Source organism: Salmo salar, chromosome ssa10 (assembly GCF_905237065.1).
Source record: "Salmo salar chromosome ssa10, Ssal_v3.1, whole genome shotgun sequence".
Classification (NCBI taxonomy): domain Eukaryota; kingdom Metazoa; phylum Chordata; class Actinopteri; order Salmoniformes; family Salmonidae; genus Salmo; species Salmo salar.
The window spans coordinates 70,135,690-70,207,778 of record NC_059451.1 but is presented as its reverse complement, the minus strand read 5'-3'; the positions used below and the strand labels follow the sequence as shown (position 1 = coordinate 70,207,778).

Here is a 72,089-nt window from a genome sequence, read left to right as displayed (position 1 = left end):
ACAGGCGAACGGCTAGTACGCTCAACTTGTTTACGTTATACCTTGTGTATGTTCGTAAATTCACTCTGGAGTGCCAGAGAGCGTTGTCAGAGCATTGTCAGATTGTCCATGAGTAAATTCAGAGTGTTTTGCTCTCGGAACGTTCATGCAGCACACTGGACGCTCTGGCTGAAGAGCAGGGTTGGTCCGAGTGTTCTGACCTCACAACTGCAGTCAAGGACCCAAGCTAAATGGCCAAAGTTAGCTAGTTTGCCAGCTACTTCCAGACGTTAATGAGAGAATAGCTCACTCTGACAATTTCTCTTGCCCTAGCAGACCTGGTTAGGCTGTTTTCATGAGATCCAGAGCATCGGTGACAGTAACTGGTATGATGACTCCTTGCTGTCCCCAGTCCACCTGGCCGTGCTGCTGCTCCAGTTTCAACTGTTCTGCCTGCGGCTATGGAACCCTGACCTGTTCACCGGACGTGCTTGTTGCACCCTCGACAACTACTATGATTATTATTATTTGACCATGCTGGTCATTTATGAACATTTTAACATTTTAACATTTTGACCATGTTCTGTTATAGTATCCACCCTGCACAGCCAGAAGAGGACTGGCCACCCCTCATAGCCTGGTTCCTCTCTAGGTTTCTTCCTAGGTTTTTGGCCTTTCTAGGGAGTTTTTCCTAGGGAGTTTTTCCTAGCCACCGTGCTTCTTTCACATGCTTTGCTTGCTGTTTGGGGTTTTAGGCTGGGTTTCTGTACAGCACTTTGAGAATATCAGCTGATGTACGAAGGGCTATATAAAAATAAATTTGATTTTGAAATTTGATTAACTGTGCTGCTGGCAACAATTAAACATTTTTTTTCTGATGTTTACTGACACCAGCCATATTTAACTGGTGTTGAGTGTTCCTAAATTCATCAGCTATTCTGCGCTTTGGCACACACAGACGAGAGTGCTCTGGAATCGGAGTAGATAGCCGGAGAGAATTTACGAATGAATCCTGAAATGAACAAATAGTATATAGTATGTAATATATACTCATTAAGTCTGTAGTATACAGTATGTTAGTATGGGTATTCGAACACAGCTATGGAATTGCGTGCATCAGTCCCTGCACGCTACCCTTCGTATTCGCTTCAATGTTATCCTCAATCCCCTGTCTATGCCAATACCTTGCATAGAGAGTCTAACAGCTAGGCATAGCCTATATGTCGAAACAGAAGGTTAACTTACAAATCTGTGCGTAATGGCATGGTGTTTTATGTACACTTCCAATGAAGTAGCCTCAAAGGCCTAGGCTTATTATCTTGTGGATGTGGCCTAATGCACAGATTTCATTAAGAAGGATTGCAATTCCCTGTCAGGCTCACAGAGTGGCCCTAAATGGACACCTTGTTGTCTCAGACGGGTTTGCTTGGGTACAACCCGTCTGAGACCAAATTTTATGGTCCATTATTATAGATGTTAGCGGTATAGCTGAGACAAAAGCATATAGCCTATAACGGAGACGATGCCCCTGTTTTGGGATAACCTATGCACCCTTCATTCCGCCCATCCTTGAAGACAACGATTGATGCATGAAAGGAGATTTTACGCTAGGCTAACAACCAAGATCATATCACCTCCACCTTACCTGTCACCCTAGACCCACTTCAATTTGCTTACCGCCCCAATAAGCCAACAGACAATGCAAACGCCATAACACTGTACATTGCCCTATCCCATCTGGACAAGAGGAATACCTACAGTGGCTTGCGAAAGTATTCACCCCCTTGGCATTTTTCCTATTTTGTTGCCTTACAACCTGGAATTAAAATGTATTTTTGGGGGGGTTGTATCATTTGATTTACACAACATGCCTACCACTTTGAAGATGCAAAATATTTTTAATTGTGAAACAAACAAGAAATAAGACAAAAATCAGAAAACTTGAGCGTGCATAACTATTCACCCCTCCAAAGTCAATACTTTGTAGAGCCACCTTCTGTAGCAACTACAACTGCTACTCTCTTGGGGTATGTATCTATACGCTTGGCACATCTAGCCACTGGGATTTTTGCCCATTCTTCAAGGCAAAACTGCTACATCTCCTTCAAGTTGGATGGGTTCAGCTGGTGTACATCAATCTTTAAGTTATACCACAGATTCTCAATTGGATTGAGGTCTGGGCTTTGACTAGGCCATTCCAAGTCATTTAAATGTTTCCCCTTAAACCACTCAAGTGTTGCTTTAGCAGTATGCTTAGGGTCATTGTCCTGCTGGAAGGTGCATCCCAGTCTCAAATCTCTGGAAGACTGAAACAGGTTTCCCTCAAGAATTTCCCTGTATTTAGCGCCATCCATCATTCCTTCAATTCTGACCAGTTTTCCAGTCCCTGCCGATGAAAAACATCCCCACAGCATGAAGCTGCCACCACCATGCTTGACTGTGGGGATGGTGTTCTCGGGGAGATGAGAGGTGTTGGGTTTGCACAAGACATAGCATTTTCCTTGATGGCCAAAAAGCTCCCTTTTAGTCTCATCTGACCAGAGTACCTTCTTCCATATGTTTGGGGAGTCTCCCACAATCCTTTTGGCAAACACCAAACGTGTTTGCTTATTTTTTTCTTGAAGCAATGGCTTTATTCTGGCCACTCTTCCGTAAAGCCCAGCTCTGTAGAGTGTATGGCTTAAAGTGGTCCTATGGACAGATACTCCAATCTCCGCTGTGGAGCTTTGCAGCTCCTTCAAGGTTATCTTTGGTCTCTTTGTTGCCTCTTTGATTAATGCCCTCCTTGCCTGGTCCGTGAGTTTTGGTGGGCGGCCCTCTCTTGGCAGGTTTGTTGTGGTGCCATATTCTTTCTATTTTTTAATAATGGATTTAATGGTGCTCCGTGGGATGTTCAAAGTTTCAGATCTTTTTTATAACCAAACCCTGATCTGTACTTCTCCACAACTTTGTCCCGGACCTGTTTGAAGAGCTCCTTGGTCTTCATGGTGCCACTTGCTTGGTGGTGCCCCTTGCTTAGTGGTATTGCAGACTCTGGGGCCTTTCAGAACAGGTGTATATATACTGAGATCATGTGACAGATCATGTGACACTTAGATTGCACACAGGTGGACTTTATTTAGCTATTTATGTGACTTCTGAAGGTAATTGGTTGCACCAGATCTTATTTAGGGGCTTCATAGCAAAGGGGGTGAATACATATGCACGCACCACTTTTCCGTTTTTGATTTTTTAGATTTTTTTTAAACAAGTTATTTTCTTCATTTCACTTCACCAATTTTGACTATTTTTTGTATGGTTTCACCACCCCCAGGTGGTGAAGGCAGGAAACAACATCTCCACTTTGTTGATCCTCAACACTAGGGCCCCACAAGGGTGAGCGCACAGCCCCCTCCTGTACTCCCTGTTCACCCATGACTGCGTGGCCATGCACGCCTCCAACTCAATCATCAAGTTTGCAGATGACGCAACAGTAGTAGGCTTGATTACCAACAACGATGAGGTAGCCTACGGGGAGGAGGTGAGGGCACTCTGAGTGTGGTTTCAGCAAAACAACCTCTCACTCAACATCAACAAAACAAAGGAGATGATCGTGGACTTCAGGAAAGATCAGAGGGCGCACCCACCTATCCACATCGGACGTGACAGCAGTGGAGAATGTGGAAAGTTTTAAGTTCCTCGGCGTACACCACAGTGTGGTGAAGAAGGTGCAACAGTGCCTCTTCAACCTCAGGAGACTGAAGAAATGTGGCTTGTCACCTAAAACCTTCACAATCTTTTACATATGCACAATTGAGAGCATCCTGTCGGGCTGCATCACCGCCTGGTACGGCAACTGCACCGCCCACAACGGCAAGGCTCTCCAGAGGGTGGTACGGTCTGCACAAGCGCATCACCGGGGACAAACTACCTGCCCTCCAGGACACCTACAGCACCAGATGTCACAGGAAGGCCAAAAAGATCATCAAGGACAACAACCACCCGAGCCACTGTCTGTTCACCCCGCTAACATCCAGAAGGCGAGGTCAGTACAGGTGCATCAAAGCTGGGACCGAGAGACTGAAAAATAGCCGCTTTGGCCACTTTAATGAATAGATCACTAATCACTTTAATAATGTTTACATATCTTGCATTACTCATCCCATATGTATATACTGTATTTTTATAGCATCTATTGCATCTTGCGTATGCCGCTCGGTCATCGTTCATCCATATATTTTATATTTATATCTATATATTCTTATTCCATCCCTTTACTTAGATTTGTGTGTATTAGGTAGTTGTTGTGGAATTGTTAGATTACTTGTTAGATTTTCTGCACTGTCGGAACTAGAAGCACAAGCATTTCGCTACACTCACAATAACATCTGCTAACCATGTGTATGTGACCAATAACATTTGATTTGATTTGAGAGGCAATCCGTGTGCAGGAGATCTTCACCTCCTACTTTTTCGAAGAGGGTGCTGTTCCCTGGCAACACCATAGACTACACTATGCACAACTAAAGGCTTTTTTAAGAGCCATCCACACTGCAATAAGAGTATTCTTCCATTTACTTAGCTATGTCAACTGCAGTTATTCAATTCCCAGTTTCTCTCCATTTGATTTCTACTTCTCAGGTGGGGGTGCTGTTTAGGTAAGGTTGTGATGTCTGCACAAAAACAAAACAGGCTATTTTGAAAATATTGAAACTATTTTGAACAATTAGACACCCTATAACCCACACCTGTACACTCATGTATCAATCTGATTGATGGATTGTGTTGTGCAGTAAGCAGGCTGAGGTGTATAACTGTGGCTCTTTCCACCTTCAAAGAATAGGCAAGAGGGCCAATCATTATTTGTAGTATTACTAAAGTAGTACTACAAATAGAGAAGCAGTAGTCCCAGAGTTAATGATCCAAGGTCAGTTTTGCATTTTACCTCCTGATGATTGATGCCTGACAGTGTTTGAATAAAGAAAAACAAGGCTTAAACATGCTCTCTCTTTCTCCATCTGTCTCTCGTCTACATGTTTGTTTTGATGTGAGAGAGGAGGCCAACCCCCAGTCCCGTCATCGCCACCTCACCCGCTCTTAAGATAACCTTCGGGCCGACTGGGAGCCCAAGTATCAAGTTTCAGGTAAGACCCAAGTGCAGACTGTGTTGACTGTGTTGGAAACAAGAGACAAAGGGCTGTGAGACATGGGTTTAGATCTAGACACATGAAAAGTAGAAAGTATACGGAGGGTAAAGGGCAACAGAGGATGAACAGCAGAGGGGCTATTGATTTTGGAGCAGGGGGGAAAGGTCTCGGCTACCGGGGGTGTAGCCGCGGGGCAATAGCGGCAAGCCAGCACATCCGGCTTAACCTCCTTGGGTACCGGTCCGTGTTGTGGAAGCGAAGTGGCTCGGGCCTTACTGAACCCCTCCCGGAGGTCCTGGTACTCCGCGGGTATGGCAGAGAGGTTCAGGGAAATTTCCAAGCCCCCAGGAAGACGTCCCGGGGCAGGCAGAGCTGATTTCAGGCAATGGGCGTGGCAGAATGGGCTCCAGCCCACAATGGCACCAGTAGACCAGTCAATTGAGGGATTGTGTCGCTGGATCCAATTAGCAGGAATTGGATCGTCTCGCTGTGGTTCCCCGACACTCGTAGGTTGATGGTGGTGGTATAGTGTGTGACCCAGCCTATAGAGCGCTAGTCCAGTGCTCTAACATCCATGGGAATGGAGAGGGGTTGAGTGGGGATGCCCAGCTCAGACACCAGGGTAACGTCCATAAGACTAATTTCGGCCCCCGAGTCGATGAGTATCTGGAGAGACTTGGACTGATTGCCCCACAGCAGGGTGGCATGGAGAGGGCCGAGTAGGGGGAGAAGCAACATTATCTTTAAGACCCACCAGAGTACTCATTTCTACCAATGAGATAGGTCTCTTGAAGGGACAGGTAGACACATAATGACCGGTAGTACCGTAATACAGACAACTCTGGGTGTTAAGTCTGCATACGCGTTCAGCTGGAGACAGCCTAGCTCTGCAGAGCTGCAGCGGCTCGGGAAGGGGCAAATCGGCAGTCTTCGGAGGCTCTTGGAGGAACTCGGGTAAGCTTGGATCCTCTCGGGGACGAAGACGCCAGGGACTTCTGGAGACTGGGAAAATCACTTACATTTCTGTCAGCCATCTTTGCTGAAGAAAGTCTCCAGCCTTGGGTCGCATAGCATCAAATTCTTCATGGGAACCACTCGATATGAATGGAAATCACCAGCGGCGATGACCAATCATATCGAGTGGATCCTGTGACGAATTTGATGCTATGTAACCCAAGGCTAGAGACTTTCTTCAGCAAAGATGGTTGACAAAAATACTAGGATGAAAGCAAATATAAGTGATTATAACGTCATAACGAATCATGCAAAAAAAATTACAGTTGAGAGGAATATGTTCATTAATGTGGAGACAAACGCTTATGCATATTTTTTGTCATAAAGTTAATTTACAAAAATCGTATTTAGCAAGCTCGCTGACTAGCTAATATTAGCCAACTAGCTAGCTAGCTTTTTGGGTGTTGTGACATGAGTATAAATTGTAATTCCGGTTGTTTAATGTTTTAGGGACTCCTGAAGCAACCAACAAACCAGGCTGTCGTCTTGTGAAACAGTGGATGTAAAGAATCTAGCTAGCTAAATCATTTACAGCAAATGTAATGTACAATTTTGTAAGCTTTCCTTGCTGATATTTGCCATGCAATGCAACTGAAGTAACACAGCTAGCTAACTATTTTCTTGCTTATTGTGCAGTGGAGGATAAAAAAATACCTGTATGGCTATGGATATGTAGCTAGTTATGTAGCCGATATGCGTATGAACCCTAAAACGTTTGGTATATGTACATATTAGTTCAGAACCTAGCTATGAACCTCAGCTATCATAGCCAGTTGTATCAACTTCAAAACAGTCTGAATTACATTAATGAAGCCTATGGATTGAGTAGAATATAATATAACTTTGTACCAAGGATGCAAGTCGTATATAAATGTAATTATTACCATGCATGAGATCCCCCCATTGTAGCCTGTACGTTTAATGTATTCACTGATCATGTACTCTACCTTGGCAAATAAAGGTGCAGTTCAGGTATGAATGTCTGTGAGATAATTTTTCAGTCATTACCAATACCAGGAGTATCAACTTCCAGTCTTTGAATGATGCGGTGTCTGCATGTATGTATTACAATTATACACTTTAACAGTGTTTACCAATCCTGGTCCTGGGACATCAATGGTACACATTGTAACTATGCAATAGACTAGAAAATTGATTTAACTAGTTAAAGGCTTATTTGTAATTCATATATACAGAAATATAATTTTTTAAAACAGTACACTACACTTCCTATGCCTCATGTAAATACTCTAAAACCGGTTCATCTCAATATCTAATTTCCTTCATCTGCATCAATCTGATAAACACAGGTTAGGTGTAGTATTTCATCAAATCAGACTTAATTTGCACCAGTAGAGAATGTGTAACGCTTTATTGAAAGAAGTTCATTATCCAAGTGTTATAAATACATAATACATGCATTATAAATATTATAATTGTAATATTATATTATAAATACAAGTTGAATCTGTACTTCAGTGCACACCTGGTGTGCATTATAAAAACAGAGGAAGAAGGAGGAGGTGGAGAGGGAGGTGTAAAAGAAAGAAAGGGAAAGAGGTAAGAACAGAGGAGCAGGGAAGACAGCATATGATTGATGAATCACAGTGCTACACTAATATTCTCTCAGTTCATCACAAGTACATAATAATTTCTCTAATGTTGTCTCCTAACCAGCCTTGGGCTCCCAGTCGGCCCGAAGGTTATCTTTAGAGCGGGTGAAGTGGCAATGATGGGACCAGGGGTTGGCATTCTCTCTCACATCAAAACATACCTGCAGATGAGAGAAAGAGAGAGGGATAGCATGTTTAAGCCTTGTTTTTTATTTTATTCTAACACTGTCAGTCATCATAATCATCAGGAGGTGAAATGCAAAACTGACCTTGGATCATTAACTCTGGGACTACTACATGTAGCCAGTTCAGATGCGGGAGGGGTTCACCGACACAGCTGATTTAACCTAGAGGATTTAGGGAGAAGGGGGGAGAGGGATGAAGTGAAGGTGAGAGACCGTTATTGAGAAAATAAGGTAGTTAACGAGGCAGTGTTCAAGAGGAATCTGTGTGTGTTGCCTCATTTGGTGTCCATACTAAGTGGAGGCAGAGTACTTTATGCTGAAAAACATGCACATACACACAAGGACAAACAATATAGCGTAGTTATAGAAATAATGAATTGTCTTACTATTCTCCATGGTTGGCCCTCTTGCCTATTCTTTAAAGGTGGAAGGAACCACAGTTATACACTTGAGTCTGCTTATTGCACAACACAATCCATCAACCATATTGATACATCTGTGTAGGTGTGGGAGTCTAATTGTTCTAATTTTTTAAATAGCCTGTTTTTGTACAGACATCACACCCTTACCTAAACAGCACCCTCACCTGAGAAGTAGAAATCAAAGGGAGATAAACTGGGAATTGAGTAACTGCAGTTGACATAGCTAAGTAAATGGAAGAATACTCTTATTGCAATGTGGATGGCTCTTAAAAGAGCCTTTGGTTGTGCATAGTGTAGTCTATGGTGTTGCCAGGGAACAGCACCCTCTTTGAAGAAGTAGGAGGTGAAGAGCTCCCTTACACAGATTGCCTTTCTGGCTGCGTTGTTGGTCCCCATCCTTGAAACATCCTGCAGAGCAGCAGACATCTCCCCTAGTACACGGCAGCGAGCTGCAGGTCCCCTCCTGAAGTTATGCAGGACACAGGTAGCCTTCAGACGCCTGAATTCCCCCAGGAGGCAGTCCCAGATGGCCCTGGTCATCCAACCTTGCAGTGTCCTACATGGTGCCCTACATGGTAACTGTAGGCAATCATTTTGAAGGAATCTAGTTACAAGGTATCTGTAGGAATAATGTCATTGTTAGACTTTTACATCACCAGGTTATTGTGGATTGCTAAAGTATAATATCCCTTATAACAAATCATGATAACATTGGATAGATAAATGCATGTGCACACACATGTGCATGCAACAATAGCAGGATCATATCAAGGATAGCATCACAAATGAATACATACATACAACTTGAAGCTTGATGATGAGTAGATCATTTGAATCAGCTGTGTAGTGCTAAGGCAAAAACAAAAATGTGCACCCCTTTGAGTCTCCAGGACCAGGACTGAGAACCACTCCTCTTAAATGGGATCTCTTCATTTGCAGACTGGCTTTCACAGCTCTCTGTATCTGAGGACTGAAAATCTCACAAGAAACAGACTTCAATATACTCAAATTAGACCGCACTGAATATTATGTTACTATTATCTCCGTCTTCACTTCTAGGGACTGGAACTACATTAAAGTACCTGCCCTATCCAGAATAGCCTACTCTCTCACTTTGACAGTTGGGGCTGCTATCCTTTCACCCACCTCCATGGCTGTTAGCTAGCTACCTCTAAATGCATTTGGAGTTTTTTTTTTTACAGTGAATAATACATCAAGATAGCTAGCTGATATGAAGTTAGATAGCTGGTGATATTTAATTAACTTAGCCAGCTACCTATACAGTATGTGAAGTTGACTAGATAGCTAGCTAGCTACGTTAGCAGCTCCTTTGAATTAGCCTGCACTGTAGCTAGTTAGATAATAATACTTTTTTTTTTACATTTTCGAAATGTATTTACTTACTTGAATAGGTTCTCCTAGCATTTTGGACGATTGGAAACAGGGGAGCAAAGTTTGTTAGTCACCAGAGCGTTTTAGAGCATGTTACTATTTACCTGCGAATAAATTCATGAAATGGAGAATGGATTAAACTATTTACCCATTTAATAACCAGACCTTCATACAACCTTGCTATGCTGAATTCTTGATGCACAATCGAACTTGCTGCTATATGATGCCATATGCTGCCAACATGCCCACAAGTGAGCCACTCTGGGTGGCCTAAGCAGCACGCGTGCTAGTGTACATGAGCCGTATTGTCAGGTGCGTCGTAAAAGCTACACCAAAGCGGCTATCATGCTCATCTTCTTTATTTATTATAAGAGAACACTTAAACAAAATATAAACTAACGCCAAACAACAGTTCTGTAAGGACACAAGCACTATACGAAAAACAACCACCCACAAAAACACAGGAAAAAACAGGCTGCCTAAGTATGGCTTCCAATTAGAGACAACGAAAGACACCTGCCTCTGATTGGAAGCCATACCTGGCCACACATAGAAAAAGGAACATAGAAATGGAAAACTAGAACCAAAATCCCCTAGAACCAAAAACCCCAAAACACACAAAACAAACACCCCCCTGCCACGCCCTGACCAACTATAATGACAAATAACCCCTTTTACTGGTCAGGACGTGACACGTATATAGTGTACACGGGCATTAAATGTCAATAGCTCTACAGTACGGTGCAAAACAAATTCGTTAGGATTTTCATCCATCCTCACATTAAATGCTGACATTTCTGTCAACAACTTACACAAGCAAAGGTCATGTAGAGGAGTAGGAAACTCATCTTCATTGACATTTTAGTGTTTGAATCTCAAATATTGCAAATGGCAGTATCTTTCTCATAATCTTCATAGCCTATAGGCTACTCCACGATCACATCAACATCATCATCATCAATCATCATCATCAATCATCAATATCAAATGCCATTTTTATTGGCTTGGCCAAAGCTTTTGATACGGTAGACCATTCCATTCTTGTGGGTATTGGAGTATTGGTGTCTCTGAGGGATTTTTGGCCTGGTTTGCTAACTACCTCTCTCAAAGAGTGCAGTGTATAAAGTCAGAAAATCTGCTGTGTCAGACACTGCCTGTCACCAAGGGAGTACCCCAAGGCTCAATCCTAGGCCCAAATCTCTTTTCAACCTACATGAACAACATAGCTCAGGCAGTAGGAAGCTCTCTCATCCATTTATATACAGATGATACAGTCATACTCAGTTGGCCCCTTCCCGGATTTTGTGTTAAATGCTCTACTACAAAGCTTTCTTAGTGTCCAACAAGCTTTCTCTACCCTTAACCTTGTTCTAAACACCTCCAAAACATAAGTAATGTGGTTTGGTAAGAAGAATGCTCTTCTCCCCACAGGTGTGATTACTACCTCTGAGGGTTTAGAGCTTGAGGTAGTCACGAGCTGCAACAAATACAATACTCAAACTCAGACAGTTTTATCTCAATCTCCTCATTCAAAGACTTAATCATGGGCACTCTTACTGACAGTTGTGGCTGCTTTGCGTGATGTATTGTTTTCTCTACCTTCTTGTCCTTTGTGCTGTTGTCTGTGCTCAATAATGTTTGTACCATGTTGTGTTGCTACCATGTTGTTGTAATGTTGTGTTGCTACCATGCTGTGTTGTCATGTGTTACTGCCTTGCTATGTTGTTGTTTTAGGTCTCTCTTACGTAGTGTTGTGTTGTCTCTCTTGTTCTGATGTGTGTTTTGTCTTAATATATATATATATATATAAAAGAAAAAAGAATATATATATATATATATATATATATATAAAAGAATATATATATATATATATATATATATATATATTTCTTTTTCTTTTTAATCCCAGCCCCCGTCCCCACAGGAGGCCTTTGGCCTTTTGGTAGGCCGTCATTGTAAATAAGAATTTGTTCTTAACTGACTTGCCTTGTTAAATAAAGATTAAATAAATACAAAATTAAAAAATAGCCTATATGTAAATGTAGCATATGAAAATAATTGACTTATGAGAAAAGCATATTCATTTCTTCATGTTGTTATGTTTCTCATGCTGGGGGCAGTATAGAGCTGATTTCTTGCATTTCAGAGAATGGATAAAAGACCTCAATGAAGAAAAAAAAGTCCTCTTTTGTCACCTGTGTGAAGCTAGCCACAATAATGATTGTTCACGATAGTGGCTTTTGCGGTTCTCCTTCACAATAAAGGCCCCTCAATGAAAGTCATACAAACGGATACAAATTGTGGAACCATACCATATTTGGACTAGAAAACCCGAAACAGGCTTGGAATGTGAATAATTGTGTTCTGTGGGTAACACTGAGTTGACTCATACCCCATTTATTCCACAATCCATAGATAAGGCTGTACAGTGCAATATGAAGGTTAATACACACAATAGGCTGGATAGGAAGGTAGTTCCCCACAGTCAAAGTCCCACAATAAGAGCTACGACGCTAATATTTGCGTAAACTCATCACAATTTTGTTCTATGGGTGTCACTGTGTCGACTAATACCCCATTTCATGGATCCCCAATCCAAAGGTGTGAAATACAGTGAGCTCCAAAAGTATTGGGACGGTGACACATTTTTTTCTGTTTTGGCTTTGCACTCCAGCAATTTGGATTTGAAATGATACAATAATTATGAGGTTAAAGCGCAGACTGTCAGCATTAATTTGAGGATATTTTCATTATTTTGGAACCAAATACTTAACTTTTTAATACTTTAATACACATATAAGTGAATTTGTCCCAAAACTTTTAGTCCCATAAAATGGTGAGACTGTGTACAAAAAGTGCTATAATTGCTAAATGGTTCACCCGATATGGATGAAGATACCCTCAAATTAAAGCTGACAGTCTACACTTTAACCTCTGAGTGATTGTATCATTTAAAATCCAAAGTGCTGGAGTAGAGAGCCAAAACAACAAAACATGTGTCACTGTCCAAATACTTTTGTAGCCCCCAATGCAATTGAAGTTTAATACATCAGTGAGATTTCAACAGATTTTTGAATGTCAAATTAACTAATTATTGTCTTTTGTTGAATTTATATAATAACATTATAACCTTGTTTAGCATTATCTAGTCCAAATATGGCATGATTCCACTATTTGTATCTGTTTGCTTCACTTCCACTTGGGGACTTTTATTTTTTGCAGGCAAACTGTAAATTCCACTTGTGGCTAATCGTTATTGTGGTTAGCGTCACATAGGTTTTATTGTCCATGCCTAGCGTCATGGAAATAGTTACTTTGTTACAGAACGTATAGGAATAACCTCCAAGAAATAGTCTATGCTTTGCTTTAATCGCAGACCCTAATAATTTGCTAATAATGCTTCATCTTTTTTGTATTGAAGGAAACAGATCAAGATACACAAGAACCTGTTTAGCGGGGGAAATGGAGCAAGTCCAAGGAATGTCGATCAAGACCAGAATGCACTAGTCTGGGATATCATTACTCATCTCTCTCCGCGCTGAATGGTTTCTTCCACCCGGGGCACTTTGTCTTTGTGCTGGAAACAAAATATTTTGATAATGTTTGACCACGTCGGTGGGATGTACAGCAAGTCTGTGTTCGAGGACGTTATCACGCAAGGATAACAATCAAACTATTCTTCAGGATTACAACGAATAGACGAATGTTTGCAATTGCGTCTTGGTGAAAACGAGTTTTCGGATGAACCGGTGTGTCATTGCTGGTGTGATGCATGGACTGAGGAGTTACAAGTTGCGATAGCCAACAAGTTAAATTGCAGTTTCAAGTATCGAAGGTAAAGCTTGGATATCCTCAATAGAAACAAAGAAAACGTTTAGGCTAATGGGACATAAGGCTATCGATAGGAATATGGTATTGATGTAGTAGGCAGTGGGTGCATGGCATGTGGTATTAAGCAATTTATCCAGTTTGGAATTGATATTTGCAGTAAGAATACCAAAGTAAATAGCCCATATTCCTTGTTAATTGTATGTGTACAGGAATGGATTCTCACAACCACTGAAAACCATTTGCAATTCGATGTTACTGCTTTTGTATGCAGTCCACAGGCCTACTAAAAAGATGGACAAGATTCTTGGCACAGTATAGAAAACAACCCCGGACACTTGTGTAATCGAGTCGTAGATATACGCAGCTTGATACTGCACTAGATGTTTTTTTGGGGAGTAAAACCAGATATAGCACTAAGGTTATTATCGTGTTATAGTGCATGAGCACAGCTCAGTATTTATGCCATTTGACAGTTGTTGTGGCATTCCAGCACAATACCATTAGATTTACATAACTCTTTCACACCATTTCTTATTGATTCAAACAAGTGTTGGGTGACTACAGTTGAAATGAGCTGAAATAGTAGGGCTTTAGTTCAACAATTTAGACATCACCTATTTGCGTGTTAAAATGTTGTGCTCAAGGGTAGCAGCGTCACAATGGTTTTAGGCGGCGTGTGCATATGATTTTCATCAGAGAGTCAAAATGTCGATGAAAGGCAAGGCACTCTACACTTTCCAAAGTGAAAACAAAGAGGAGATCAGCATACAGGAGAATGAGGAACTGGTTATCTTTGACGATAACTCTGTAGATGGCTGGTTACAAGGGGAGAACAGTAAAGGACAGAGAGGTCTCTTCCCGGCCTCTTACGTGGAAGTAATCCGCCCTCGTTCCAACTCCAACCTGACAGACTGCTCCATAAGCCCGGTGGGTTCTCCAGGCAATGACTCCTCATATTTCCCCTCCGCCCCAAACACGCCCTTTCTCATGCAACAAGGTTACTATGACGACGATGATGATGACTGGGATGATTGGGATGACAGTTCCACAGTGGTGGACGATGATGGCCGCAGTGGCGCAAATGGACATTCCCATCAGAGCCCCCACTCCAACAACCCCAATGTCCACTATCGAGCCAAACCTTACATGGAGAGGCAGGACAGCATCTCCAGCTCGCGGAAGGGCAGTATGGTGGGCAGGAACTTGAACCGATTCTCCAGCTTTGTCCGCTCAGGAGTGGAAGCTTTTGTGTTGGGCGATGTGCCCATGAACGCTAAGATAGCGGAGTCGTACACCATTGAGATGGGCCCCAAAGGGCCTCAATGGAAAGAAAGCCCCACACCTTTCTCTTGCTCCATCGAGGACCCTACCAAGCAGACCAAGTTCAAAGGCATCAAGACCTACATATCGTACCGAGTGACCCCAAGCCACAATGCGAGGCCTGTGTACCGGCGTTACAAGCACTTCGACTGGTTGTACAACCGTCTACTGCACAAGTTCACCGTCATCTCCGTGCCCCACCTGCCCGAGAAACAGGCAACAGGGCGCTTCGAAGAGGACTTCATCGAGAAGCGCAAGAGGCGGCTAATCCTCTGGATGGACCACATGACCAGCCACCCGGTCCTGTCGCAGTACGAGGGCTTCGAGCACTTCCTCATGTGCGCCGACGACAAGCAGTGGAAGCTGGGCAAACGGCGTGCAGAGAAGGACGAGATGATGGGCGCGAACTTCATGCTCACCTTCCAGATCCCAAATGAGCACCAGGACCTGCAGGATGTGGAGGAACGTGTGGACTCCTTCAAGTCCTTTGCCAAGAAAATGGATGACAGCGTCATGCAGCTTACGCATGTGACCTCAGAACTGGTGCGGAAGCACCTCGGAGGCTTCCGGAAGGAATTTCAGCGGCTGGGGAACGCCTTCCAGAACGTCAGTCAGGCATTCATGCTGGACCCTCCCCACTGCTCGGACGCCCTCAACACCGCCATCTCCCACACGGGACGTACTTACGAGAACATTGGGGAAATGTTTGCGGAGCAACCTAAGTATGACCTCTTCCACATGCTGGACAAACTGTCACTCTACCAGGGCCTACTCGCCAACTTCCCGGACATTATTCATCTACAGAAAGGTAATGTACACTCCCCTTATCATGTGCTCATTAGTGTTAGACCTAGAGTCTAATAGCTTGTCCTAGAGATGAATCTTCAACTCATTGCATTGCGTCACATGGAAACAAAGCCTCAGTATCACTCTTGTGATAACTGTTATAACTAAGTTTGGCCCATATTGATATGTTATAAGTGATCATGCATTACCACAACAGCTGGCAAATCAGTAGGGCAACTCTTACGAAGCACTGACAGATAGCGGTCCAGAATTCTATAAACTAATTATTTCCGGTCGCCATACAACACATCTGTTGTTAATCACATTGACAGGAGGAAAAATGGAAAAGTGGAAAAAATGTGACACCGCTGTTAGAATCATTCAACGTTCATCGTTAAGATTTGATTCCAAATGTACAGTGGTTCATTACTGGATGACATTCAGCCATCTTCTTACTCAGAAATCAAGGGTTCCTTGATTGATGGACGCTGACAGTTCTATCAAACATGTCTTTGAGTTCTTCTCAAACGGTCTCTCTTAAATTCCGACCAGTTCTACTACTCTGTCACTATGGTAAATGGAAAGAATTTAAGTACCCCCATGCCATTCCTTAGCTGCATGTAGAGGAACTTTCAACACTGTGTACAGTGGTACTAAAGTACTCAATCACACTGTACATTTTAAAGTCCACTGGGTTTTCAAATAATTGTGTAACATCCGCTACTTCCTCTCATTAAAAACACCAGTGCAGGGAAGGCTGGAAGAAAGTTCCATCACATCAACAGAGGAACAGCTATCTTGTAAGCATTCCATCTTTGATAGTACACATCCACTACCACCAGATACACCATTTTCAAAAAGATAAAACTGCTTTGAAGTTCCTTGCAATGTAGGGCTGGGCGATATTTTTCAAATGTTTGTCGGTATGATGATATTTGAGGGTATTTTATGTTTTTGAATAATAAAAGTTCTAAATTTGCTTTATGAGTTGTGCGTGACCCTAGGGTGGCAACCCATACATTCTAAGTGATTTATATTGACCTTATATTCTTTGGCTACATTAAATGTTTTTTTTTTCTCTTACTTCATGTAGATAACATTCATCTCTGATTTAGAAGATACTGTTGCACAAACAACATGCTGATTTAGGCCTACACCAGCACTGGTATCAGGCGATATTAGCTAGCTATGTTTGCTCTCAGTAAATCAAGGATATTCAACTATATTCTTATGGGGGCCAGATATAAAAAAGGTTATATACAGGGGGGCCAGACATTTTCTACATGGGATTACTTTACCTAAGACCGGGTATAAAAAAACTATGCACAAACACAATTATAATCTTATAAAGCACTTTTATTAAAATTAAATGTCGCTAAAAGTTCATTTTAAGGGCTTTAAGATTAGCATAATTCAGTGTATCAAATTGTTTAAATAATGGAACACATTTGTACTTATAACACAGTTGAACAGCATCACATTAATTTCCACTCTCTTGTCTGTTTCAAATACATAGCTTCATCATTTGTTTTATTTACACATAGGAAACCTTTTTATGCATGGCATATCTCAGTTGACCAGCATCACATTCTGTTCTATGTTCTATTTCTTTATTATTTCATCATCTCTGTCTTGTTGTGTTGTCTTTTTACACATAGAAACCTTTTATGCATGGCATATCTCAGTTGACTATCTTTTGTGGAGAAGTTACTCTCTGTGGGGACTTAAACTCACCAAATCTTATTGCAAAGTTAGATTTCAGTTTATCTAAAAACTCTGACATCACCAGAGTGATCTGTACTGAGGATGACTGAATGTACAGTTGAAGTCGGAAGTTTTCATACACTTTAGCCAAATACATTTAAACTCCGGTTTTTTTTTTTTACAATTCCTGACATTTAATCCTAGTAAAAATTCCCTGTTTTTGGTCAGTTAGGATCACCACTTTTATTTTATGAAAGTGAAATGTCAGAATAATAGTCGAGAGAAGGATTTATTTCAGCTTTTATTTCTTTCATCACATTCCCAGTAGGTCAGGAGTTTACATACACTAAGTTGACCATGCGATTATGTTAGGTCAGCGCCTAGCCACAAAAAAACATACAGCCATTTTCCAAAGAAGGAGAGGTGTCACAAAAGTCAGAAATAGCATTAAAATGAATCACTAACCTTTGATGATCTTCATCCGGTGGCACTCCCAGGACTCCATGTTAGACAATAAATGTTTGTTTTGTTCGATAAAGTTAATCTTTATGTCCAAAACCCTCATTTGAAATTGGCGTGTTATGTTCAGAAATGCATTGTCTCAAACAAACATCCGGTGAAAATGCAGAGAGCCACATCAAATTACAGAAATACTCATCATAAACATTTATATAAGATACAAGTGTTATACATACGATTCAAGATACACTTCTTGTTAATCCAGCTGCTGTGTCCGATTTCAAAAAGGCTTTACGGCTAAAGCACACCATGCGATTATGTTAGGTCAGCGCCTAGCCACAAAAACCATACAGCCATTTTCCAACCAAGGAGAGGTGTCACAAAAGTCAGAAATAGCATTAAAATGAATCACTTACCTTTGATGATCTTCATCTGATGGCACTCCCAGGTCTCCATGTTAGACAATAAATGTTCGTTTTGTTCAATAAAGTTAATCTTTATGTCCAAATACCTCCTTTTTGTTCATGCGTTTAGTTTACTATTCCAAATGTACAAGGCGCAGGCGCTAAGTCCAGACGAAAAGTCAAAAAAGTTCCATTACAGTTTGTAGAAACATGTCAAACGATGTATAGAATCATTCTTTAGGATGTTTTTATCATAAATCTTCAATAATATTCCAACCGGACAATTCCTTTGTCTTTAAAAATGAAAGGGAACAGAGCTCGTGCTCACGGCCGTGCGCGTGACTAAACTAAAGGCTTTCAGCCAGACCACTGGTTCCAACAGCTCTTATTCGCTCCCCTTTTACAATAGAAGCCTGAAACAAAGACTGTTGACATCTAGTGGAAGCCTTAGGAAGTGCAATCTGACCCCACAGACACTGGATATTCAATAGGCATTCACTTGAAAACTACAAACCTCAGAATTCCCACTTCCTGGTTGGATTTTTCTCAGGATTTCGCCTGCCATATGAGTTCTGTTATACCCACATACATTATTTTAACAGTTTTGGAAACTTTAGAGTGTTTTCTATCCAAATCTACTAATTATATGCATATTCTAGCTTCTGGGCCTGAGTAACAGGCAGTTTACTCTGGGCACGCTTTTCATCCAAACTTCCCAATGCTGCCCCCTATCCATAAAGAGTTGTTAATCGGATAAAGTTTATGATTTCCATTAAGCGCAAAGTATGCTCTGGTGTATCGGGCAGTGTAGTGATCTCATCTGCAGTGAATAGCTGAATAGCCCTGACATACATTTATTAGCTAGTTAGCTAGCTAGCCAGCTAACTAGCGATGAGCATTAGGGGTGAACACGATTTATTCTGGCTACTACTTGCTAAAAAAAGACAAACTAGCTGTTTGCAGACAGTAAGACACAAACTAATAGTGTAATGGTAGAATGCTTGTGGATTTATGTTAAGAAGCAGAGTTGAAAGCAGCATCATTGTCGTCAACATATTGTTGCATCTGCTGCATTGGCCAAGCAGACTGAAGAGTGAATGGTTGGCAACGGATCTCATGGTTGAGCAAGAACAACTTCGCTCCTTGAGTGACAGGGGGTGCGGCTTGGTGAGAGAGAAGGAGAGAGATGACTCAAGTAGCGTAGTAAACTATAAAAATGTACAGGTGTATCACATTTAATATTGATGGGGCAAATATATTGATACAGTTACATATCGGGATATTATTTTTGACGATATATCGAATCATTTGGACAATATTGCAATATATGTTTTTGCGCTAGTTGACTGTACCTGCACCAAAACTCCAGTATTTTTCCTTCGTAGCTTGTTCTGTATCTTTTTAAATAGGGAGCCAATTCAGCACTTTTATTTCCATGACCGCTTTCTCATGACCGCTTTCTCATGACCGCTTTCTCATGACCGCTTTCTCATGACTGTCTCTTGTCCCTCGGCAGCAGACAAATATGACCCGTTTCAGGAAGCTAGGCGTATGTCGCGGGTCACTACTTGACAGTAGAGCCGTTTGAACATAAAAAACTTTTTTTTTATCAAAACGTTCTCGAACATGTGAACTTTCATGTGCCTTAATAACAAACTTGTTATTAAATACGAATAAAATTGTTAAATTACGAGCCTAGTTGGTTTAGCCACAGAAAAAGGAAGCAACCTTCCTGCTAACCATGATTGGCTGAGATAATGAGTGGGCTGGACATGCCGAGATGAGTTTGGATTGGTCTGCCATATAGCACGCTTCTGTCGATTATTTACAAAATAGTCAAAATTGCTGGAGTGAAATGAAAAAAATAACTTGTTTAAAAAAATGTGAACCCCCCATATGGTGTGTGCATATGTATTCACCCCTTTGCTATGAAGCCCCTAAATAAGATCTGGTGCAACCAATTACCTTCGGAAGTCACATAATTAGTTAAATAAAGTCCACCTGTGTGAAATCTAAGTGTCACATGATCTGTCACATGATCTCAGTATATATACACCTGTTCTGAATGGCCCCAGAGTCTGCAACACCACTAAGCAAGGGGCACCATCAAGCAAGCGGAACCATTAAAACCAATGAGCTCTCCAAACAGGTCAGGGACAAAGTTGTGGAGAAGTACAGATCAGGGTTTGGTTATAAAAAAAATATCAGAAACTTTGAACATCCCACGGAGCACCATTAAATCCACTCTTAAAAAATGGAAAGAACATGGCACCACAACAAACCTGCCAAGAGAGGGCCTTCCACCAAAACTCACGGACCAGGCCAGGAGGGCATTAATCAGAGCGGCAACAAAGAGACCAAAGATAACCCTGAAGCGGAGATTGGAGTATCTGTCCATAGGACCACTTTAAGCCATACACTCCACAGAGCTGGGCTTTACGGAAGAGTGGCCAGAAAAAAGCCATTGCTTAAAGAACAAAATAAGCAAACATGTTTGGTGTTTGTCAGAAGGCATGTGGGAGACTCCCCAAACATATGGGAAGGCACTCTGGTCAGATGAGACTAAAATTGAGCTTTTTGGCCATCAAAGATAACGCTATGTCTGGCACAAACCCAACACCTCTCATCACCCCGAGAACATACCCTCGTAAAACTGACCATCCTACCAATCCTCGACTTCGGCGATGTCATTTACAAAATAGCCTCCAATACCCTACTCAACAAGCTGGATGCAGTCTATCACAGTGCCATCCGTTTTGTCACCAAAGCCCCATATACTACCCACCACTGCGACCTGTACGCTCTCGTTGGCTGGCCTTCGCTTCATAATCGTCACCAAACACATTGGCTCCAGGCCATCTACAAGACCCTGCTAGGTAAAGTCCCCCCTTATCTCCGCTCACTGGTCACCATAGCAGCACCCACCTGTAGCACGTGCTCCAGCAGGTATATCTCTCTGGTCACCCCTAAAGCCAACTCCTCCTTTGGTCGTCTCTCCTTCCAGTTCTCTGCTGCCAATGACTGGAACGAACTACAAAAATCTCTGAAACTGGAAACACTTATCTCCCTCACTAGCTTTAAGCACCAGCTGTCAGAGCAGCTCACAGATCACTGCACCTGTACATAGCCCATCTATAATTTAGCCCAAACTACTACCTCTTCTCTACTGTATTTATTTATTTTATTTATTTTGCTCCTTTGCACCATATTATTTATATTTTAACTTTGAACTTTCTTCAAATAACAAATCTACCATTCCAGTGTTTTACTTGCTATACTGTATTTACTCTGCCACCATGGCCTTTTTTGCCTTTACCTCCCTTATCTCACATCATTTGCTCACATTGTATATAGTCTTATCTTTCTACTGTATCATTGATTGTATGTTGTTTTACTCCATGTGTAACTCTGTGTTTTTGTATGTTGTCGAACTGCTTTGCTTTATCTTGGCCAGGTCGCAATTGTAAATGAGAACTTGTTCTCAACTTGCCTACCTGGTTAAATAAAGGTAAAAAAACCCAAAAAAACACCATCCCCACAGTGAAGCATGATGGTGGCAGCTTCATGCTGTGTGGATGTTTTTCATCAGTAGGGACTGGGAAACTGGTCAGAATTGAAGGAATGATGGATGGCGCTAAATACAGGGAAATTCTTGAGGGAAACCTGTTTCAGTCTTCCAGAGATTTGAGCCTGGGATGGAGGTTCACCTTCCAGCAGGACAATGACCCTAAGCATAGTGCTAAAGCAACACTTGAGTGGTTTAAGGGGAAACATTTAAATGACCTTGGAATGGCCTCATCAAAACCCAGACCTCAATCCAATTGAGAATCTGTGGAGTGACTTAAAAATTGATGTACACCAGCTGAACCCATCCAACTTGAAGGAGCTGTAGCGGTTTTGCCTTGAAGAATGGGCAAAAATCCCAGTGGCTAGATGTGCCAAGCTTATAGATACATACCCCAAGAGACTAGCAGTTGTAGTTGCTACAGAAGGTGGCTACAAAGTATTGAGGAAGGGTGAATAGTTATACTTTTTTGTCTTATTTCTTGTTTGTTTCACAATAAAAAATATTTTGCACCTTCAAAGTGGTAGGCATGTTTGTAAATCAAATGATACAACCCCCCAAACAATACATTTTAATTCCAGGTTGTAAGGCAACAAAATAGGAAAAATGCCAAGGAGGGTGAATACTTTCGCAAGCCATTGTATGTCTAGGTAATCCTGTCTAACGCAGCTTTTAAAAAGAATGTATCGTGTAGTGAAACTGCGTAAATGTTGCTCTCCACTTTCTGGAGGACCAAGTTTTGAAATCAGTGAAATTTGAGTGTGATAGCTAAGGAGATCGAGAAAACACCTGTCTCCGGATTACATCTTCAAACTAAGGGCAACCATGGCATCTGACTGGAAACGCGTCCATCCATGAATGATGTATACGGGTAAAATAGTCTAGCTAGCTACATTTTCAGATATTACACATTTCTACGGGGTTTCATTTCAAGTTAGTGTACTGTTAGCTAGCTTGCTAACGTTAGCTGGCTGGCTCGCTAGCTAACGTTACGTGTATGATCTTATTATTCATATCTCGGAGCCATTTTCTTGGTTAGCTATAGCCTAATGTTAGCTAGCTAACATTGAACCTAGTTGGTTAGCTAGCTACCTGCAGATTCATGCAGGGCAGTACTGTCATGAGTTGGGATTATGGTTCATTGTTTACCTAGCTAGCTAGCAACATGTCTTAACAAAAGACTCCACTATGCAAGTAACCATTTCGGGTGAATTCGTAAATTCAGTCTGGCCATCAGAGCACTCTCGTCTTAGTGTGCCAGAGCGCAGAATAACTGAATTTACGAACGCTCAACACCCATAGAATATGGCCGGTGTCAGGAAACGTTGGCAAAAAAGCGTAATTAAAATGTTGCCTGCAGCACAGTTACCAACAGTCACAGTCACCAACGCTCTGGATAACATGAAAACAGCCTAACCAGCTCTGCTAGGGCGAGTCAAATGGTTAGAATGGGGTGTTCTGTCTTTTGTGTCTGGAAGTAGAAAGCAAGCAAGCCAATGTTAGTCAGTTAACTTGGGTGCTTGACTACCGTTGTGAGGTCAGAACGTTCTGATCAACCCTACTCACCGGCCAGAGCGTCCTGTGTGCGCTGTGATCGCTCCGAGAGTGAAACGCTCTGAATTTACGAACAGACAATCTGACAGCACATTTGCAGTCACCAACACTCTGTATAATATAACAGCCTAACCAGCTCTGCTAGGGTGAGTTATGTTCAGTGAGCTGTTCTCTCATTTGTGTCTGGAAGTAGCTAGCAAGTTGGCTTGGGTGCTTGACTGCTGTTGTTGGTACAGAACGCTTGGATCAACCCTTAAAGAGATGGGTGGGGCTAAAGCTTAAGAGGGTGTGAACGATGCTGAATGGGTGTAGACAAGAAGGGCTCTCCAGTAGTAGTACCAAAATATTCAAAGGCCATTTTCTCAAACGTTTATCAACTTTCAAAGCAGAATTACTTTCCCATTGTTCCTCAACTGTAGTGTATGATATACCATTTTGTCACTGAGTCTCTACTATTATCTAATGTAAAAAAACAACACAATTTCAATTTTTGATACGTAAGACCGATTGAGCCAGTCGGTCACAAATGGTAAGCAATATGTTTGGAACATTGAATCTTAATAAAATCACAGTATCGAATTTAAATTCGGAAAGTATTCAGACCCCTTGACTTTTTCCACATTTTGTTACCTTACAGCCTTATTCTAAAACTGATTTAAATAGTTTTTTCCCCCTCATCAATCTACACACAAAACCCCATAATGACAAATCAAAAACAGGTTTTTAGACATTTTTGCTGATTTATTCAAAATACAAATCATGTCCAATCAATTAAATTTACCACAGGTGGACTCCAATTAAGCTGTAGAAATATCTCAAGGATGATCAGTGGAAACAGGATGCACCTGAGCGCAATTTCGAGTCTCATAACAAAGGTTCTGAATACTTCTAAAATTTCTAAAAACCTGTTTTCGCTTTGTCATTATGGGGTATTGTGTGTAGATTGATGGGGGAAAAATATATTTAATACATTTTAGAATAAGGCTGTAACGTAACAAAATGTGGGAAAAGTGAAGGGGTCTGAATACTTTCCGTATAGAATCGTGAGAATTGCAATACATATCATATCGGCACCAAAGTATCATGATATAATTTTGTGAGTCCCTGGCAATTTCCATCCCTAACATTTAACAAACCAAACATTAATTATCTTAATTAATTTGTTTATTTTATTTACTTTCAAGTACTACTTTTCTGCAGTGTGGGTTTCATATGATGCAGTATCGTTGGTTATGTAGAACTTAGGCTACCCGTACGTGTTTCTACCCCCTAACTGCCAAAATTAAGGAAACACCAACATAAAGTGTCTTAATAGGGCGTTGGGACACCACGAGCCACGAGAACATATTTAATGTGCCTTGGCATAGTACAAGTGTCTGGAAATCAGTTGGAGGGATGCGACACCATTATTCCACAATTTGTTGTTTTGTTGATGGTCGTGGAAAACGCAGTCCTGGGCGCCGCTCCAGAATCACCCATAACATGCTGACCATACTGCTCGCGTCACATGCCAATCGCCATATGCTAATCGCCATATGCTAATCGCCATATGCCAATCGCCATATAAAGTCCAAAGAAGAAAAACCCTGGAAGGAGGAGAGATGACTAGAAACGATTCGGTTGACCGTTTTATGTGTGGATTAATTGTCAGAGTAGATGACTTTGTGCATTTCAGGTAAAATAACAACTCAACGTTTATATCCCAGGACAAATTAGCTAGCAACAGCAAGCTAGCTAAATAGGACAAATTAGCTAGCAACTGCAAGCTAGCTAGCTAAATTACCATAAATGTTTAATGCTTTTCGTCCTGTCCTCAAATTAATATAATTGGTTTGGGCTTTGTGTTCAATTGGGTTGAAATCTGGTTGCTTATATAGTTCAAGCTCCAGCTAGCTAGCTGTATTGCATGGATTTAATAGACGTTGCTAGCAGCCTAGCTCTGTAAGTCAAGACAAAGGAATGTAATGGTCCAGGCAGAGAGTCTAGCAGCCAGGAGCTGTGATGACTGTGAATCTGCTTAGTCATCACAGCTCCTGGCTGCTAGAGTCTCTGCCTGGTCTCCTAGCAGTTAAAGGGATGGTACTAGCTTTAGACTACATTTCAAAGACAAAAGTAAGTAAAGGAGTAATATATATTATCTATGAAATGACTCCAGGCATAAGTGACATAAGCGGTCACTTGGGGCCCGCGGTCGCTTGGGGCCCCAGGCCACTAAGGGACCCCCAACGCCAACCAAATATTATTATAATTATTTTTAGTAACTCAGTCGGGGTCTCAATTTACTGTTGAGATTTAGAATAGGAGAATACAGAAGGTCTTCTCACTTAGGGCTCCCAACCAAATCTTGCTTAGGGCCCCCAAAAGGCTAGAGCCAGCCCTGCTATGTTATGTCCCTTAATGGTACAGTGAGGTGTAAGAAATACAGCTTTTAGTGTTAATGCAAAAGGTGATATTCAATATGCCCTGCCCCATACAATGCGAAGGATCATTCATCTTCTTTGGATGCATTGAAAGGGTTGATACGCCTAGAACATGCTTAGGCACAGCTGATGCATTTGCTATGGCCTACAACTTTGACGTGTCTGTATCTGTCATAAGGGTGGTGCGGTATTTGAGCAAGACAGTCAAACGACCAGCATACCAAGGCCATACTTCAGTTCTCAAACAACCCACATCAGGTGATGGAAGGGGGAGGGACCTCCAGCACAGGAAGCCACGTTTCTCTTACTTGTGCAAGGTAAATAAGGGCGTTGCAATATTAAGCAAACAATAGCAAAGAAATCACATCTGCACCACACCCTTAATTGTACATCAATTGAAAGCCATTGAAAATGTCACAGAGATATAGCATTATGTTAGAGACCAATGGTCATATTGATTCAACTGCAAATATTGGAAATACAAATATAAGCCCACTCGTGAAAAATGTGGCTGACCATTGAATGACCTTGGCCCAATGACTTAAAAATGTAGTTCTAGCATAGTCAGTACAGTAAATTTAATAATTCCACTTCCTCTCAGCTCAGTGTACTCTCATTACCTAGCTGAAGGCAAGGCACATAGACACATCATATCATTGTTGGTGATGTGGACTACAGGGAAAAGAGGACGCCCCCATTCTCATAGAAGGGGCTGTAGTGGAGCAGGTTGAGAGCTTCAAGTTCCTTGGTGTCCACATCACCAACAAACTAACATGGTCCAAGCACACCAAGACAGTCGTGAAGAGGGCACGACTAAACCTATTCCCTCTCAGGAGACTGAAAAGATTTGGCATGGGTCCTCAGATCCTCAAAAGCTTCTACAGCTGCCCAATCGAGAGCATCCTGGCTGGTTGCATCACTGCCTTGTACGGCAACTGCTCGGCCTCCGACCGCGAGGTACTACAGAGGGTAGTGCGTACGGCCCAGTACATCACTGGGGACAAAGCTTCCTGCCATCCAGGACCTCTATACCAGGCGGTGTCAGAGGAAGGCCCTACAAATTGTCAAAGACTCCAGCCACCCTAGTCATAGACTGCTCTCTCTGCTACTGCACAGCAAGCGGTACCGGAGCGCCAAGTCTAGGTCCAAGAGGCTTCTGAACAGCTTCTACCCCAAGCCATAAGTCTCATGAACATCTAATCAAATGGCTACCCAGACTATTTGCATTGCCCCCCCCCCCTTTTTTTTACACCGCTGCTACTCTGTGTTGTTATCATCTATGCATAGTCACTTTAATAACTCTACCTACATGTACAGTATATATTACTTCGACTAACCGGTGCCCCCACACATTGACTCTGTACCGGTACCCCCCTGTATATAGTCTCACTATTGTTATTCTACTGCTGCTCTTTAATTACTTGTTACTTTTATTTCTTATTCTTTGTATTTTTTTTCACTTCTTATGGCTCAAATCCCGTTAACGGGATCGATTTGACAACATCCGGTGAAATGGCAGAGCGCCAAATTCAAATTAAATTACTATAAATATTAAACTTTCATGAAATCACACATGCAATACACCAAATTAAAGCTACACTTGTTGTTAATCCAGCCAACATGTCAGATTTCAAAAAGGCTTTACGTCGAAAGCAAACCATGCGATTATCTCAGGATAGCACCCCACCAAACAAACACAGACAATCATAATTCAACCCGCCAGGGGCGACACGAAACTCAGAAATAAAGCTATAATTCATGTCTTACCTTTGACGAGCTTCTTCTGTTGGCACTCCAATATGTCCCATAAACATCAGAAATGGTCCTTTTGTTCGATTAATTCCGTCGTTATATATCCAAAATGTCCATTTATTTGGCGCGTTTGATCCAGAAAAACACCAGTTCCAACTCGCGCAACATGACTACAAAATATCTCATAAGTTACCTGTAATCTTTGTCCAAACATTTCAAACAACTTTCCTAATACAACTTTAGGTATTTTTTAACATAAATAATCAATAACATTTAAGACGGGATAAATGGTGTTCAATACCGGAGGAAAACAAAGTGGAGCGTGCTTTCAGGTCACGCGCCTCAACCACAACAGTACACTTCACTCGACACTCGTTCTGGACAGGGCTACTAATTCATTACACAAAGGAAAAACATCAACCAATTTCTGAAGACTGTTGACATCCAGTGGAAGCAATAGGAACTGCAAGCAACTGCCTAAATTCCCCATAACTGCCTAGATTCCCCATGAAAAGCCATTGAAAAGAGTTTGACCTCAATTTGTTTTTTTTCCTGGATGGTTTGTCCTCGGGGTTTCGCCTGCCAAATAAGTTCTGTTATACTCACAGACATCATTCAAACAGTTTTAGAAGTGTTTTCCATCCAAATCTACTAATAACATGCATATCCTAGCGTCTGGGCCTGAGTAGCAGGCAGTTTACTTTGGGCACGCTTTTCATCCGGACGTGAAAATACCGCCCCCTAGCCTAGAGAAGTTAAACTGCACTGTTGGTTAGGGGCTTGTAAGTAAGCATTTCATTGTAAGGTCTACTACACCTGTTGTATTCGGCGCATGAGACCAATAACATTTTATTTTATTAGATATCTAAGAATATATATTCCCAAAATATATTTGAGGGTTACGTCACATTTTGAATCAATAACTATAGACATATTTTCTTTACCAACATGGAGTGTTGAGTTTACTGACTTGACGGTCAGTTGAAGCATCCCAGCTTAGCCCGAGAGCTTTCCTCGAAGTCACTTGTGTTCCTCTGAATTGGATCCAGCTGTGACAACATACCAAACACACACAAAACCTGGGTTCAACTCTTCCTCTAAAGTTCACATCCTATCCTCTCATCACAGCTCTCTCCTGCCCACTCCCTAACATAGAGTAATGAACACTGTTTGAACTGTGATATTGGTAGATGACTGGATGTGTGAACTCATGAAATATCACTGCATACTCGGTCGGGTGTGGTGTGAGCTACATATGGCATTGATAACGCATGGCTGGGTAGGAAAGGCTAGAGAGGGTCTAGGTATAAATCAAATAGCTAGCTGTTTTTCAGGGTGTTTGCCAGATTTCTCTCTTTCTCTACAGTGTATTCGCAAAGTATTCAGACCCTTTCCCTTTTTCTACATTTTGTTACATTACAACCTTATTCTTAAATGGATTAAATAGTTTTTTTCTCTCGTCAATCTACACACAATACCCCATAATGACAAAGCAAAAACAGGTTTTTAGAAATGTATGTACATTTATTAAAAATGAAACATCACATTTACATAAGTATTCAGACCCTTTACTCAGTACTTTGTTGAAGAACCTTTGGCAGCAATTACAGCCTCAAGTCTTCTTGGGTATGATGCTAAGCTTGGCACACCTGTATTTGTGGAGTTTCTCCCATTCTTCTCTGCAGATCCTCTCAAGCTCTGTCAGGTTGGATGGGGAGTGTGGCTGCACAGCTATTTTCAGGTCTCTCCAGAGATGTTTGATCGGGTTCAAGTCCGGGCTCTGGCTGGGCCACTCAAGGACATTCAGCGACTTGTCCCGAAGCCACTCCTGCGTTATCTTGGCTGTGTGCTTAGGGTTGTTGTCCTGTTGGAAGGTGAACCTTTGCCCCAGTCTGAAGTCCTGAGTGCTCTGGAGTAGGTTTTCATCAAGGATCTGTCTGTACTTTGCTCCGTTCCTCTTTCTCTCGATCCTGACTAGTCTCCCAGTCCCAGCATGATGCTGCCACCACCATGCTTCACCATAGTGATGGTGCCAGGTTTCCTCCAGACGTGACGCTTGGCATTCAGGTCAAAGAGTTCAATATTGGTTTCATCAGACCAGAGAATCTTGTTTCTCATGTTTTAAGAGTCCTTTGGTGCCTTTTGGCAAACTCCAAGCGGGTTGTCATGTGCCTTTTACTGAGGAGTGGCTTCCGTCTGGCCACTCTACCATAAAGGCCTGATTGGTGGAGTGCTGCAGAGATAGTTGTCCTTCTGGAAGGTTCTCCTATCTCCACAGAGGAAATCTTGAGCTCTGTCAAAGTGACCATTGGGTGACCAAGGCCATTCTCCCCTGATTGCTCAGTTTGGCCGGGCGGCCAGCTCTAGGAAGAGTCTTGGTGGTTCCAAACTTCTCCCATTTAAGAATGATGGAGGTCACTGTGTTCTTGGGGACCTTCAATGCTGCAGAAATGTTTTGTTACCCTTTCCCAGATCTGTGCCTCGACACAATCCTATATCGCTCTACGGACAATTCCTTTGACCTCTCAGTCTGTCTTTCTATCTATCTTTACCTTTCTCTCCTCTTTCTTTCTCTCTCTCCCTTCCTTCTTTCTCTTGTTCCCTCTGTCTTTCACGCTCTTTCTCTTTCTCTCTGTCTCTCTCTTTCCCTTTCTCTTTGATGAATACCAGCCATCTCACTCAGATATCTAGGTCTTTCTAGACAGTCGGTCTGGATGGTTTCACTTACACATGAGTTAATCCAGTGTAGTCCCACAGAGGTGCTTTGAGCATTCGCCAACATTAATCCAATACTCATCCAATAGGTAGACCTCTATTGAAAGACTTGAATATGAATATACACTCACCGGCTAGTTTATTAAGTACACCCATCTAGTACCGGGTCGGACCCCCCTTTGCCTCCAGAACAGACTGAATTCTTTGGAGAATGGATTCTAGAAGTCGGAAACGTTCCACCGGGATGTTGGCCCATGCTGGCGTGATGGCATCACGCAGTTGCTGCAGATTGAACGGTGGTATGCCATCACCAGCAGCCTGTACCATTGACACCAGGTAGGATTGCTCTATGGACTCATGCTGCTTATGCCAAATCCTGACTCTGCCATCAGAATGATGCAACAGGAACTGGGATTCGTCAGACAGGTAATGTTTTTCCACTCCTCAATTGTCCAGTGTTGGCGATCGCGTGCCCACTGAAGCTGCTTCGTCTAGTTTTTAGCTGATAGGAGTGAATCCCGGTGTGGTCGTCTGCTGCAATAGCCCATCCGTGACAAGGATCAACGAGTTGTGCGTTCCGAGATGCTGTTCTGCACACCACTGTTGTACTGTGCCGTTATTTATCTGTTTGTGGCCTGTCTGTTAGCTTCCACAATTCTTGTAATTCTCCTTCGACCTCTCATCAACGAGCTGTTTTCACCCACAGGACTGCCCCTGACTGGATGTTTTTTTGTTTGTCGCACCATTCTCGATATACCCTAGACACTGTCAAGCGCGAAAAGCCCAGGAGGCTGGCCGTTTCTGAGATATTGAATCCGGCACACCTGGCACTGATGATCATACCACGCTCAAAGTCGCTTAAGTCACTAGTTTTGCCCATTTCAACATTCAATCGAATGTGTCGATGTCCGTCTGCCTGCCACGGCCACATGACTCACTGTCTGAAGGAGCACTACATTTTCATCATCAGTTAGTGCACTGAAATGGAAGACTGATGTATATGACACCGTACATGTCCCACCCACATGACATTATAGCTTACCAATGAGCAAGTGTGCAGTTGAGTGGGCGGAGCATCATTATCTTTTGTGTTTTTCAATGAGCACTGCAGTGTAGCTGGACTAGCTGTCACTTCCAAGGAGAAAACCACCTGCTGAAATCTTGAACAAAGAGGCGAGGGAACACAATGGAGTGAAACTGACTGACCCCAGTGGTGTCGGTATCGAACAGAGCTGCTGTCCACACGTTGCATAAGATGAAATGTGAGGTTCCCATGCATGGTAGCCTAGATCTGGTAACACCTGCCCAAAGAGAATAAATCAAAATGGAGGAATGGGGGTGGAGATTATGGGCAGAAAAACAGCTCTAAAATAGTTTGAATACACATTGGAAATATGTACTACTAATTATTTTCATTCACATTTGTTTAGCTCGGTTCCTAGTGCAAGATGGCGTCACATCATGACCAGTCAGCCCTCTCACCTCAGGCCGCCAGTCAGCCCTCTCAGACATAGTCTACTCTGAGAATTAGGGATCGCTTCTCCAGTCCCCAGTATGCATACCCTTGGACGGCCATTGAGGCTTTGACGTGAACAAGAGGCCTGCTTTGTCCTCCAGTGTAGGTGGCAGAACACATCACATCCAGAAAAACAAAGATGTGTGGGCCAAATGACCTCTCCATCTGTTCCTGTACCTATGGGGACCAGAGAGCAAGACCTGGAGAGGCACATTGCCCTAGATACATTACCAGGAATGCAAAGTGTGAGTGAAGATGTAAATGCTGTCTGGTTGTGTGTGTGAGAGAGAGTGCATGTGTGTGTGCTCTGATCCAAAGATTAATAATTGATATTACAGCATACTACAGTATGACCCTATCTAAGTCAGACAGGCCCCATTGATTATGCCCAAGAGCACAATGTGTCCATCCTATCCTAAATAGCACATTGGTTAGGCAAAAATGTGTCACACTACACAATAGCATGAGCACAAACTGTACACATCAATTCAGACCAAGTGTGATCAACAGGAAGATAAAGACTACAATACCTTTTAAGTTGTCCAGTAATGGCGCCTTCTGTTAACCTGATAAAGTGCTTTTTGTTCAACAGGAGTCCCCTTGCTTAGTCTGGTCTGCATGTGAATGTTTTCTCTTGTCTATTTGCTCACACATAAATATTGACAAATGGTAGGACTGTGTTTTCACACACTGTCTATCCAAATGTCTTTGCATTCCTGGCTGACTGTGTTTCCTAGCTAGCACACTGCTGTTTCACAGTGGTGGTGTTATAAAATACAGAGATGTCTTAGAAGATTAGAATTCATGAACTGCTTTAAGAAACATACTGTATGTTGCATCTTGCAATTTGTGGCATGAATTTAATATGTATTTCATGATGAATTAATGTTACCATATTGGTAAAGTAGTTCCATTTAGCAGAGTGTTTGTATTTTCTAAAGGCTTTTATGGTGTTCCAAAAAGGACCTATTTGTTGCAGAGAAAATTCACAGGCTTCTGCTTGGGCTTAAATTCTTGGCCCTCCTACCTCTTCCAACCCCCACACTTCCACTCCCCTTCCTCTCCCCTGATTGCAGGACATCAAATGGAGCTATAACTGTCTGCTCTTTAAGACTCTTGGCATCTGCGCTCTATGTCTGCCGGCCTGATAAAGCTGACAATGGTTGGCTTGGAGACGGTAGCCATTAATCTGGTGCTGTGCTGAGTTGTACTGACTGCACGGTCTATGTACAGACACGTGTGTGTGTGTGTGTGTGTGTGTGTGTGTGTGTGTGTGTGTGTGTGTGTGTGTGTGTGTGTGTGTGTGTGTGTGTGTGTGTGTGTGTGTGTGTGTGTGTGTGTGTCAGGTCAGGTAGAAATATTATGCGTATGAACAGGGGTTAGCCATGTCGCTCGCTCATCTTTTTATTTTATTTTAAGTTTTATTTTGACCAGGTAAGTCCCATTGAGATATTAATCTATTTTTCAATTGTGTCCTGGTCAAAAGGGAGAAGCAGCTGCTCTTTTCTTTCAAATTGTAATCTTCTAATATGTACCCTCTGCTGGGCCTTGTGACTAGTAAAGTTGCTAGTCTTAAACCCTAATTGCTTGTGTTATGAGAGCTGTGCTTTTGATCAGATGAATCACTAGTTCGTAGTATGGGTCTACTTAAAAAAGGCACGCAAAATCGGGGAGAACGAAGGGTCGTGTTGCCAATGGCAATCACTCTTAATCAACAACACTGTGAGACATTGACTCAATGTCAATTTATCACGCTATCCATCGGAACATGACGGTGTTATAGTGTTATAACACAGTTCATCAGACCTCCAACAAGGCATCTGTTGAACAATACTCTCAGTGTGAATTTGGTTAGACCAGTTGGATCAGTTGAACACGTGCCCCTCTATGTACGACATTTGTTTGCAATCATGGACCAACACATGACCAAACACATCAAAAATGAGGAGGACCAAGGCACTCTCCATGCAATTAAAATGCCTTCATTGCAGTGGAATGTTCAATTGAACAAAATCTTTAAAACTCAAAAACGTTTTGGCGTGTCTTGTCTAGCCTTTGTCAGGGAGTGATACCATGACCAACACAATTTACATGCTGAGGTATTATTAACCTTTTCACTTGTGAGTTCAAAATATCTCTAACGGTCGCCACAGCGCGTGATGTCACAATGCACTCACTATTCCAAAATGAGATTGTTGCGCAACAGGACAGTTAACCCACGCTGCCCTCAAACCAAGGCATGCTGACTACTAATCATCTACAGTATAGGCTGTTTCAACTTGTCAATTTCTAATTATTTTGGAACAAGATTTATTTTCTAACAGTTTGAATTGAGGTGTGTTCCACCTCCTCATTAATTCACAAAGAAGTAGCCCATTTCACTGTTGACAATTGTGTTTGAGGCATTACTGAACTTCTCTTTTCGACTAGAGCCCGAACACTTCCCCAGTGTTTCCCCAAGTATATAAAAAAATAACCCCCCCCCCCAACAAAAAAAAAATCAAATGTTATTTGTCACATTGGCCGAATACAACATGTGTAGACATTACAGTGAAACGCTGACTTACAAGTCCTTAACCAACAATACAGTTTTAAGAAAAATACCCCCCCAAAAAATAAGAAATAAAGTAACAACTAATTAAAGAGCAGCAGTAAAATAACAATAGCGAGGCTATATACAGGGGGTACTGGTACAGAGTCAATGTGCGGGGGCACCGGTTAGTCGAGGTAAATGAGGGAATATGTACATGTGGGTAGAGTTATTAAAGTGACTTATGCATAGATAATAACAGAGAGCAGCAGCAACGTAAAAGAGGGGGGGCAATGCAAGTAGTCTGGGTAGCCATTTGATTAGATGTTCAGTAGTCTTTTGGCTTGGGGGTAAAAGCTGTTTAGAAGCCTCTTGGACCTAGACTTGGCACTCCGGGTACCGCTTGCCGTGCGGTAGCAGAGAGAACAGTCTATGACTAGGGTGGCTGGAGTCTTTGACAATTTTAGGGCCTTCCTCTGACACCGCCTGGTATAGAGATCCTGGATGGCAGGAAGCTTTGCCCCAGTGATGTACTGGGCGCAATCACACAGTTGTCCGGAACAGCTGATGCTCTCTTGCTTGTTTCAGTGTTACTTGCCTCGAAGCGAGCATAGAAGTAATTTAGCTCATCTGGTAGGCTTGTGTCACTGGGCAGCTCTCGGCTGTGCTTCCCTTTGTAGTCTGTCATAGTTTGCAAGCCATGCCACATCCAACGAGCATCAGAGCCGGTGTAGTACAATTCGATCTTAGTCCTGTATTGATGCTTTGCCTGTTTGATGGTTTGTCGGAGGGCATAGCAGGATTTCTTATAAGCTTTTGGGTTAGAGTCCCGCTCCTTGAAAGCGGCAGCTCTAGCCTTTAGCTCAGTGCGGATGTTGCCTGTAATTCATGGCTTCTGGTTGGGGTATGTATGTACAGTCACTGTGGGGACGACGTCATCGATGCACGTATTGATGAAGCCAGTGACTGATGTGGTGTACTTCTCAATGCCATCGGAAGAATCCCGGAACTTATTCTAGTCTGTGCTAGTAAAACAGTCCTGTAGCTTAGCATCTGCTTCATCTGACCACTTTTTTTATTGACTGAGTCACTGGTTCTTCCTGCTTTTAATTTTTGCTTGTAAGCAGGAATCAGGAGGATAGAATTATGGTCAGATTTGCTAAATGGAGGGCGAGGGAGAGCTTTGTATGCGTCTCTGTGTGTGGAGTAAAGGTGTTCTAGAGTTTTTTCCCTCTGGTTGCACATTTTACATGCTGGTAGAAATTATGTAACACAGATTGAAGTTTTCCTGCATTAACCTCTATGGGCGTCCCACCACTCAATAGCCAGTTGAATCCTGTGGCGCGTTATTCAAATACCTTAGATATGATATTACTTCAATTTTTCAAAAATATGACTATTTTACACCATTTTAAAGATAAGACTCTCGTTAATCTAACCACACTGTCCGATTTCAAAAAGGCTTTACAACGAAAGCAAAACATTAGATTATGTCAGCAGAGTACCGAGCCAGAAATAATCAGACACCCATTTTTCAAGCTAGCATATAATGTCACAAAAACCAAAACCACAGCTAAATGCAGCACTAACCTTTGATGATCTTCATCAGATGACAACCCTAGGACATTATGTTATACAATACATGCATGTTTTGTTCAATCAAGTTCATATTTATATCAAAAACCAGCTTTTTACATTAGCATGTGACTAGCATGTGACTAGCATTCCCACCGAACACTGCCGGTGAATTTACTAAATTACTCACGATAAACGTTCACAAAAAGCACAACAATTATTTTAAGAATTATAGATACAGAACTCCTCTATGCACTCGATATGTCCGATTTTAAAATAGCTTTTCGGTGAAAGCACATTTTGCAATATTCTCAGTAGATAGCCCGGCATCACAGGGCTAGCTATTTAGACACCCAGCAGGTTTAGCACTCATCAAAGTCAGATTTACTATAAGAAAAATGTTATTACCTTTGTTGTCTTCGTCAGAATGCACTCCCAGGACTTCTACTTCAGTAACAAATGTTGGTTTGGTTCAAAATAATCCATAGTTATGTCCAAACAGCGGCGTTTTGTTCGTGCGTTCTAGACACTATCCTAAAGGGTAAATAAGGGTGACGAGCATGGCGCAATTCGTGACAAAAGAATTCTAAATATTCCATTACCATACTTCGAAGCATGTCAACCGCTGTTTAAAATCAATTTTTATGCCATTTTTCTCATAAAAAAGCGATAATATTCCGACCGGGAATCTGCGTTTAGATAAACAGACAAAGGAAAAGAAACCATTCGGTCGAAGCGTGCGCGCGCCTAAGCCCATAGTACTCTGAGTGGCCACTTGCCAAAAGCGATAAAGTGTTTCAGCCAGAGCCTTCCTCGATATCGTTCAACTTTTTCCCGGGCTCTGAGACCATATGGAAGACGTAGGAAGTGTCACGTTATTGCACAGATCCTGAGTCTTCAATAAAAAGAGCCAAGATGAAACACTACTTCTCAGACAGGCCACTTCCTGCTTGAAATCTTCTCAGGTTTTGGCCTGCCATAGGAGTTCTGTTATACTCACAGACACCATTCAAACAGTTTTAGAAACTTTAGGGTGTTTTCTATCCAAAGCCAATAATTATATGCATATTCTAGTTACTGGGCAGGAGTAGTAACCAGATTAAATCGGGTACGTTTTTTATCCAGCCGTGTCAATACTGCCCCCTAGCCCTAACAGGTTAAAGTCCCCTGCCACTAGGAGGCCGCCTATGGCCGTACACAGCTTATTGAGTGCGGTCTTAGTGCCAGCATCGGTTTGTGGTGATAAATATACAGCTACTAAGAATATAGATGAAAACTCTCTAGGTAGATAGTGTGGTCTACAGCTTATCATGAGATACTCTACCTCAGGCGAGCAGAACTTTGAGACTTCCTTTAGATATCGTGCACCAGCTGTTGTTTACAAACATACATAGACTGCCAACCCTTGTCTTACCAGAGGCAGCTGTTCTATCCGGCCGGTACAGTGTATTACCCACCAGCTGTATGTTATTCATGTCGTCGTTAAGCCACAACTCGGTGAAAATGTCCCAGTTCTTCCATGGCCTGCATGCTCAGCAGACATGTCACCCATTGAGTATGTTTGGGGGGCTCTGGATTGACGTGTACAACAGTGTTTCCCAGTTTCTGCCAATATCCAGCAACTTCGCACAGCCATTGAAGAGTAGTGGGACAACATTCCACAGGCCACAACCAACAGCCTGATCAACTCTATGCGAAGGAGCTATGTTGCGTTGCATGAGGCAAATGGTGGTCACTCCAGATACTGACTGGTTTTCTGATCCACGCCCCTACCTTTTTTTGTGACCAACAGATGCTGTCTCTGTATTCCCAGTCATGTGAAATCCATAGATTAGGGCCTAATTTATTTATTTCAATTGACTGATTTCCTTATATGAACTGTAATGTTTTTAATTGTTTCATGTTGTGTTTATATTTTTGTTCAGGATAAGTAGCCTATCTTTTGTTAAGATTATAGCTAGCGTAATTTCAGTCAACTGCTCCTGCTGAGGCCAGGCTTTCTTTAACGCTAGCTTCTAACTTTATCCTTCTGGAGAGTTTGGCTATCAGTAGCCAGAGCAGTAGCTAGCTAGTTTGCCGTTGGACAGAGTGGTAAATGAATGCGTACCTGAATTATGATTCCACTCGTTTGCAGTGAGGCAGGCATGATTAGAACTCAGATAAGAATATTAGCGTTCTGAGCTTTGATCAACGTTGGGAATGCAATAATAAGTGGGTAAACGATAATTAACTAAAAGATGAGTAAATTCTATTTCACAAAAAAAAAAAACGTTTACATGTGTTGACCCTCCACTACACCCCTGATCGGGATCACTGGGTCGATCCATGTGAGAAGTTAATGCATAGTCATTGTATGGCATGGTCTTTTGCTATGAGACTCAAAATTGAGCTTAGGTTAATCCTGTTTCCATTGATCATCCTTGATCATCCTACAACTTGATTGGCGTCCACCTGTGGTAAATTCAATTGATTGGACATGATTTGGAAAGGCACACACCTGTCTATATACGGTCACACAGTTGACAGTGCATGTCAGAGCAAAAACCAAGCCATGAGGTCGAACCACCAAGACTCTTCCTATAGCTGGTCGCCCGACCAACTGTGCCTTGGTCAGGGAGAAACCTGGCACCATCCCTACGGTGAAGTATGGTGGTGGCAGCATCATGCTGTGGGGATGTTTTTCAGCGGCAGGGACTGGGAAACTAGTCAAGATCAAGGCAAAGATGAACCGAGCAAAGTACAGAGAGATCCTTGATGAAAACCTGCTCCAGAGTGTTCAGGACCTCTGACTGGGGCAAAGGTTCACCTTCCAACAAGACCATGACCCTAAGCACACTGCCAAGACAACGCAGGAGTGGCTTCAGGACAAGTCTCTGAATGTCCTTGAGTGGCCCAACCAGACCCCGATCAAACATCTCTGGAGAGACCTGAAAATAGCTGTGCAGCGACACTCCCCATCCAACCTGACAGAGCTTGAGAAGATCTGCAGAGAAGAATGGGAGTAACTCCACAAATACAGGTTTGCCAAGCTTATGGCTTCATATGCAAGAAGACTCTATGCTGTAATTGCGGCCAAAGGTGCATCAACAAAGTACTGAGTAAAGGGTCTGAATACTTATGTCATTGTTTCCATTTTTTCTATTTTTAATAAATTAGCAAGCATTTCAAAAATGGGATGGGATATTGTGTATAGTGTGTATAGATATATATATATTGTGTATAGATATTGTGTATAGACCCCAAACTTTTGAACAGTAGTGTATATATTAGGGCTGACCCCATTTAGACGACTGTTCGATTTTTAGTCGATAGGCTGTTGGTCGATTGAGGTTCCTTTAGTTACTTGTCTGATTTGCGCCTGTCTCAGTGGACTACCGTAAATTCCGGACTTTAAGCCGCAACTTTTGTCCCACGCTTTGAACCTCGCGGCTTAAACAATGACGCGGCTAATATATGGATTTTTCCCGCTTTCAAAAATGTTTTCTCCAAAAAAACATATTCTGTGACGTGCTCAGTTTTTTGGCGGCATGAATCTTTCATTAGACCAATGAAATTGCCGAACAGGTTAAGGTCAAACAGTGACGAGAGCGACAATGAAAATTATCCAATATCGGATGAAGCAATTCTGGGGCTATTCAACTCCGACTCCGAAGGAGATGACTTCAGTGGTTTCAGTGCACAGGAGGAGGAAGATAGTGACCAATGACTTTCTTGGTAGGCTACTGTTTACTGCTAATTTTTTATTTTTTGTTACAAGCCGTGTTTCGTTAAAGCCTATTTATTTTTGTTACAAGCCGTGTTTCGTTAAAGCCTGTGTAAAGTTCATTTGTTTCAATGTACCGGTAGGCACCTGCGGCTTATAGACATGTGCGGCTTATTTATGTTCAAAATAAAAATAAATAAAAAATTCAGTGGGTGCGGCTTATATTCAGGTGCGCTCAATAGTCTGGAAATTACGGTAATCCTTTGCGGATGCCACGGGGCAGGCACAGTCCATCACTCTAAGACATGTAATACTGAAATTGTATATTTTTAGATTATGTAAAAATAATAACACTAATAAATCTAATATTATTTTATAACAAATTAGGTTTCTCCCGCATTGGATACGGCCGCTGTCTGCGGTTCTAAAACATAATCTTCAGTGCACCATAGATTTGGTGCCTTTCCCTATGTTGCTATGTGCATAATAGCAAAGTTAAGCAGCATTTTGGGATTGAGAACAATGTGGCGGAGGCAGCAGCAGCAAAGATGTGGAAACAGCCCTTGCCTTAGCCTAATTGTGTTAAGAAAATTGAGGAGAGAGGAAACCCCAATTTAATTAGGTGTATAATCAATAGCCTAACTATTAAATGTGCCTGGCTTTATAAATCATCCATATATATCTACAGAAATAAGACAGATCTTGCTTCTGTTGCCTGTTTGAGTGTTTGTTTAATAGCCTACTGATTCCATGAGCACCAACTCTCATGCAATGGCAAAATGTTGGATAATGCAATATCACTGATTCGGCTGTTTTTAATCTTTGCTATGCTGTAATAAAGGCTTTATAAAAAAAATGTGTTAGAACAGACTGGTATTACTTATCATTTATTTAGGGTTGTTTACACTGTTCCAAACAGGCAAAAATAATATTGTAATCTAACAGCACTTATTTGTCACACATATGCATAAAGCTCTCGCTCCTATACCCTCCTTTTTCTTGATCTCCTTCTTATTGTTATATATTACAATTATTATTATGATCATCATTATAATAATAAGTAATGTTGTTATCATGAGTAGGCTTTGTATAGTAGCTTTGTATAACTACCATCAAGCTGTAGGCCTAAGAGCGCATCTTGTTTAGTCTTAATGCCGGAACGTACTTAGGCCTATATTTCAATATATACGCTACTGTATCTATCAATCCAATCAATCAATCATTAATTTGTTCATGCCATCACACAGCATACGCGACATGCATGCTTTGAAATGCAATCAAGCATTTCAGTTTTAAAATTAAATAACAAAGGGAACTTTGAATAATTAGCCTAAACAATAAATAAACCTCAATTCAAAAATAAAGATTTTATATATTTTTAACCTCTTACATCTAGACGTTCCGATAGCGGAACACCTGCTCCAATATCCAATGATAGGCGTGGCGCGAATTACAAATTCCTCAAAAATACAAAAACTTCAATTTTTTAAAACATATGACTATTTCACAGCATTTTAAAGACAAGACTCTCCTTTATCTAACCACACTGTCCGATTTCAAAAAGGCTTTACAACGAAAGCAAAACATTAGATTATGTCAGCAGAGTACCAAGCCAGAAATAATCAGACACCCATTTTTCAAGCTAGCATATAATGTCACAAAAACCCAGAAGACAGCTAAATGCAGCACTAACCTTTGATGATCTTCATCAGATGACACACCTAGGACATTATGTTATACAATACATGCATGTTTTGTTCAATCAAGTTCATATTTATATCAAGAAACAGCTTTTTACATTAGCATGTGACATTCAGAACTAGCATACCCCCCGCAAACTTCCGGAGGAATTTGCTAACAATTTACTAAATTACTCACGATAAACGTTCACAAAAAGCATAACAATTATTTTAAGAATTATAGATACAGAACTCCTCTATGCACTCGATATGTCCGATTTTAAAATAGCTTTTTGGTGAAAGCACATTTTGCAATATTCTCAGTAGATAGCCCGGCATCACAGGGCTAGCTATTTAGACACCCGGCAAGTTTAGCACTCACCAATATCAAATTTACTATTATAAAAGTTTGATTACCTTTTGTTGTCTTCGTCAGAATGCACTCCCAGGACTGCTACTTCAATAACAAATGTTGGTTTGGTCCAAAATAATCCATCGTTATATCCAAATTGCGGCGTTTTGTTCGTGCGTTCCAGACACTATCTGAAAGGGTAAATAAGGGTCGCGCGCATGGCGCAATTCGCGACAAAAAAAATCTAAATATTCCATTTCCGTACTTCGAAGCATGTCAACCGCTGTTTAAAATCAATTTTTATGCCATTTTTCTCGTAAAAAAGCGATAATATTCCGACCTGGAAATCATTTTTTATAACAAAGAGAGTGAAAGTAAAAGCATGCTATCCCCTCATGCACGAGCCTTATTGTGGCTAGCTTTACAACACATAACCCGGTCCCACGGGAGACCAGTACGAAAAAAAAAGAATTGTATGAAATGTATGTATTCACTACTGTAAGTCGCTCTGGATAAGAGCATCTGCTAAATGACTAAAATGCAATGTCCTGTCGAGCCTCACTAGCCAGATGAAGCTAGGTGGCTGCTTATAATGTTAGCTTTGAGAAACAGGGTTAACCTCTATGGGCTAGGTGGGACGCTTGCGACCCACCTACTCAACAGCCAGTGTAATCCCGTGGCGCGATATTCAAATACCTCAAAAATGCAAAAACTTCAATTTTTCAAACATATGACTATTTTACACCATTTTAAAGACAAGACTCTCGTTAATCTAACCACACTGACCGATTTCAGGCTTTACAACGAAAGCAAAACATTAGATTATGTCAGCAGAGTACCCAGCCAGAAATAATCAGACACCCATTTTTCAAGCTAGCATATAATGTCACATAAACCCAAACCACAGCTAAATGCAGCACTAACCTTTGATGATCTTCATCAGATGACAACCCTAGGACATTATGTTATACAATACATGCATGTTTTGTTCAATCAAGTTCATATTTATATGAAAAACCAGCTTTTTTTACATTAGCATGTGACTAGCATGTGACTAGCATTCCGACCGAACACTGCCGGTGAATTTACTAAATTACTCACGATAAACGTTCACAAAAAACATAACAATTATTTTAAGAATTATAGATAGAGAACTCCTCTATGCACTCGATATGTCCGATTTTAAAATAGCTTTTCGGTGAAAGCACATTTTGCAATATTCTAAGTAGATAGCCCGGCATCACAGGGCTAGCTATTTAGACACCCAGCAAGTTTAGCACTCACCAAAGTCAGATTTACTATAAGAAAAATGTTATTACCTTTGCTGTTCTTCGTCAGAATGCACTCCCAGGACTTCTACTTCAATAACAAATGTTGGTTTGGTCCCAAATAATCCATTGTTATATCCAAATAGCGGCGTTGTGTTCGTGCGTTCAAGACACTATCCGAAAGGGTAAATAAGGGTTACGAGCACGGCGCATTTCGTGACAAAAAAATTCTAAATATTCCATTACCGTACTTCGAAGCATGTCAACCGCTGTTTAAAATCAATTTTTATGCCATTTTTCTCGTAAAAAAGCGATAATATTCCGACCGGGAAATCATTTTTTATAACAAAGAGAGTGAAAGTAAAAGCATGCTATCCCCTCATGCACGAGCCTCAGTCTAATGGCCCTCTGATAGAGCACTTGCCAAACGCGCTAATGTGTTTCAGCCTGGGGATGGAATTACATCATTCAGCTTTTTCCCGCCTTCTGAGAGCCCATGGTAGCCGTAGGAAGTGTCACGTCATGCCAGAGATCCCCTGTATTTGTTAGAGATGATCAAGGAGGGCAAGAAATGGTCAGACAGGCCACTTCCTGTAAGGAATCTTCTCAGGTTTTGGCCTGCCAAATGAGTTCTGTTATACTCACAGACACCATTCAAACAGTTTTAGAAACTTTAGGGTGTTTTCTATCCAAAGCCAATAATTATATGCATATTCTAGTTACTGGGCAGGGGTAGTAACCAGATTAAATCGGGTACGTTTTTTATCCGGCCGTGCAAATACTGCCCCCTAGCCCCAACAGGTTAAGTAGCTGGTTAGCTATTTATTTTCATGAACTGAAGTTCAATTTCAATAGGCGAACAACAAGTGGCAGCCTAGCAAATACTTAATCAAGGATTCCTAAATCATTGCTAAGAATAATGAAAATGACTGCAGTTTCTGCTGGTCATTGTTTTCAGGCTGATTGTATTGGTGCTAGCTAGGTACCAAGCTAAAGCTAGCTACCCCAGAAGTTGCGGTCGAACAAATGATCCTTTATTACCAACGCAGTATTGTAAACACATCGTTCGTGGCCAGTGTTTGCTTGTTTGCAGACCTTTTTTTGTTCAGCTTTGACAGTGCTACTGTATCTTTTTTGACACGCAAAGACCCAAACGGCATTCCATAGTATGTATGTCATGAAGCTAATAGCAGTGACGCTGTGTAACTCCGGTAGGGCAACATCTGAAAAATAGCGCAGTTGGTAGTGTGTACCGGTACTCGACCGGTCGGCGAAAGTCAACATCACCCACGACAGAGAACGGTTGATTGTCAAGGGCAATGAATTCCATTATCTTGGCTTTAATGGATTTCGCCTTTGAGTTGTCTCGCTTAAATGTTCTTACTCTTTCAAATGACTGCTTGACTTGTTGACTGCTCGATCCACACAGCAGACATTGTGTGGGCTAGGTTAGGAATGCTGTGTTGCATGTATAGCGCAGCTTTGACATCGGTTTTTAACATCGCCGTTAAACTAGACATCGGGCTGATACCGATGTTGGCATTTTTAGCTAATATCGGCTGATTCCGATATATCGTGCATCTCTAGTTTCCACAACTATGTCAAATGTCTTCCACTGATCTGACTTCCCCTTTCCCTCCTGAGCAACCAATACATTTTTGCCCGTTTCGAGTTTCTTTTTCGCATCCTCCTCATCCATTTTGCTTTCGTCATTACTGTGTTCTGAGTTTTTTGTAACCAATTTATTGATGTGATTATGATAAGCTATAGGTCAGGCCCTATTGGTTGCCTGCGATGCTTACTTGTTCCACGTAAAGAGAGCAGGGTTGAGGAAATAGGTCATGTTTTTCGTAAACAAATTAGGGATTTCGGTAACAGAACTTTTCAGTCAGAAAAAAGAGTAATAAATGACTGAAATTATTTTGCAGCTTCAGCACAGACGGTTCAATAACACTAAGCTGTGCTTTGGTGCCGTTTCGCTGCAGTAGGGAGGAGAGTGAGACAACGTGCTCCAGTCTCCAGTTTTTTTTAACACAGTGTGATCATCGGGCTCTTTCTTGAGTCATTTGTGTGTGCTTAAAGCATCAGACAAGCTCAGTGCATATGTAGTTGATTTTATTATTCAAACACATAGGGTGTGTCTGTCCTATATATGGGAAAAATCAGTTGAAACATTTAGACCAATCAATTAGTTGAAAGAATAGGACGACTCTCGGCCGACCAAGATCTTTTTCAGTCGGGGACAGCCCTAATAGATATGTTTTAGTTCAATAGACATGAATTTGCCTACATCTTTACATGCACAAATATCATAGGCAGATTTATTTGGGGCTAATTCACTACCTGAGTAAGTGGAAACTCAAAACACATTAGCTATATCGTTATTCTAAATATAATACCCACTGGTAGTAGCCATGTATTAATATAACAGTAAATGTAATGTCCTAAAAAAACGTAGCAGTCTTAGCCTACTACCCAATGTGGCCCATGCACTCGCAATGGCCAATGCGCATTTTGTGTGCTCTGTATCTCAAAGCCATATCAAATTTGTTGGTTGTAAAATAGTTTCTATAGAGCTCAAAATTGAGTTGAAACATAAAACGTATACCTACAGAAAGCTGAGAACCCCCTCTCTTCAACTCTGACACAAGTGTTACACAGGATAGCTGTGTTTTTTTAGACGTTTTTTTTTCTTCTTGATTTTGAAATGTTATACAATCAGGAAACATTTTTTTTCTCACGGAGCACAGTGGGAGAGCCATTGAGAGTGGCTCACTCATCACAGCATCCAGGCCCCTGCGAAACAGGCACAGCAGCAGGGCAGACATTATAGGAATCATGAGGGGAATGCACTTTACTGTATGACCAAATCATGTTTTTAGCCTCCTAAAAAAATGTGATGCTTTGAGTGAGATGACCATGTAGAATGTGCAGCTCACACCGATGCGACCAACAAAATGTTTTACTCGCATAGCCAAGTCAAAGCGTCCAACAACCCTCCCGAAAGCAATTTCTTTTTTACAACCCTCCCCTATTTTGGACTACCCCCAAATAAATGTTGAACTGTCCCTAAATGGTAACAGTCTGGAGGCCTGTGTGGGAAAGGGGAATGCACAAAATTGTACTAGAGATTCCTGTGTTTAATTCACCAGAGTGGTTGTGTTCACAGTTAATCTCTTCCGCCCCCCACCCCTCTCGCCCTCTCTCCTCTTCCTCTCTATTCCCCCTTCTCTCTTTCTGTCACTCTTCCTCGATTGCATAGCATGGTTAGCATAACAGTTTCGCTCTCACTGTGACTTATAATATAGCTCAATTCTCTCCACAACTTAGAATGGTCACAAGACGTGGTACAGTAGCTGAGGAAAGCCATCTGGTTGGACTAAATAAACAAATCTGGTGGTGGCTTTCCAGGCCATTGGGACATTTATTAGCAAGCATTTATTCCAGTGGATTGACATGAGTAAAGGGAGACCAATCTTCTACAACTACCATTACTACTATGATGACTACCACTATTACTAATTGTATTTATTTAGCACATCACAGTGTATGTTCTGAAATGCCCCATGTACGTAATGGACAGATACAATATCTTCATATGTTATATACATTATAACATATACGTTATATACGTACATAGGGAAACAGACCATTGCGTAAGATCCACATTCCAGTCATTTCTTCTTAAGGGACATGGCATAAGGACATTTGGAAACACCCCCCCACCCAACCCCTACTTTTGTTTTTACAATACATTATTCTTGGTCAGAGCCACAGACTGGTCAGTACAGCCCTGCCCCTGGAACAGCAATAAAATGCCCTACATGCTTACTCAGACTGCAGCCTGGAATTCTATAGAAACTAGGGTTGGGCGGTATCCAGATTGTCATACCTTCATACCGACCTTGTGCTATTTCTGGGATATTCGGTTATACCGACACTGAACACAAGGGGCGCTATTTTCAATTCGAAGGCTAGCAATGCTAACAAGTGCACTACAGGTCAAAAGTTTTAGAACACCTACTCATTCCAGGGTTTTTCTTTATTTTTACTATTTTCTACATTGTTGAATAATAGTGAAGACATCAAAACTATGAAATAACACAATGGAATCATGTAGTAACCAAAAAAGTGTTAAACAAATAAAAATATATTTTATATTTGAGATTCTTCAAAGTAGCCACCCTTTGCCTTGATGACAGCTTTGCACACTTGGCATTCTCTCAACCAGCTTCATGAGGTACTCACGTGGAATGTATTTCAATTAACAGGTGTGCCTTGTTAAAAGTTAATTTGTGGAATTAATTTCCTTCTTAATGCATTTGAGCCAATCAGTTGTGTTGTGAAAATGTAGGGGTGGTATACAGAAGATAGCCCTATTTGGTAAAAGACCAAGTCCATATTATGGCAAGAACAGCTCTAATAAGCAAAGAGAAACGACAGTCCATCATTACTTTAAGACTTGAAGGTCAGTCAATCTGGGAAAATGTATAGAAGTTTCTTCATGTGCAGTCGCAAAAACCATCAAGCGCTATGATGAAACTGGCTCTCATGAGGACCGCCACAGGAGTGGAAGACCCAGAGTTACCTCTGCTGCAGAGAATAAGTTCATTAGAGTTACCAGCCTCAGAAATTACAGCCCAAATAAATGCTTCACAAGGTTCAAGTAACATACACATCTCAACATCAACTGTTCAGTGGAGACTGTGTGAATCAGGCCTTCATTGTTGAATTTCTGCAAAGAAACCACTACTAAAAACACCAATAATAAGAAGAGACTTGCTTAGGCCAAGAAACACGAGCAATGGTCATTAGACTGGTGGAAATTTGTCCCTTGGTCTGGAGTCCAAATTGGAGATTTTTGGTTCCAACTGCAGTGTATTTTGAGACGCGGTGTGGGTGAACGGATGATCTCCGCACGTGTATTTCCCACAGTGAAGCATGGAGGAGGTGTTATGTTGTGGGGGTGCATTTCTGGTGACACTCGAAGATTTATTTAGAATTCAAGGCACACTTAACCAGCATGGCTACCACAGCAGCATCCCATCTGGTTTGGGCTTAGTGGGACTATCATTTGTCTTTCAACAGGACAATGACCCAACACACCTCCATGCTGTGTAAGGGCTATTTTACCAAGAAAGAGAGTGATGGAGTGCTGCATCAGATGACCTGGCCTCCACAATCCCCCGACCTCAAACAAATTGAGATGGTTTGGGATGAGTCGGACCGCAGAGTGAAGGAAAAGCAGCAAACAAGTGTGAAGCATATGTTGGAACTCCTTTAAAACTGTTGGAAAAGCATTCCAGGTGAAGTTAGTTGAGAGAATGCCAAGAGTGTGCAAAGCTGTCACCAAGGCAAAGGGTGGCTATTTGAAGAATCTGAAATATAAAATACATTTTGATTTGTTTAACACTTTTTTGGTTACTACATGATTCCATATGTGTTATTGAATAGTTTTGATGTCTTCACTATTATTGTACAATTTAGAAAATAGTAAAAATAGAGAAAAACCCTTGAATGAGTAGGTGTTCTAAAACTTTTGACCGGTAGTGTACATGTAAAGTTCCATAGCGAATATGCAGTTATTATCCATTCTCCTCTGACATAAACTATTTGCACAACAGACATATCAGTTCATAAAGTTATACAAGTAACTACAATGCTACTCACAGTTTGCTGCATGCACAAAACAAATATTAGACATAAAGGCTCTCAATCCAGGAGAGTGCGGTTACCAAGAGGAGCTTGATCGCAAGAAGCTAACCACTTAGAAAGATAACTAGCTACTAAGTTAGCAACCAAATTCACAACTGCAGAACATTTAGCACATTTTAGACCGTTAACTTAATAGTTAGGTTATCAGATATCTAGCTGGCAAACAGTTAGTTGTGAATTTCATACTGTAACTAGATCACCTGGTGTGTGCTGCACAACAGTGAGTGACTCACAAGGCTCCGGTCTCTTATTATTGTGTGCTTGTAAATAACATGTGACTGGGGACTACCGGTAAGCTTAATAATGTAAAATAATGTGACAGGTGAAATTAAAAACGCAAATTGCTTTCTCTCCTAACGTATTTCACAAGTTGACTGCAGGTATTTATTTAAAAAGTAGCTACAAATATTAAAATGTATTAAAAAACTTCAAATAAATAGTTTCAACGATATTGACGGTAGGGGTGTAACAGTTCACCAAACACACGGTGCACATATTGCGGTTTTAGGGTCATGGTTGGGTTTGGTACAGCGGGAAAATGAGATGCCATTCACAATGTTCAGCATTCACAATGTTCCTGGCATTGTCTGTTGTGACAGGATTGTTATGTTGTGCCTCTCAAGTTTATACTTTAATGCTGCATTTGTAACCATGTGGGAGGTCGGAATTTACCAGTTGAAGTCGTAAAAGCCAGTTGGATGCATTCATGTGATTTGAACTCATTGAAAAAGCCGATTAGCTAATGGCTAGCGCTGAGCGAATAATCGAAATTTACGTTATTTTTTGTTTTTTAAACAACTAATTGACCAACATCGGTTCAATAATTTGATTTCCATTTTGTTCGTTTTTTTTCTGTGAGATCAATCCATACATCGCACAGTTTCTCTAGAGATCCAGCCTGAACTGTGCAATGTAGTAGGCAGTTGTAGTTTTCAATAGGCCAATATTCTACATAGTTTAGCGCATAAAATGTGGGAATTAACTACAATGACCATAGTCTGTTGCTCATTTACTTGTCCAGTCTGTGTTTCTTTTACTACTGAAGAGAGAAGAGTGCACAATTGTGAGGTGATATAGAGAGCAGCTGTTGCTTCGCAAGGTATTTCTACCTGAAAATACATGATCTAAGTGATTGATAGTTGGTATTCAGCAGTCATAAAAGTATGCCTTATTTTCTTTGAAGATCTACAAAATAGTGATTTTGTCAAACAGCATAGGCAGCAGCTCTATCGAGATGAGATGATGACTTGAAATGAAATAATCAAGTAATCAAGTAAAACAAATGTAAAATACACAACAATTGAACCATTTTATTAAAGTAAAGTAATGTGAATAAATGATTGGTAATAAGTGATAAGCAGTAATGGGCAGTCGCTAACATCATGGGACTTTTTAAAAATTGTTTTATTCTGTGTTGTTACAGCATTCAACCCACATAACGCATAGTGCATTTAATGTTTAGAAAAAATTTATCAAAACCAAAATTGTTTTTTTTTTACCGAAACCGAACTGACCTCAAAAAGCACTAATTGCTCAGCTCTACTAATGGCCAACAAGCTACGTGAACCATAAACAAAAAATACAGCTATCATTCTTGTAAACAAATTATAGAGTTAAATAGTTAATTAAATAATGGCTTGTTGTTGCATTTAACTGACGAAAATGCTGTTATAGAATAGGTTTGGGCGGTATACCGTATATACCGTTCAATACCCTCAATACCGTTGAAACTATTTCTTTGAAGTTTTTCAATACATTTTTATATTTGTAGCTACTTTTTAAGTAAATGCCTGTAGTCAACTTGTGCAATGCATTAGGAGATAAAGCAGATCGGGTTCTTCATTTCACCTGTCACATTATTTTACATTATGAAGCTTACCATAGTTCCCCAGAACAGTTGAACGAGTCATGTGTTTGTTTGTAAATAGCACAACGGGAGAAAGCCAGAGCATATGAGTTTAGCTGTGTATTGACAGGGGTCACGTTTTATATTGAAAGTCAACAGTGTTTTTTTTGCTTCAATAGAGTGATCAGGGATGTGCATCTATAGTTTTCCTTCACAGAAAATACATTTGTGCAACACATTCTGCAGAAAATAACAGAAGTCCAATGCAATTTGGCTGGCTTGTTGAATGTCCATCCTGATTAGTGTGCTGAAAGTCTGTTGTCAATTAGTTTACTGTAAAATAGCATTGTATCTGGTCAAACACAATCTTTTCCAAAACTTATCTAAGGGTTTGTAACAGGCTGATTGGTCGGCTATTTGAGCCAGTAAAGGGGGCTTTACTATTCTTAGCTAGCGGAATGACTTTTGCTTCTCTCCAGGCCTGAGGGCACACACTTTCTAGTAGGCTTAAATTGAAGATATGGCAAATAGGAGTGGCAATATCGTTCACTATTATCCGCAGTCATTTTCCAAAATGTTTCATTTTGTCAGACCCCGGTGGCTTGTCATTGTTGTCAAATTTTTTTCACCTCTTCCACACTCTCTTTACGGAATTCAAAATTACAATTCTTGTCTTACATAATTTGGTCAGATATACTTGGATGTGTTGTGTCAGCGTTTGTTGCTGGCATGTTTGCTAATCTTGCTAATGAAAAAATAATTCAATTAGTTGGCAATATCATTCGGTAGCAAGTTATTAATTTAATTAACCTTGTTTCTTAAGCTACATATGTTAACGTGGGCTATTTTGATAACTTTTCTGGGATGCTTGATTGTTTTCATTGCTTTACTGGAAAGATTAGCAGAAGTAGATATTCTCATCTTGTTTATGTTAGTACAGGGTGAGCTGCACATAGTGGACTTCCTAATATGGCACACCGCCTAAGTGCTAACAGCATAAATCTGGTTCAAAAGCATATGATTGCTGTATACAATAGCTGTAGGATCAGCAGAGGTATTCAGGGCAGTGCAACACGATGGTAGGGATTAACTGAGCTGGGCTTGGGTCATTGATAAGTCATTGTCTCAACGCAGCCTTATAATGCTGTGAAAGGATCCAGGAACCCAAAGTATTTGGGTGGATCCCATCCTCCTTATGAAACGTGTTTTGCTTCCAAAAGGAATCAAAATTGTCAACAAACGTTATACCTATTGAGCTGCAATAATCAAGTAGCCAGTTGTGAAGAGAAAGAATCCTGCTAAAGACAAGTATGCGTCAAAACATTGTTTATTTGCGCAATGTCTCTCGTTCACATTCGCTTGTGAATGTCCAAACTGACCAAAAATTACATTTGGTAGCTGCTACCAATATATGTATAACTTTATGAGCTAGATTGCCTGTCTTTGCAATTGGTTTATTTTTGTTTGCTCTCGTTTGTATATTTCGCTAGTAGCCTCCTTGGAAATTTGCTATTACTTGTGTAATATTTTTTGGCGTTCTGGTAATAGACGCCCAATGGCCTTTTTTGCTTTTTGGTGAACCCTTTTGTACTAAACCGGTAATAACATAAATCCCGAGATGAGAGAAGAACTGTATGAAGATATGAAAATCTGGATCCCGCCCAACCCTATTATAGAGGCCATTTCCTTAGTAGGTGACATCAGAGGTCACCATGTGGGAGAAGTGGGTGCTCAGGATGATAGACGAGTTTCTCACTAGTAATAACCAGTTGGAGGGTCGTTCAAGGGATTTTTCCCAGTCATATGTGGTAAATTCCCACTTCCCTTGGTTACGAACACACCATGACACTGCCAAAGTGTTTATCTGACTTCATAAAGATAATTAAAATACACAAGCAAGCATGAGGCAATGAGTTGATGTTGACTGGGAAGAATTGGTCGGGTGGTGTAGAGGTCCTGGATGGCAGGCAGCTTAGCCCCAGTGATGTACTGGGCCATACGCACTACCCTCTGAGGTGCCTTGCGGTCAGAGGCCGAGCAATTGCCGTACCGGGAAGTGATGCAACCAGTCAGGATGCTCTCGATGTTGCAGCTGTAGAACCTTTTGAGGATCTGAGGACCCATGCCAAATCTTTTTAGTTTCCTGAGGGGGAATATGCTTTGTCGTGCCCTCTTCACGACTGTCTTGGTGTGTTTGGACCATTCTAGTTTGTTGTTGATGTGGATACCAAGGAACTTGAAGCTCTCAACCTGCTCCACTACAGCCCCGTCGATGAGAAGCCTAGCCTACATGTGTAATGTAGACAGAATGTGAGCACTTGAAAGCTTGATGAAGGAAGCAACATTTTAATTGCTACATCTGTTTTGAATTCAGTGAGTTGTGTTAGCTGCTGTTTCTTACTTTAACATGATTTGTGTACTGTTACTGTAGCAGTTAAGTCTGTGGCGTAATATGCTCTATTTGGTCTAAAGCAGATTCTGTTAAAGGTTGGAGGGTGCCTTATATGGCCAATCCCTTGTCTACTGTAATATTCCAGGTCAGCCAAGGACAGGTTTTACGAGACTATGAGGAAGCTAAAGTCTCACAAGGCTGTCATGTTTTCCAAAATGTCTCACAAGCATATGAATAAGTCGTACAAGTTTTTACAATTCCTGATCATAGTCCTCAAATTCAAACGCCATTCAAATGTTTAATCTGAATATGATTTTCAAGGTGTCATTGTCTTATGCAGGTCATGCTAGGTCCACACGCATGCACTGGTAGTAGTAGAATTTCCCTTATATCGGTAGCTAGCTAGCCCAGAGGTCATAGCATATTCATTGTATAGGTAGCTTGCTAACTGCACTCTCCACAGGTCATAGCATTTCTATTGTATCGGTAGCTAGCTAACCGCAAACTTCTTCCTCCACAGGTAGTAACACTCATTTATCATTAGCTAGCTAACCGCCAACTGCTCTCTCTCTTTCCTCAGGTGCGTTCGCCAAGGTCAAAGAGAGTCAGCGGATGAGCGACGAAGGGAAAATGGACCAGGACGAGGCAGACGGAGTGCGTAAACGCTGCCGGACAGTGGGATTCGCTCTACAGGCTGAGATGAACCACTTCCACCAGCGCCGCGAGGTGGACTTCAAGGAGATGATGCAGGCCTACATCAAACAGCAGATCGCCTTCTACCAGCGCGTGGGCCAACAGCTGGAGCGTACCCTGCACATGTACGACAACCTGTAGAGGCTGGGCTTGTCATCAGCCCTGACGTTATCCTTTTGATCCGAAATGGCCGCCCAGTTCAACGGGGCCTCTTCAGGGGTTGTCAAAAAGCCTAGTGGAAATAGAGACATCCCACTGGACACACACTGGTTGTTTAAATTTAATTTGTCAATGTATTGTGACGTGGAAAATACATTGGATTTGAACAAAGTTTTCTTAATTGAAATTAGGGTAAAACTTCAACTTAACTATATAGACTTAACCTGATTAACAGGTTGTTATATCAGTCTAATTTCAACATAATCATCATAACAATTAAATACGTGGAAATTGCGTTGAAAATTCCACGTAGAAATGTACAAAATCTTCAACTTTGGGTGGTTGAAATGATGTTGAATTTCATATTTGATTAGACATATGTTATTTGAACTTGTTTCAATGCTGATAGTAAAATGGTATGTTTGAATCAACATCATTGTTTCAACGTCATGCCATCAACCTAAATAGATGTATATTGAAATAAAATGGTAAGCCACAGTCCAACGATTCCTGCCTGAACATTGACCCCTACGGAGAGGTAATGCACTTCAGTGAAACAAGTCTACCATACAGATGCCTTCCTCTATGTACCCTGCTTAGCTTTAGAAACAAGCTGTGTTCAGTTCAGCTGACCTATCATGTCAACACAGTTAGACATTGGTCAGCTTCCATACACTTTTGCATAGACTACCTAAATACCATTGAATAGTTGAAAGTAACTCCTCTAACTTTTCTTACACTAGCTGTATGTGAAAGTAAGTTTGGAGTGAGGTTGGGTTTATTATGTAAGCTACATTGACATCTGATTTTCCCAAAGGCCACCATCATTTCAACGCTAGGTATACTGTCATTCAACCATGGCTGATTGGATCTTTGGAAGTTTAGAAGTATAGAAGTAGTTACCATTAGCCTTATAATTAGGATGCCGAATGTACCTCTTTATTTCAGTGCATGACATGAAGTTGAAACTGACGTTGATTCAAACATACAATTTTACAAGGTCAAATGAAATATGTCTAATCAAATATAAAATTCAACATCATTTCAACAGTGTTGGGGAATCTGCTCTGAAAATATAGGGAAAGGGAAAGGGGGACTCCTAGTCAGTCGTACAACTGAATGCATTCAACTGAAATGTGTCTTCCGCATTTAACCCTCTGAATCAGAGAGGTGCGGGGGGCTGCCATAATAATATAGTTTACCAAGCTACCAATTACTTCACACTGGAAGAAGTTAAGCTACACTAAAGCTACCCTTAAGAAAAATATAGTTTACTTGACTAAGGTTACTTTGAAAAAGTAGTTCACTACATCCAAAGTACATTCAGAAAAATTATTGTATGTAAATTTGAAATGTCATAGAGTACAAATTGCAAGAACAGTTCACTTTGGGGTCATACATTATTGGAATATGTAATTTTAATAGAATATGTAAGTTTCAAGTGAGAATTTGGCAGGTCTGATGCCGAAACCCCCCCCAAATATTTCCTACTTCACCCATATTTTATTTTATTTTTTAGCAAAAAGAGTCATGTGTAGTTTCAGTTGTTATCTACACCACTGTGTGGCAAAAAAGTAATTACCTACTGATTTGACTTTGACTAGTTCAACTACCACATAGCTACTTCAAATATAGTTAAATTACTAGTTGAACTACATGTAGTTCGCTACTCCCCAACACTGAATTTCAACCACCCGATATACACTTAGTGTACAAAACATTAGGAACACCTGGTCTTCCATTACATAGACTGACCAGGTGAAAGCTATGATCACTTGTTCACTCCTCTTCAATCAGTGTAGATGAAAGGGAGGAGACAGGTTAAAGAAGGATTTTTAAACCTTGAGACAATTGAGACATGGATTGTGTTTGTGTGCCATTCAGAGAGTGAATGGGCAAGACAAAAGATTTAAGTGCCTTTGAAAGGGGTATGGTAGTAGGTGCCAGGCGCACTGGTTTGTGTCAAGAACTTAGGGTAAAAGGGAGGGGGGCGATATAACTCAATATTAGGTAGGTATTCCTAATGTTTTGTACACTTAACCTGGATGAACATAGGATTATATATATATTTTTTACGGTTCTATGTGGAATTTTCAATGCATTTTCAACGTATACATAGTTCTGATGATTATGTTGAAATTAGATTGATGTAACAATCTGTTAGTCAGGTTAAGTCATTGTATTTAAGTTGAAGTTTTGCCATTTCAATGCTTACAACGCTGGTTGAAATGAGATGAAATCAGTACTGTTTGATTACTTTTTGTATTTTCCACATTGATTCCACGTCACAATACGTTGACAAATGGTATTGAAACAATGTTGATTCAACCAGTGTGTGCCCAGCTGTAGCTGGAAAAGTTTATCTGTTTATTCTTTCTTCATGGTGGACCATGATAGTCACACAAACCCTGGCTTGAAAGAAGAGAGTGGTTGCTGAGGTTGCTGCCTTATAAAGATTACTTTCTGTTTATTGTGACTTGAATATGGGCCAAGTGGTTCATAGACTCGGACAGAAAGAGGGCATGTTCTTGAAGAGGCTGGGGAAGCCAGTTTGTGCACTTCACGTAATAGTCACTTTCCAGGCTGAAATTCGGAGTCTAAGTTCTTTGTTTCAAGGGACTTACACCATTGTCTTCTTCATAAATCCACCAATTTTGCTATGTTATGACCAACATTTTTTGTTGTTGTATACAATACCATCTATTTAAGGTGTTTGCAACAAATCTTAATACGTTAATTGATAGGTGGCATTTAAGAATTCTCTGTAGAGGGTCAAAGATAGGCATGTGTAGCCTTAAGCAGACGGTAGAAACTGAACTCCTTTAGTGTAATGTATGAAACCATGACCATGCCATGCCAGAGTCCATGCCATCTCCTCCCGTTGTTTCTCAGAGTAAGGGCTTGAATGCTCAGGTGTTCACTGCAAACGTGTTACCTTAATGTATTTTCTTGAGATAGCTCTCCATACAAGCCATGACTGTGCCTGTCGGCGGCTTTTAAAGTTCCAAGAGGCAGCAGCTGCACTACATAGCTTAAGATAATTAACATAATGTAATTAATGTTACTTTTTCCTGTGGTCCCTGTAAGTGCCTTAAGGAGCCGAGGCATTTTAGTGTGATTTTCTAAACAAATGTCTTCACCTGCTTCTTTGCCCATTTGAGGAGAAACAGGCCTTTGGAATCAGTTGTGCTCCAGTTGAGTTTGCACAGGAGCTTTGTACCCGTCGATCATGGTGTGTGTGCGTGCGTGCATGCCTCCGTGCGATTGTAATTTGTTGGGTTATTGGTACACTCCTTGTTCTTTCTGTTGCAACAAACATTTGGCCAGCAGTCTTGAAGTTGGAAGTACTTAATGTTACAGTAAGTGTAAACAAGGAGTAATCACCCCCCTTATTTGAGAAACATTGAACATAGTGTTCTTCTCTGAACTGAATTATTACCGCACCAATTTCAGTGTTGATTACCAAATCATTTAAGTTGTTCCAGTCATATAACACATGGATTTTAATAGGAGCCATCTTGTGAGACTTTATAGAGATCTGTGGTTTGTTTGACCTATCTTTAGAACTATTATGAATCTAAGAGGTTAAGACAGACACTGCTTCAGAGTGAAAGCATTGCCTCAAGAACAGTCAAGTAAATTATTAAATACGGAGCACTAACTTGTTCACAATTAAGGCATTGCTTGAATAGTTACTTGAGTTAACGGTCCATTCACATGCTTTAATTGGCTTTTCCCAAGTACCGTTAAATAATACAGTACTCTACTCAGGGTGTTTATTCTGATTATGGAATATTGAAGTATAAATGTTTAGCACAGACCCCAAAGAGATCTCCTGACATGTATTTCCATTCACCTCAATTTGACAGGACAAAAACCAATCACCAAAATAACAATACTGTAAGTTATTGGATGATGCCCTTTTTTTCCAGTAATACTTGAGACCATTGTTTCAGTAAATAAACAAAGACTGTCCTGCATTACCTTCTAAGTAAACCACAAAAGTCTGACTCTGTCTATGACTCAGTACTGAGTGTTGTCTCAATGGCTGTTCCACTTCCAACGTACATTCCAGGGTATGGGTAGATGTTAAAACCAGGTGTTTCACAACCCTTCTTTTGAAATGTCCTCATCTTCTCGCCTGTTTTTTTTTTATTGTACAAAGACCAAAGTATCACTCTTTAGCACTCAGTTTCAAATGAAATGAAAGGGTCTCTCAATAAATAGCTGACCATACATAGGAGGTGGTCGAGTGTTGGCTGTCTTCAATAGTTTTCTTATTGAAACGGTCACATTTTGAGGAGATGGGTCTGACAACCTCTGTGGAAAGAGACTAACAGGGCAAAAGGAGAAGGAATATTCAGGGGAAAAGGACTGGAAATGATTCCATGTGAACTGTTACTCACCTACTCTGACTGCCACTGGCAGTGCGAATGGTAATGTAAGGACATGTTGACAAACTGTATGGCTGGTGGAAGGACACTGAGTCTCACATGGATGATTCTGGCTTAACGAGGATGTGTGAGACTGAGACTGGGACTGGCATGATGAGACCTATGGTTCTGTTATATTTTCCTATATTGAAATACGCACTGTCTTAGGTTTTTGGCACGAGGAACGATGTCACTAAGGGAGGCTCTGAAAGTCTTAATAAAAGCTATCATGCTGATTCTGATTTTTAATGTTGTTTATCTATCTTTGTACGTGGAGCAGTGTGTTAATGTTGCCTTGGGGAAAGATGTGGAGTGCTTTCTGGAGCCTTCAAAATATATGGTATGAATACACACTATACAAATTGTATTAATAAATTGCTGGGTAAAAGACACAAAAAGGCACTTATGCTATTAACACAAGGATATTTGACATCACATAATATGGATATTTTTCCAGCTTTAACTGAGAAACTACTGCAACGAATCAAACTCCCTCTATGCAAACTTGTAAAAAAAACATATGGAGGAGATTTAATGTTTTTTTTTTTTACGAGTTTGCATAGAGGGAGTTTGATTTGTTGCAGTAGTTTCCCAGTCAAAGCTGGAAAAATATAAATTTTATGTCAGCAAGTATTCTCATAGAATTCCTATGGCGTATGCATTACTCGGTAAGAATGGTTGTCACTGTAGAAATGTAACAAATGCACCATCTCCTTGCCCCAAAATTCTCATCAACAAAAGAGTGATCAAATTAAGATCCTACACCTGAAAGAAAGCAGGAAGCCACCATAACGTCCATTTATGTCAGAACTGTTATCACCATGAGGAATGAGGGGAGGAAGGATTCATTCTTCCACTTCTTGCTGGGCTTGGTGCTCGTTATCATCCACTTCAATGTATTTATGTCAAATGTAAATATGGGCTCTATTCAATCTATCGCTGAAGCATTACAGATTTTCACGCTAGAAATGTAAAAGTAATTTATGTGTGTTTACCGTGAATACAGTCTCCGCTAATGCGGGAACATGGCTTTAAATTTCAATCACACTATAACGCTGAACCTCCGCAATACGGATTGAATAGAGTCCTATGTCTGCCAATATTTGCATTCTGGACGTGCCCCATCCTGGACTTGTCCTAATGTGAAATATACTGTTGAAGTCGGAAGTTTACATACACCTTAGCCAAATACATTTAAACTCAATTTTTTCACAATTCCTGACATTTAATCCTAGTAAAAATTCCCTGTCTTAGGTCAGTTAGGATCACCACTTTATTTTAAGAATGTGAAATGTCAGAATAATAGTGGAGAGAATTATTTATTTCAGCTTTTATTTCTTTCATCACATTCCCAGTGGGTCAGAAGTTTACATAAACTCAATTAGTATTTTGTAGCTTTGCCTTTAAATTGTTTAACTTGGGTCAAACATTTCGGGAAGCCTTCCACAAGCTTCCCACAATAAGTTGGATGAATTTTGGCCCATTTCTCCTGACAGAGCTGGTGTAACTGAGTCAGGTTTGTAGGCCATTTTTCCACAACTTTGGAAGTATGCTTGGGGTCATTGTCCATTTGGAAGACCCATTTGCAACCAAGCTTTAACTTCCTGACTGATGTCCTGAGATGTTGCTTAAATATATCCACATAAATGTCCTTCCGCATGATGCCATCTATTTTGTGTAGTGCACCAGTCCCTCATGCAGCAAAGCACCCCCATAACATGATGCTGCCACCCCCGTGCTTCACGGTTGGGATGGTATTCTTTGGCTTGCAAGCCTTTTTTATGGCAGTTTTGGAGCAGTGACTTCTTCCTTGCTGAGCAGCCTTTCAGGTTATGTCAATATAGGACTCGTTTTACTGTGGATATAGATACCTTTGTACCTGTTTCCTCCAGCATCTTTCACAAAGTCCTTTGCTGTTGTTCTGGGACTGATTTGCACTTTTCGCACCAAAGTACGTTCATCTCTAGGAGACAGAATGCGTCTCCTTCCTGAGCGGTATGATGGCTGCGTGGTCCCATGGTGTTTATACTTGCGTACTATTGTTTGTACAGATGAACGTGGTACCTTCAGGCATTTGGAAATTGCTCCCAAGGATGAACCAGACTGGTGGAGGTCTACACTTTTTTTCTGAGGTCTTGGCTGATTTCTTTTCATTTTCCCATGATGTCAAGCAAAGAGGCACTGAGTTTGAAGGTAGGCCTTGAAATACATCCACAGGTACACCTCCAATTGACTCAAACTATGTAAAATTAGCCTATCAGAAGCTTCTAATGCCATTTAATAATTTTCTTGAATTTTCCAAGCTGTTTAACCTCTCTGGAACATCTGAGATGCTAGTGTCCCACCCGCGGTACACACTATCAACAGCCAGTGAAATAGCAGGGCGGCAAATTCAAAACAACAAAAATCTCATAATTCAAATTTCTCAAACATACAAGTATTATACACCATTTTAAAGATAAGATTCTCCTTAATCCAACCACAGTGTCTGATTTCAAAAAGGCTTTACGGCGATAGCATAGCATTAGATTATGTTAGGACAGCGCCGAAACAAGAAAAACCACACAGCCATTTTCCAAGCAAGGAGAGGCGTCACAAAAACCAGAAATACAGCTAAAATCAATCACTAACCTTTGATGATCTTCATCAGATGACACTCCCAGGACTCAATATTACAAAATGCATGTATGTTTTGCTTGATAAAGTTCATATTTATATCCATAAACCTCATTTTACATTGGCGCGTGATGTTCAGAAAATGTATTCCCACCAGAACTTCCAGTGAATGAGCACATCAATTTACAAAAATACTCATCATAAACGTTGATAAAGTTATTGAAAGAATTATAGATACACTTCTCCTTAACTTTTTAAGGTATAGGGGGCAGTATTTGCGATTTCAGATGAAAAGCGTGCCCAGAGTAAACTGCCTAATACTCGAGCCCAGAGTCAAATATTTGCATATTATTAGTAGATTTCGATAGAACACACTCTGAAGTTTCTAAAACTGTTTGAATGATGTCTGTGAGTATAACATAAATCATATGGCAGGCAAAAACCTGAGAAAAATCCAACCAGGAAGTGGGAAATCTGATGCTTGTAGTCTTTTCAAGTCATTGCCTATCTAACACACAGTGACTTAGGGTTCATTTTGCACTTCCTAAGGCTTCCACTAGATGTCAACAGTCTTTAGAACCTTGTTTCAGGCTTTTGCAGTGAACAGAGAGCGAACAAGAAGGCCGGGAAGTTGGTGACTCAGAAAATGACATGAGTTCAATGGCGCGCATTCACCTGATGAGGTAGCTGTATTCCATAATGTTTTTCAAGACATTGGAATCATCCGATTGGAATATTATTGAAGTTTTATGCTAAAAAAGCCTTAAAGATTGATGCTATACAACGTATGACTTGTTTCTACGTACGTAAATATAACTTTTTTTCACTTTTCGGCGTGAAATTTTCGGCGTGCTTCCAACATTTGGAGTAGCTTACTGAACGCACAAACAACAAGGAGGTATTTGAACATAAATTATGGACTTTATCGAACAAAACAACATTTATTGTGGACCTGGGATTCCTGGAAGTGCCTTCTGATGAAGATCATCAAAGGTAAATGAATATTTATAATGCTATTTATGATTTTAGATGACTCCAAAATGGCGGGTATCTGTATTGCCTGATGTATTTTTCTGAGCACCGTACTCAGATTATTACAAAGTGTGCTTTCCCCGTGAAGCTTTTTTGAAAGCTGTCACAGCGGTTGCATTAAGGAGATGTTTATCTATAATTCTTTGAATAACAGTTTAATATTTTATCAACTTTTATGATGAGTATTTTTGTAAATTGTTGTGCTGGTTCACCGGCAGTTTTGGAGGCAAAATATTTTCTCAACATCACGCGCCAATGTTAAATGTTTTTTTGTTGTTGATATAAATATGAACTTTATCGAACAAAACATACATGTATTGTGTAACATTGAGTCCTAGGAGTGTCATCTGATGAAGATCGTCAAAGGTTAGTGCTTAATTTTAGCTGTATTTCTGGTTTTTGTGACCCCTCTCCTGCTTGGAAAATGGCTGTGTGGTTTTTCTTGTGTTGGCACTGTCCTAACATAATCTAACTTTATGCTTTCGCCGTAAAGCCTTTTTGAAATCGGACAATGTGGTTGGATTAAGGAGAGGTGTATCTTTAAAATGGTGTAAAATAGTTGTATGTTTGAGAAATTTGAATTATGACATTTTGTTGTTTTGAATTTGCCGCCCTGGTATTTCACTGGCTGTTGAATAGTGTGAACCGTGGGTGGGACGGTAGCGTCCCACGTAGCCCTGAGAAGTTAATGCAACCGCTGTGTCAGATTTTAAAATAGTTTACGGCGAAAGCACATTTTTCAATATTCTGAGTACAGAGCTCAGCCATCAAAGCAAGCTGTACAGTTACCCGCCAAGTTCTGGAGTCAACTAAACTCAGAATTAGTATTATAAATCTTCCCTTACCTTTGCTGATCTTCGTTGGAATGCACTCCCAGGACTCCCACAAGAAATGTTATTTTTGTTTGAAAAACTCCATATTTATGTCCAAATACCTCCGTTTTGTTCCTGCGTTCAGATCACTAATCCAAAGGCATAACGCGAGAGTGCTAAACCAGAGACGAAAAGTCAAGTTTGTAGAAGCATGTCAAACGATGTTTACAATCAATCCTTAGGGTCTTTTTAACATAAAACTTCGATAATATTCCAACCGGACAATAGCGTATTCATTACAGAGGAAAAAGAAGGAGCGACGCGCTTGCGTGCTCGCTCGCGCAGTAAACAACTCACTGGTCCCAGGCAGTCCACTGATTGACTGAGCTCCTATTCTCTGCCCAGTAACAGTAGACGCATGAAACAAGTTTCTAAAGGCTGTTGACAGCCAATGGAAGCCTTAGGAAGTGCAAAATGACCCCACAGACACTGTAGTTTGAATAGGGATTAGATAGAAAAACTACAAGTCACTTCCTGGTTGGATTTTTTCTCAGGTTTTTGCCTGCCATATGAGTTCTGTTATACTCACAGACATCTTTCAAACAGTTTTAGAAACTTCAGAGTGTTTTCTATCCAAATCGACTAATAATATACATATCCTACCTTCTGGGCCCGAGAAGCAGGCAGTTTAATTTTTTGCACGTACTCATCTGAATTTCTGAATACTGCCGCGTCACCAAGAAGTTAAAGGCACAGTCAACTTAGTGTATGTGAACTGCAACTGCATTTTCTGTTTGTCTGTTACCAGTTCGTCTTGTTTCGTCAGGTCTTACCAGCGTGTTTCCCGTTTCTCCCGTTCTCAAGTTTTTGTTTTCTAGTCTTCCCGGTTCTGACCTTTCTGCCTGTCCTGACCCTGAGCCTGCCTGCCATCATGTAACTGTCTGACTCTGACCTGGTTTACGAACCTCTGCCTGCCCTCGACATGCCTTTTGCCTGACCCTTTGTTATATTAAATATTCTGAGAATCGAACTATCCGCCTCCTGTGTCTTCATCTGAGTCATATCCTGTATTGCGATATTACGTACCCATATCCATACCTACATATGCAGTCAACTGATTTGTGCAATGGAATTATTTGTGCAGTTAAACTCATTTACTCTAAATGCATGATATCAGTAACCTTTTGGGGACCCTAAGAGAGATTTGGACCCCCCCCCGCCATGGGGCGTAAAGAAACATTGCAGTTGTACAGCAAGTTTTCTGCAATTCTACACATTTTGCCATGACTTGTGCCGTGTTAGTATGGTATCTGAGTGAAAGTGATTAACAAAATCAATGGTCCGTGGGCACGTGCACTGCGTGCAGGTTGGTATTCGACCATGATTAATTACTAAGTTTAGCTGGCTAGACTAATTTACCAATCTAAACATTTTTGCTGACATGGCTAATTGAGTGACTGTCAGTGACTGACATAACAAAAAAAACTGCTGATGCACAACCACATTTCAAAATGGTGTATTCTTATATTCTAACTCTCTCAACAGTAAGTTTAGACCTTGACTGAGTTGTGGTTTTTTTTTGGGGGGGGGTTGGTCCGCGGACCTACAAAAAGTTTTCCATCCCTGGCTTAATGGGTGACTTGTCCACTTCTAAACACACAAGGTGTGCTCAAAGCATTACATTTTAGTATTCACTGTGTGACACATGCAAGTTAATAGTCTCACTATCTTAAAATTGATCTTAGTGGAACAAAGACCATACAGTTGAAGTCGGAAGTTTACATACACTTAGGTTGGAGTCATTAAAACCACAAGCCTGGTTCATCCTTGGGAGCAATTTCCAAACGCCTGAAGGTACCACGTTCATCTGTACAAACAATAGTATGCAAGTATAAACACCATGGGACCAAGCAGCCTTCATTCTGCTCAGGAAGGAGACGCGTTTTGTCTCCTAGAGATGAACATACTTTGGTGCGAAATGTGCAAATCAATCCCAGTACAACAGCAAAGAACCTTGTGAAGATGCTGGAGGAAACAGGCACAAAAGTATCTATATCCACAGTAAAACGAGTCCTATATCGACATAACCTGAAAGGCCACTCAGCAAGGAAGAAGCCACTGCTCCAAAACCGCTATAGAAAAGCCAGACTACGCTTTGTAACTGCACATGGGGACAAAGATCATACTTTTTGGAGAAATGTCCTCTGGTCTGATGAAACAAAAATAGAACTGTTTGGCCATAATGACCATCGTTATATTTGGAGGAAGAAGAGGGAGGCTTGCAAGCCGAAGAACACCATCCCAACTGTAAAGCACGGGGGTGGCAGCATCATGTTGTGGGGGTGCTTTGCTGCAGGAGGGACTGGTGAACTACACAAAATAGATGGCTTCATGAGGCAGGAAAATTAGGTGGATGTATTGAAGCAACATCTCAAGACATCAGTCAGAAAGTTAAATCTTGGTCGTAAATGGGTCTTCCAAATGGACAATGACCCCAAGCATACTTCCAAAGTTGTGGCAAAATGGCTTAAGTACAACAAAGTCAAGGTATTGGAGTGGCCATCACAAAGCCCTGACCTCAATCCTATAGAACATTTGTGGGCAGAACTGAAAAAGTGTGTGCGAGCAAGGAGGCCTACAAACCTGACTCAGTTACACCAGCTCTGTCAGGAGAAATGGGCCAAAATTCACCCAACTTATTGTGGGAAGCTTGTGGAAGGCTACCCGAAACGTTTGACCCACGTTAAACAATTTAAAGGCAATGCTACCAAATACTAATTGAGTGTATGTAAGCAACTTCTGACCCACTGGGGATGTGATGAAAGAAATAAAAGCTGGAATAAATCATTCTCTCAACTATTATTCTGACATTTCACATTCTTAAAATAAAATGGTCATCCTAATTGACCTAAGACGGAATTTTTGGATTAAATGTCAGGAATTGTGAAAAACTGAGTTTCAATGTATTTAGCTAAGGTGTTGGTAAACTTCCGACTTCAACTGTATGTGTCATATCGCCCCCTTTATTTGATAATTTCATTATGATGCATTTTTGTGATGTGAACAGCTTTTTTCATTTTGAACCAAAGCCTTGAATCGATGGCAATGTTCCAGACCCTCTCAGGTTTGAGTTTTTGGAATGCAACTCATGTGTGCTGGTGATGTCAGTCTCATGACATGCCAGAATGAAAGGGAATTGAATTTGATTATACAACATTAAGATGGACAGACAAATAGTGTTCATCTAGAATGATTCTAGGTGCTAATTAGGGTAAAGCCAAAAGTATCAATATGTGGGTTCTAAGAGCTATTTTTACATATCCAAACACCAACACCTCAATGAATAGAATACTGTATCTCCCTACATCTGTATCAGTGTGTGTTAACCCTTTACTCTTGTGGGAATTGGCATATGTGGATCGGGCTAAATTGAAATGTTTCTTACAGAAGAAATATGAAAAGCATATGCATAACCATGGTAGCAATTGAAAGGGAAAAGTTTGGAGATTATGAGAAAATTATTAGACCAAAAGTTACGGCACAACAGTTCACCTGACATGTGTCTGAATCTAAACCTTACACTGTTGATTTTATGTGGATTTTACTGTACTTTTCACAGCTTTTGTTGATAATGAAATCTGAAAATACTCTGTTTACATTGAGTAACATGACAAGAATATTCCTGGAAAAGGGGGATAGGTGCAACATAAGACAAACAAATTGCATGGGTTTGAGTGAGAGGACAAACTGGTGTCTCCAAGTGTCCACACACTTCTCCAAAGTGCACAGGTCCAAAGTAATTTCAGTACACTTGACTCAAAGAAGAGTCTTCAAATATAAGGTTCTTTTTTTAGCTCTCCTAGCTGTGTCGTTGAGGAACTAGAGAACACTTGTAGTTGTTTTGTGTGGAACACAACCCTGCATCCCCGCCATCACACAATGACTGTTGCTGTTTACCCAATCCAAAAACGGTCTATTATAAATCGAATCTTGACACTGTATATGACATGAGTTTAATGATATGGAAATGTGAAGCGCATATTTGGACTCAACGTCTCATCTTTATGTATAGCATATTACTGTACAGCCCCCTGCGTTCCAATTTAGGCATTTATCAGTGGCCAAATCTGACATTTTAACCCGTATACGGGTCCGAGTGTAAAGGGTTACCATATGCAAACACAAGACCTCAAGAATAGAATACTGTATCTCTCTACATGTGAAGCATTTGAGCATTGAAGATCATCAGGGGCTCTTCGAAAGCATAGGCTCAGAATCCTTAGTCAAACTCTCCCACAGGCAAAGAATAGCTTGAAGTAAGCCTCAATAACAGAATCTGAATTAAAAATTGAATTAGCCCAAACAAGGGGGTGGACTGGGACCAAATTCAGCTCTGGAATTTTAGCTACACTGCACTAAAGGGTAACTACACCCAAACATATCGTAGATTTTTCCCAGACCTCAAAAGCTGTCTCCTGATGTTGTTGTGGACTAAGAACATCCAATTTTGTTGTTTTTCTATTAAACAAATAGTGATTTTGAGAGCGAAAAACATGAAAAAAAGTGGGATAAAGGAAACCTGAAGAAAAAAAATGGAGAAAACAGAATTTTGTTCTTTATACCTTCGTAATACTACTTATATTGCAAATATGTCTTTCATACATGTCTCCCCCCATCCTAAGGGTTAATTACTATTACATATATAATATAGGGCCAAAATATGGAAACTGGTAGTAAATCTGTGTCAGTCTCTCTCTCTCTCTCTCTCTCTGTTTTCTTCCTACCTCCACTGCACTTGACTGCATCAGCAGCAGCTGAGGTAGCTGCCTGGCCCAACAACTTCCTAGGGTAACACTTTCTTTTAAGGGTCCATAGTAAACCATTTATAAGGCATTTACAAACTGTTTGCTCACCATGTATTACTCATTACTCCCACATTTATAAATTTTAATAAGCTAGTTATTCACACATGCATATATATTTCCTTAAACATCCTGCACTGTGTGCTTATTTTTTCACCAGGTTACACTGGTCACTCAAAAAATGTACAAAGTGTTTATAAAGTATAAATAGCACTGACTTTAGATTAGGGACTGCAAAAATACTTTACTAATGCTTAGTACATGGTTTATTAATGTGGGGGGTAATGATTAATGAATGGTTAACACCATTTCTGAATGCCTTGTAAATGGTTTTTGCAGAACCTTGAAATAAAGTGTTTCTGTCATAATGTATTACAATGAAACACTGAATTAATGCATAATAATTACTAAATAATCCTCTGTTAAAGGTCAATTAATAGTTTTATCCATGTTTATTTGCTTCTGAATCTCAGTCTTGCCAGCCAGCGAGTGGGTCTTAGTTTATGACCTGTAGTAACGAGTGACTCTCGTGTCGGTTTATATTAATGGGTACCCATTATGACTTGTATTTTATAACTAGCAGTAGCACTGTATTTAATGTCTTAATGTCTTATTGGCTTATGTGTTATAAAAGCCAATCTAATTACTTTTTTGGCTTATTGCAAGTTAGTTCCCCTGAATCCCCAATTACCTAACTAGGCCTAAGTGTTAATTAGCTTACTAATTCATACGATATACAGCCAAAATATTAACTGGCAGCTGTAGGCTACAGTGAGGGAAAAAAGTATTTGATCCCCTGCTGATTTTGTACGTTTGCCCACTGACAAAGAAATGATCAGTCTATAATTTTAATGGTAGGTTTATTTGAACAGTGAGAGACAGAATAACAACAAAAAAATCCAGAAAAACGCATGTCAAAAATGCTATAAATTGATTTGCATTTTAATGAGGGAAATAAGTATTTGACCCCCTCTCATTCAGAAAGATTTCTGGCTCCCAGGTATCGTTTATACAGGTAACGAGCTGAGATTAGGAGCACACTCTTAAAGGGAGTGCTCCTAATCTCAGTTTGTTACCTGTATAAAAGACAACTGTCCACAGAAGCAATGAATCAATCAGATTCCAAACTCTCCACCATGGCCAAGACCAAAGAGCTCTCCAAGGATGTCAGGGACAAGATTGTAGACCTACACAAGGCTGGGTTACAAGACCATCGCCAAGCAGCTTGGTGAGAAGGTGACAACAGTTGGTGCGATTATTCGCAAATGGAAGAAACACAAAATAACTGTCAATCTCCCTCAACCTGGGGCTCCATGCAAGATCTCACCTCGTGGAGTTGCAATGATCATGAGAACAGTGAGGAATCAGCCCAGAACTACACGGGAGGATCTTGTCAATGATCTCAAGGCAGCTGGGACCATATTCACCAAGAAAACAATTGGTAACACGCTTCGCTGTGAAGGACTGAAATCCTGCAGCGCCCGCAAGGTCCCCCTGCTCAAGAAAGCACATATACATGCCCGTCTGAAGTTTGCCAATGAACATCTGAATGATTCAGAGGACAACTGGGTGAAAGTGTTGTGGTCAGATGAGACCAAAATGGAGCTCTTTGTCATCAACTCAACTCGCCGTGTTTGGAGGAGGAGGAATGCTGCCTATGACCCCAAGAACACCATCCCCAAGGCAACAAGGGAGTGGCTCAAGAAGAAGCACATTAAGGTCCTGGAGTGGCCTAGCCAGTCTCCAGACCTTAATCCCATAGAAAATCTGTGGAGGGAGCTGAATGTTCGAGTTGCCAAACGTCAGCCTCGAAACCTTAATGACTTGGAGAAGATCTGCAAAGAGGAGTGGGACAAAATCCCTCCTGAGATGTGTGCAAACCTGGTGGCCAACTACAAGAAACGTCTGACCTCTGTGATTGCCAACAAGGGTTTTGCCACCAAGTACTAAGTCATGTTTTGCAGAGGGGTCAAATACTTATTTCCCTCATTAAAATGCAAATCATTTTATAACATTTTTGACATGTGTTTTTCTGGATTTTTTTGTTGTTATTCTGTCTCTCACTGTTCAAATAAACCTACCATTAAAATTATAGACATCATTTCTTTGTCAGTGGGCAAACATACAAAATCAACAGGGGATCAAATACATTTTTCCCTCACTGTAAATCTGTGTCATTGTGTGTGTCTTTTTCTGTGTGCTCCCTACCTCGACTGCACTGTCTTCTGCAGCGGCAGCTGATCTGTCGGTGCTAAGCCTAGCATAATTTCTCAGCACAGACACAATCACAGCACTTGGTCATAGTGGGTCTCTGTGCTGATGCACATTTGACTTTGAATGTGAATTCTTGCGTGACCTCAGCTCAGGCAATCAGAAAACTGGGCCGGCTCATCTTGGTAGGGGTACCGGCCCTTGCCCACTGATCAGGCAAATGCTCAAATATATTATGACAACAGAGAAAAGGTGCAAATATATATATTTTTTAAATGTACATGGGCTGCCAACGGTGTCCTTTTTTAATTTTAATTTGCCAGAATTGCCTTATGGCCAATCCACCCATGGCCAACACTTTGGAAAAAGGTTCAACACCTTGAACCACTTGCCAAAGTAATGCTAACTGTGCACTTCACCCAAAGTGCCTCGATTCAAGAAAGTGAGGAAGTGGAGAGATGAAAACAAGTCAACCTCATCTCCTTTGAGCTTTTTCCATAGGACATAGCTGAGGGTTGAATGAGGTAACTACCTGTTTTCACAAGTCAAGGGAACAGCTCAAACACTGAACTAATTTATACAGAGGAACTCATAGTCTGCGTCCCAAATGGCACCCCATTCCCTATATAGTGCACTACTTTTTTTTACCAGAGCCCAAAAGTAATGCACTACTGTATAAAGGGAAAAGGGTACCATTTGGGACATATATATATATATATATATATATATATATATATATATATATATATATATATACATATATATGTCCCAAATGGTATATATATACTGTATATACCCTACCTGTCGTCATCTTGTTTCCAAAGTGCTGGATAAGGATAGGTGTAGTCCCCCCTCAGGAGAGGGGCATATTCCCTCCAGCTCCTCCTGCATGTGTGTTTCTGGAGGGGCACATGGCAAACCCGTTACAGGCCAACGTGCCAGCAGATGTCCATTAAAAGAACAGCATGCTGAGAAGAGGAGAGAGAAACCAGCAACTCATGTCTGGGAGTCTGAGAAGAGACAGCATTATTTTTGCCCTGTTACAGAATACCTTCGAGGACACTGTGAACCCAATGAGCATTCTCATTTGTCCCAAACTCAGTGAGAAATCAGTGCATGCTGTGAAATGCAGTTTGACTATTACCTTGACAAAGCTATGGATGCAAGGACTGACCATCCATGATACCAAATTATAGTTTTAACCATGTTTTGAGGCTATACAGTGTTTGTTTACATTTGCATTGTTTACAAACATTGGAGTAAAACAAGCTTATATTTGGGATTCTGATGGGGTATGACAGTTGAAATGATAGTTTTAACCATGTTTTGAGGCTATACTGTGTTTGTTTACATTTGCATTGTTTACAAATATTGGAGTAAAACAAGCTTATATTTGGGGTTCTGATGGGGTATGACAGTTGAACTTAGCTCATGATCCATTTACATTTACATTTTAGTCATTTAGCAGACGCTCTTATCCAGAGCGACTTACAAATTGGTGCATTCACCTATAATATCCAGTGGAACAACCACTTTACAATAGTGCATCTAAATCTTTTAAGGGGGGGGTTAGAAGGATTACTTTATCCTATCCCAGGTATTCCTTGAAGAGGTGGGGTTTCAGGTGTCTCCGGAAGGTGGTGATTGACTCCGCTGTCCTGGCGTCGTGATCCATTGGTAGTTTGTTGTAACCAAGTATTGGTGCTAACCGTGTGTTATTGGATGCTAGCATGCTAGTTAGCTACGGCGTCATAGAATACGGTGCACTGGGTGGGTTTCACGGAAGAATACTGTACCAAGTTATCTAGCTGAATAAATTAAGTTTGAGCCTATTCCTGGAAACATTGAACCGCTGTAGTTTACATCAATTATAATTTCTAAAGTGGAAGTTGGAAAAGTTATATTTGAGTGTTTCAGTGAATGGTTAGTGAGGGAGGCCCTGCTCTCGCGCTTCCCCAGTTGTTTAGTTAATTTTCATTCCAATCTTCTTTGCATTAGCGTAGCCTCTCCTGTAGCCTGTCAACTATGTGTCTGTCTATCCCTGTTCTTTCCTCTCTGCACAGGCCACACAAACGCTTCACACCGCATGGCCGCTGCCACTCTAACCTGGTGGTCCCAGCGCACACGACCCACGTGGAATTCCAGGTCTCCGGCAGCCTCTGGAACTGCCGGTCTGCGGCCAACAAGGCAGAGTTAATCTCAGCCTATGCTACCCTCCAGTCCCTCGACTTCTTGGCGCTGACGGAAACATAGATTACCACTGAAAACACTGCTACTCCTACTGCTCTCTCCTCGTCTGACCACGTGTGCTCGCATACCCCGAGAGCATCTGGTCAGCGAGGTGGTGGCACTGGAATCCTCATCTCTCCCAAGTGGACATTCTCTCTTTCTCCCCTGACCCATCTGTCTATCTCCTCCTTTGAATTCCATGCTGTCACAGTCATTAGCCCATTC

The 72,089-nt window shown here is 41.0% G+C and overlaps 1 protein-coding gene across 1 annotated transcript; it reads left to right on the top strand.

Moving 5' to 3' along the window:
* Positions 1-13,002: 13,002 nt before the first annotated feature.
* On the top strand, positions 13,003-58,351 carry snx33 (sorting nexin 33). The gene is made up of 2 exons (XM_014124059.2): positions 13,003-15,690; positions 53,398-58,351. Exons 1-2 carry the CDS (start codon positions 14,268-14,270, stop codon positions 53,649-53,651), a joined length of 1,677 nt encoding a protein of 558 aa, XP_013979534.2. The 5' UTR covers positions 13,003-14,267; the 3' UTR covers positions 53,652-58,351.
* Positions 58,352-72,089: the final 13,738 nt, after the last annotated feature.

Excerpts from the sequence above, each read along its gene's own strand:
- snx33 (XM_014124059.2), top strand. The coding sequence starts at position 14,268 with ATGTCGATGAAAGGCAAGGCACTCTACACTTTCCAAAGTGAAAACAAA. Across the intron at positions 15,691-53,397 it reads CATTATTCATCTACAGAAAG|GTGCGTTCGCCAAGGTCAAA; the intron begins GTAATGTACACT and ends CTCTTTCCTCAG.